The sequence below is a fragment of the Dioscorea cayenensis genome, chromosome 19, assembly GCF_009730915.1.
Source record: "Dioscorea cayenensis subsp. rotundata cultivar TDr96_F1 chromosome 19, TDr96_F1_v2_PseudoChromosome.rev07_lg8_w22 25.fasta, whole genome shotgun sequence".
Classification (NCBI taxonomy): Eukaryota; Viridiplantae; Streptophyta; class Magnoliopsida; order Dioscoreales; family Dioscoreaceae; genus Dioscorea; species Dioscorea cayenensis.
In genome coordinates this window covers 31,167,152-31,235,792 of record NC_052489.1, presented here as the reverse complement: position 1 = coordinate 31,235,792, position 68,641 = coordinate 31,167,152, and the positions used below count along the sequence as shown (strand labels likewise).

At 35.9% G+C, this 68,641-nt stretch overlaps 6 protein-coding genes and 1 pseudogene across 9 annotated transcripts; all 7 read right to left on the bottom strand.

Moving 5' to 3' along the window:
- Window positions 1–1,888: 1,888 nt before the first annotated feature.
- On the bottom strand, window positions 1,889–8,510 carry LOC120249650 (pleiotropic drug resistance protein 3-like). 4 transcript variants are annotated; one of them, XR_005532865.1, is made up of 22 exons: window positions 8,163–8,509; window positions 7,952–8,075; window positions 7,792–7,877; window positions 7,263–7,624; window positions 7,041–7,171; window positions 6,553–6,945; window positions 6,178–6,459; window positions 5,780–6,093; window positions 5,543–5,703; window positions 5,370–5,473; window positions 5,133–5,286; window positions 4,943–5,050; window positions 4,779–4,855; window positions 4,342–4,674; window positions 3,972–4,262; window positions 3,780–3,863; window positions 3,492–3,625; window positions 3,175–3,402; window positions 2,892–3,063; window positions 2,549–2,803; window positions 2,080–2,461; window positions 1,889–1,969 (listed from the first exon to the last, which is right to left on the bottom strand). XR_005532865.1 is itself a non-coding variant. In XM_039258231.1 (22 exons), the coding sequence occupies exons 1-22, from the start codon at window positions 8,471–8,473 to the stop codon at window positions 2,195–2,197; spliced, it is 4,254 nt and encodes a 1,417-aa protein (XP_039114165.1). In that variant the 5' UTR covers window positions 8,474–8,508; the 3' UTR covers window positions 1,889–2,194. The 4 variants fall into 4 exon arrangements, 3 of the variants coding, with proteins under 3 accessions (XP_039114165.1, XP_039114164.1, XP_039114163.1); XM_039258231.1 differs by having other exon boundaries at window positions 1,889–2,461; window positions 7,263–7,422; window positions 7,540–7,624; window positions 8,163–8,508; XM_039258230.1 differs by having other exon boundaries at window positions 1,889–2,383; window positions 8,163–8,510.
- Window positions 8,511–12,255: 3,745 nt separating this feature from the next.
- Window positions 12,256–18,088, bottom strand: LOC120249654 (ABC transporter G family member 41-like). Its single transcript, XM_039258234.1, has 20 exons — window positions 18,004–18,088; window positions 17,701–17,860; window positions 17,550–17,626; window positions 17,413–17,469; window positions 16,916–17,308; window positions 16,542–16,823; window positions 16,146–16,459; window positions 15,892–16,052; window positions 15,711–15,814; window positions 15,484–15,637; window positions 15,277–15,396; window positions 15,117–15,193; window positions 14,683–15,015; window positions 14,298–14,588; window positions 14,093–14,176; window positions 13,774–13,907; window positions 13,415–13,642; window positions 13,034–13,205; window positions 12,661–12,915; window positions 12,256–12,553 (listed from the first exon to the last, which is right to left on the bottom strand). The coding sequence occupies exons 1-20, from the start codon at window positions 18,085–18,087 to the stop codon at window positions 12,287–12,289; spliced, it is 3,747 nt and encodes a 1,248-aa protein (XP_039114168.1). The 5' UTR covers window position 18,088; the 3' UTR covers window positions 12,256–12,286.
- A 10,137-nt stretch (window positions 18,089–28,225) lies between these two features.
- LOC120249653 (pleiotropic drug resistance protein 3-like) lies at window positions 28,226–37,942 on the bottom strand. Its single transcript, XM_039258233.1, is given in 21 exon segments — window positions 28,226–28,712; window positions 28,809–29,063; window positions 29,155–29,326; window positions 29,618–29,845; window positions 29,935–30,068; window positions 30,164–30,247; window positions 30,319–30,609; window positions 30,716–31,048; window positions 31,137–31,213; window positions 31,296–31,436; window positions 31,508–31,661; window positions 31,729–31,832; window positions 31,923–32,083; window positions 32,154–32,467; window positions 32,554–32,835; window positions 32,928–33,320; window positions 33,405–33,535; window positions 33,625–33,784; window positions 33,903–33,987; window positions 34,113–34,198; window positions 34,278–37,942. Coding segments are annotated over 21 exon segments (3,948 nt in total). The 5' UTR covers window positions 34,317–37,942; the 3' UTR covers window positions 28,226–28,388.
- LOC120249652 (pleiotropic drug resistance protein 3-like) lies at window positions 34,315–51,868 on the bottom strand. Its single transcript, XM_039258232.1, is given in 34 exon segments — window positions 34,315–34,401; window positions 38,992–39,258; window positions 39,381–39,635; window positions 39,724–39,895; window positions 40,019–40,246; window positions 40,360–40,493; window positions 40,662–40,745; window positions 40,880–41,170; window positions 41,262–41,594; window positions 41,680–41,756; window positions 41,838–41,957; window positions 42,042–42,195; window positions 42,269–42,372; window positions 42,482–42,642; window positions 42,734–43,047; window positions 43,131–43,412; window positions 43,504–43,896; window positions 43,998–44,054; window positions 44,130–44,171; window positions 44,173–44,207; window positions 44,286–44,445; window positions 44,605–44,646; window positions 44,648–44,690; window positions 46,576–46,661; window positions 46,781–46,904; window positions 47,007–47,574; window positions 49,410–49,672; window positions 49,760–50,014; window positions 50,089–50,260; window positions 50,473–50,700; window positions 50,796–50,929; window positions 51,130–51,213; window positions 51,384–51,674; window positions 51,751–51,868. Coding segments are annotated over 25 exon segments (4,257 nt in total). The 5' UTR covers window positions 47,306–47,574; window positions 49,410–49,672; window positions 49,760–50,014; window positions 50,089–50,260; window positions 50,473–50,700; window positions 50,796–50,929; window positions 51,130–51,213; window positions 51,384–51,674; window positions 51,751–51,868; the 3' UTR covers window positions 34,315–34,401.
- On the bottom strand, window positions 48,320–53,477 carry LOC120249389 (ABC transporter G family member 41-like). The gene is made up of 16 exons (XM_039257881.1): window positions 53,209–53,477; window positions 52,978–53,138; window positions 52,788–52,891; window positions 52,553–52,706; window positions 52,326–52,466; window positions 52,173–52,249; window positions 51,930–52,083; window positions 51,751–51,815; window positions 51,384–51,674; window positions 51,130–51,213; window positions 50,796–50,929; window positions 50,473–50,700; window positions 50,089–50,260; window positions 49,760–50,014; window positions 49,498–49,672; window positions 48,320–48,396 (listed from the first exon to the last, which is right to left on the bottom strand). Exons 1-16 carry the CDS (start codon window positions 53,475–53,477, stop codon window positions 48,320–48,322), a joined length of 2,541 nt encoding a protein of 846 aa, XP_039113815.1.
- Window positions 53,389–55,009, bottom strand: LOC120249655 (annotated as a pseudogene).
- Window positions 55,010–60,319: 5,310 nt separating this feature from the next.
- On the bottom strand, window positions 60,320–67,841 carry LOC120249586 (pleiotropic drug resistance protein 3-like). Its single transcript, XM_039258143.1, is given in 25 exon segments — window positions 60,320–60,442; window positions 60,444–60,652; window positions 60,766–61,020; window positions 61,108–61,279; window positions 61,383–61,610; window positions 61,699–61,832; window positions 61,953–62,036; window positions 62,284–62,574; window positions 62,668–63,000; window positions 63,086–63,171; window positions 63,268–63,390; window positions 63,466–63,619; window positions 63,720–63,823; window positions 63,910–64,041; window positions 64,044–64,069; window positions 64,167–64,480; window positions 64,555–64,836; window positions 64,928–65,320; window positions 65,414–65,467; window positions 65,632–65,708; window positions 65,821–65,980; window positions 66,062–66,146; window positions 67,082–67,167; window positions 67,243–67,366; window positions 67,516–67,841. Coding segments are annotated over 25 exon segments (4,212 nt in total). The 5' UTR covers window positions 67,764–67,841; the 3' UTR covers window positions 60,320–60,384.
- Window positions 67,842–68,641: the final 800 nt, after the last annotated feature.

The window sequence follows — 68,641 nt, the reverse complement described above, 5'->3', positions numbered from 1 at the left end:
AGGCTAAGGTCGGGATGAGCTCGTTTGCTCCGGTGGCCTCGGCGAGCTTGTGCCAAGGCTGAAGTCCGGGGCAAGGTCTCCAGAGCCTTGGTGAGGAGTGACCTTTTCCCGGCGGCGTCGGTGAGTTCATTGGGGCTAGAGCGAGCTTGTGCGAGGACCAATGGCAGTGATGCGAGATAGCTGTAGCTCTCGCATGAGCTCCCTAGTTATTGAGAGCTCACATGTGGCCAAGTAAGGCCCCGGCGAGCTCACCGGGGCAGAACAACCTCCTCAACCACGGCGAGCTCGCCAAAGAAAATGTAAAATATATATATATATATATATATATATTGTTTGAGTTATTGTAATTTGAGTTTGCATTGCATTTCAGGTGTGCAAGACCTTGGTTATTTTTAAATGATAAATCACGAATTTATTGAAACTAATTCATTGAAACGAAAAACCATTACAGAAGCTCACTAGTGAAAAAAAATCAATAAAAAATTTTAAAAAAATATTAAGACAAAAAAAAAATTAAAAGGTAATCACTAGGTAATCTTACATTACCATCAATATTATTACTGTTACAGAATACAGTAACTAAACATGGTAATTTGAACACATTATTATCCGATTCTTAGTAATGTTTTTATATTACCGCGGAGCAAACACCTCTTCTAGGAGTAATGTACTCATAAAAATCAAACACCAAAACAAGACGAAAAGATAAATGGAGTGTTTCTCATATGCATATTTTTGATTTTTTTTAAATGAAAGCATTTATTAGCTATTTAATAAAAAATTTAAAAATGGGATAATCACAACTTTATATTATGTTAACAATAGATCGAGATTGCAATCATGGAAATCAAATTTCCTCTCTTTAGGTGGTAGAATCAATTTGATTAATTTAGTGCTGACATCCATTTCTTCATACTGGAAGTCCATCTTCAAACTCTTTATCTGGGTGAAAAAAATTATTGACCACATTGGAAGATACTTTTTTTGGAGAGGCCCTGAGATTGAAAAACCCAAATGGTAATTGGTAAATTGGTATCGTTTATGTAAACCATGGGAACAAGGAGGATGGGTGATTCTTAACTTGGAATGCTTTAACAACGCACTCCTAAGTAAGTCGTGGTGGAAAATCCTCTCCGGAAATTACTGGTGTGGCGCACATATCGTTCAGTGTAATTATTTCCATCCAACCTGAAATCTCCACATTTTACACCAAAGGTAAACATCTTTTTTTCTGGCAAGACATTCAAAGTTCAGTTGTCACTTTAGAACTAATATCACTTTCGCTACTTGCGATGGTAACACCACCCTTTTTTGACATGACAAGTGGTACTTAGGGAGAGCTCCAAAAGGCCTTTGGCCAGAATTTTACCTACAATCCCAATTTCCAGGGGGCTCGGTCAAAAAAATGTTGTTATACTTTTTGGAGGTAAGCCCTCCGGAGCTAGACTCATTTTTAAATGATACATGTAATCGTATCATGTTAGCCAACCCTCCCAATCAAAACACTAAATCTTGGAGCCTCTCCCTTAACAGAAAATTCATGATTTGATCTTTTTAACGCTTCCTGATAGATGGGGGCCTTCGATATTGCATAACACCCATCCTGTTAAAAAAGAATTGCCTAAAAAAAATCAACATGTTCAATTGATTTAGTTTCTTTTTAATAAATTTAAAATTTATCCTATTCTGTCTTTTTTTTAAAAGATAAATTTCAAATTTCCTTTGAAATTTATCCTTAAAAAAAAAACAGAATAATTAAAACAATAATAAAAAAATTAACTTGACCCAGGACACAGAGAGGAACTCCTTCTCGGGTATAACTGCATGCTCAGCTCTATAAACCGGCGACTTAATCTGGAACGTGCTCATCAGGATCGCTCTCATCTCGTATGAAAAGCTTTTGGAATTAAATACTTTTTTTTTACAGCACCGTAGAATACGTCAACTTTTTATCTTTTACTTGCAGGAGCTGCAAACACTCAAAGATAAAAACATTTTACTTTCATGATGATCGGAAAAGCTGAGCTTATCCTTGAATTCCTGGGATGTGAGTAACGAACCACATTTGTAAGTTTGTACCTATTACACTCAAGAACAAGTTTTGGCGTTGCTGCTGCTGCTGCTGCTGCTGCTGCTGCTTCTTCTTCTTCTTCACAATTTACATGTAGATATGTATTATTTTATTTTTATAGGCTCATCTCCTCTGGAAGTTGAGTTTTCCTATACAATAAGCAAAAAGAGAAGCAAACAATAAAGGAAAGGCAAGAAGAACCAAAGCCACCAGTCTGAGTCTATCATGTTGAAACCCAAAGTAATCCTGGAGAAAATCAGCCACTGTCTTGGTTTCTCCAAACACTGTTATCTCCTGCTGAATATCTCCATACTGTGAAGTGAAGAAACCATTTAATGTCCAAGACAAAGGCAGGATGTAGTAAAGCCATATCCACCATTTTGGAATGTGCTATCCAAGTTACACAACAGAACACCAACAGAGTTCAATATGTTGTCAGTTAACTAACAAAGAAAAGTGAAAGTTTGTTGGACTTACTGGGCCTGAGAGTATGAAACCAGAGAAAAGAGTGGAACTTTGATAAAAGAAAGATGATGATATGGTGGCCATTTGAAGATTTGGAGTCAATGAAGCAAGAAGCATCCCAAGGTAAACAAAACTGAGAATGGAGCAGAACATGGTGTACAAGAACCATAGGAATTTGTATGCTGACCAGTAGTAGCCAATAGTTGGGTATGCGAGGATTGTGAACAACAGCGCTTGGATGAATGCACAAGGGATCTCAATGACTACCTGAAAAAAAAAATCATAGTAAATTTCAACTAGTCAAAATCATACAATTTATATTGAACAGATGATTATAATTATGAACAACCAATACCTGTGCAAATGAGTAGGCCCATGGAGAGTACATCCCTGCAAATTTTTCACGATAAAGAACAACACGCTCGGTTACCACAAATGGCATAATTAATGCGCAGTTGTTTATGCTGTTGAAGAGTACTGCCTGGTTCATTGAGCCAAGGATGTTGAACAGGCTCTGTTGATTGTTTCTTCATATAAAAATTAAAAAGAACAGCAAAAGTTAGACATTGCTAATTTTATCTCATATATACATATATAAAAAAATTTCTGAATGTGTGAGGTGCATGCTAGGGACTTACAATGTCTTCCCTTGTTTCCAAAACAATGCTGCCATTACCAAAGACACGAAAAGAATAAAAATCAACCGGACCAAGTTGTATGAAGGACTTCTCCAGTAGGACAAGTATTGTTTCCACAGACAAGCTGAGAACTGAACCCATTCATTTTGTGGGAAACGAGTCAGAAAATGCAAATCTTTTGAACCTGGTGGTGGTGTGTTTAGCTGTTTAACTAGTTCTTTATTGTCACTGCAGGATAATGATCTCTAGATGAGAGCCAGCCAGTAGGTGAATGATACACTGCAAGTAAATTTTACACATGAACTTGCTAAACTCACTTGTAAAGAGTTGATTCCTTGTATATTTGTGCAAAATTCACTTCAAGTTGTGCCTCAGCAGATGCAGATGTAACTTCCAAAATCCATGCTGCTGGATTCTGGTTATCTTTAATTTTTGGAACTCCACGGATACTCTGTTGAAAATGAAAATTCAGAAACCATTAAATTTGTAGAAAATACTAAGTATATGGCCCTGCACATTGGAATCGCTCAACCTAAGATCACCTGACATCTGTGGCAATATATAAACTTGAAGAGAATAGTGATTGAAGTAAGCAGAACACTCGCCTCAAAATATTCAACGACTTTGCTTGAATGCTGACCCAGTGGTCCAGAATAAATCAGCCTTCCTCCCATTTTCATTAGAATTAGCTGCAATATGAAGAATGAAACGAAAAATTTTGACAGTTCCATAAGATTGATGTAAAACATTCTGAATATTGTTAGTAGTGGTTTAGGAACTATTCAGAAAGTAATTACCTCATCAAATGCCTCAAATATATCGATGCTGGGCTGGTGGATGGTGCAAACTACTGTCCTTCCAGTATCAGCCACATTTTTTACAGCACGCATGACAATTGCAGCTGCTCTAGCATCAAGTCCTGAGGTAGGCTCATCCATAAATAAAATGGAAGGATTAGCTACAAGCTCAACAGCTATTGTTAGTCGTTTCCTTTGTTCGGTAGAGAGGCCATTTACCCCTTGTGTACCAACTAATGCATCTTTGATATCATCAAGCTCAATTGTTTCAAGAACGTCATTCACAAATTCCTGTAAATTATTCAGAACTTATTCTATTAGTTTAAAATAAAAAAAGGTTATGACCATAGGAATAGTTTAAATGATATACAGATCTTGTTTTAGAGTCAATGTTGTTTGGTAGACGAAGCCAAGCTGAAAAGATGACTGATTCTTCTACAGTAATTTGAGGAGAATGTATGTCTGTCTGTTCACAGTAACCTGAAATCCTAGCAAAGGTTTCTTGCATTTTAGGATATCCACCGATTCTAATATCTCCCTCAATAGCACCACCAGTTTTCCGGCCGGAGAGAACATCCAAGAGTGTAGTTTTCCCTGCTCCACTGACACCCATCAAAACTGAAAGAATGCCAGGTCTGAATGCTCCAGTAATGTTGTGCAGTAATTGGAGCTTTTTCCCTGTATAGCCTTGTTCTCTCATTTGCTAGGAAAGTAAAAATTAAGCACCCATTCAATAATGATATACATATGTATAGTACTGATTGTAATAGTTAACTCACTGATCTTTGATACTTGAAAAAAAATTACCGGAGGAGTATCAACATAATAACAGATATCCTGAAAAGTCATTGCAAAGGGTTGGAAAGGCAAGACCATCATCCTTCCTGCAACATCGATCCAATTTTAGACCTCCTTAAACTTATTTTGCAATTTGCATGCATCATTCATATATACTACACAAAAGTATTTACTTTTAGTCTTTTTGGGATTTTCAGGAAATGTGGTGGTTGCATCATTTATGCCTCCATTTATTTGTGAAAGCTTCTCCCTGGAGATAATAGCGCAAGACTTCCCGATAGCTGAAAATCACCAAATCATTCTCAAGTTGACATAAATGATGAGGTTTACATGTTTAGTTGGTTTTGACAGAGGAAAACTTACGCCTGCTGAATGTTAAAGCCAGAACAAATCCCAAATTGAAAAGGAAAGCAAATCCAAGCAATGCCCCCAATGCTACCCAATAAAAGTAGCTCTCAAAGTCTAATCCATGGCTTTTCAAAACAATATTGCCGATAGTCGTATTCAAGGCTGAAACCTGTGAAATAAATGCGTGACTACAATATATGAAGAATAGCTTAGAGCAAGAACAGAGTTGATGCCACAAAATGTAAGCATTACCTTTTGCCAACGTGGTGCGAGGAACTCGTTAACTGTCAATCCAATTTGTGTGTATGTGAATGGGGAGACCCAAAATCCCCACCTCAGCCAACCTGGTATGGAGGCTGCATGTTGGAAACTGGTTAAGTATATGTTTGACATCAAAACTGAATAACCAGTAATAATCTACTTACGTTTAGGAAGAAGAAAGCCGCCGACTGTTAACATCGCCGTACACATCATAGTACTAAACATGATTGAAGGCACCATAGTCCGAAAACAAGCAGCTAGACAACGGTATATGGATAAAGCCACTTGATGAACAACAAAGAGGATGAGGAATTGGCGAAAAAACCTGAAAGTTCAGGGCAATGGTGAGAATTATCCACAATCATCTCTGTTAGACTATCTATCATCATTTCTGAACTAACCTTACTGGTTCAGGACTATAACCAATACCATAGTAAGTAACTGATGTCCAAATTAAAGATTCTATCAATGATATTGGAATTTTTGAAATGGTGGCTGGAATGGCATATGCCCATGCTGGATAGAAATGGAAATCTCTTTGCTTGTAGAAACAGGGAAGTCTGGAAACAGTCATGGTTAGCTCTGGTAAGCCGTTGACCATAAGTACCATAATTGTGAAAAACAGCGAGCTCATAAGGTGATCGGCATGAACAACATCGAGTACCATGTCCGATCGCAGAAAGACTGACATACAGATGGAAGCCATTATCGCAAGCTACAAATAACAGTGGGCATAAGTCATTTGAATTTGGATTGAGAATGTTTCCAGGTTTAGGGAGTATAAATAGCTCATGTGTACCTGAGAAATTTTGAAGATGTAAGTAAATGAATTCCTCTTCATGAGAAGTAACTCTCTGCTTGTGCAAGCTTTAAACAGTTCCCATTTAGGCAGAGAATATATGTTGAATGAGAGGGCATTCTTATGAGATTGTGACTTATCAAATGATTTTGATAGTTCCTCTTCCAAGTTCTTGCCCATGCAAAATAGTTTAAATTGTTTGCAGAATCCATCAACTGAAACATAAGTATAAGTTTCTCGGGGATGATACCAGTACTGCTCTTGATCCCTTCTGGACAGAACCTGAATATCCTCAAAACAAAGGTATTAATTATATAAAAAAAAGGCAGAAGAAGCCACTTTTGACATCAGATAGATATGCTTGGTCCTCATTACCTCTTGGAGAAAGTCAGCCTCTCCTTTTCTTTCTGGACATCTGAAACCACATTCTCCAAAGAAAGCAAGAACTTGATCACGAGGGCCCTGATACACAATCTTACCCTCTGCCATCAAAATAATGTCGTCAAAGAGATCATAGGTTTCAGGTGCAGGTTGGAGAAGGGAAATGACAATAGTTGCTTCACTAATGTGAGCCATTTGTTGGAGGCAAGTAACAATCTGAAATGTGGTGGAGCTATCTAATCCAGTTGAGATTTCATCCATGAAAAGAGCTTTTGTTGGTCCAACAATGACCTCTGCTGTAGTCAGTCGTTTCTTCTGACCACCAGAGATACCTCTTCTCATGGCATCCCCAACCATTATATCCGCACATATATCCATTCCCATGATCTGATAACACAACAACATTGTTCAGAGGAAACTCTGTTTGGTAATTTCTTTGGTTGGAATGCATTCTAAAATCTGGTCATGATGAAGAGTGTCACCTTCATCACATAATCAGTCTGAATACTTGTTTTTAGTCCTTTGACAGATATCGCCTTCATATATGTGTCAATCTCTGGTTCAGGGACAATTCCTGCCTGTTTCTCTTTTCTACAAACCTCATCCAAGATTTCTGCATGATTTTGCTAATCAAACATTACAACTAGTTGTCTGGAAGAGTTTTGAACCTGTTGACTATAAAGAAATTAAACAGAAAAACATACCTTCCCTGCAACCAACACCTTGAAACCTTGCTGAGAAATCGAGTGTCTCTCTCACTGTCATTTCAGGAATGTGCAGATCATGCTGACTAACATAAGAAGATGTCTTCCCAGGAATAAATTCATCCAGTTTGTAGCCATTGTAAGAAACTTCCCCTGTGACCTGCAGGGAATAGATGACCAAAACAAACAAATAAATTACATTAAAAAAAAAAAGAGGAACATTTGCATTGTGTAACAAATGATCCTTGGAGACAGACACTATTAAGAGTGGACAAACCTTGAGAGATTTATCTAATTTCCCAGCAAGTGCCTGTAGGAATGTGGTTTTTCCACATCCTGGGGGTCCAAGTAACAGAGTCAATCTGCAATCACAACACAATATCATATGTATTCTGTTTTAGTATATGAAAGCACATAATTTTGGTGTGCATAGAAATTAAACAATTAAAACATAAAAATTATGAAATTTTTGATTAAATAAGGAAAAAGTTATTCAAAAAGCAAGTTTTTATTTACAAGATGCTTGTACCTGGAAGGCTTGATGATACCACTCACATTTTTGATGATCACAATCTTTGCATCTTCATGGTTTAAACCTGTTAACCTAAGAAACCCCTGTTCATACAAAAGACAAGTATCAGATATTACCACAAATAAGCATGGAAAAACAGCATACTGATAATACTGACAGAGAAAAACCCTTTGGCTGTATTCCAGAGAGTTGGCAGAGGCTTTCCTTCAACTACTTCACACTCAGCTTCCACACTTAAGTTATTGTACCTCACCTCAATATTAGGGACTTCCACATCCACTCTGCAAAAAAGAAACCACTAAGTATATATACTAACTCTCTAGAAATGTGAAACTATATCAGAACAAGGAAATGAAGTTTAATAATACCTGTCTATTCTCTGTTTCTGTCTCTGCAACAGCCTGAGATTATCATTCTCAATGTGTTTGATGAGACTGTCAATAATGAAGAGTCTCTTGTCCACTGCAGCTCCAAGTTTGGTGGTGACATCATGATCAACTTCATTAATATCTCTTTGATCAGACACTACTGTTCTTCTTCTTCTTGTTATATCTCCATCATGACCATGATCATGATCATCATTATCGCCACCATTAATATGATTAATGGAAGGAGCTGCAGGGAGATGTGAAGAGAGCCTGTTCTCCGTTGCTATCTCTTCAAACTCCATGTCGATCATTAATTAGACGACAGCGTTGGTGCTCTTTTCTCTCTGATTTGAAGAACTTATATAGTGCAGGTGTGTGATATCAAGGAGATTAATTGCAGCCTAATTCAAACTGGTTGGTTGCATACTTGGATTTGTTTGTCCACATCTCAAGCTTGGTTGTCTCTTTAGTCTTTATCGTGCTACATACGCATACCCTCCCCCATTTATTTATTTTTTATTTATTTTAACAATAGCAACAAACACTATAACATTAAATGAGTGTCGAGACATATAAGTATGATAGTGCAATAGTTACAGTAATTTATTAATTACATAGGGTGATAAATGTCATCCCACATGTATGTCTAAAATATTTTTAGAAACCAAATCGAGTTAATAAATTTCCCATATTATCTAACTTTGGAAAGAAGCGATATAATATCTCCTACAAAGAACCCACTGAACCCTTTGAACTATACCATGATTCTGAATAGTATGCAAATAATATTGCTACAGTAATGTAAATAGTGTTTCTACAATACCGCAATAGTACTTTTGGTGTAAAATTCACCTTTGCCTACCTACTACAAGTGATTAAGAACAACTTAAATCTCAACAAGTACATATGCCCTAATTTTGCATTGGTTTTGGTATTTCGATTTTGAGTTCTCTCTCAAATGAACACTTTACACAAGCCTTTTTTTTTTCTTGTGATAAAGGCAACAAGTGCCACTCTATTAAAGGGTTGTCAAGGGACATGCATGTACGGTGGTGCACTAGTTATAATTGTTTATTGATTATTTAGGAATTTATTAACTTAGTTATGTGTCATATGAAGCAATAAAAATCTTCCCATGTACATACCCAAAAAGTTTTAATAAACCAAACTTAGCTAATAAATCTCTCTATCATATAAACATTGGAGGAGAGGAATACAACACCTCTCATAGAAAACTCACTATGCCTTTTTGAATAGTATTGTAAATAATATTGAGTCTCGAGATTCAATCCTACTCCATGCTTATCACTGTATTGTGGCAATGCCGCTATAGGGCTAAGGACCATTTGAGCAGTACTATGATGAATAATACCACTATAATATTGCTACAGTATTTCAGTGTAAAAATTAACTCACAGATGAAGTTGTACTTTTTACTTAATAGTGTTTAGTGTCTTTATACAAAAGAAAAAAGTAATGTCAAATTGTACAATGAGTCTTTTGTGTCATGTGTAGAATAATAAATGTTTAAATTTTTATTGAAGAAACTAACTCACAAATGATGTTGTGCGTTTGGTGTCTTTAGATATATTAAATTGTGAAAATAAAGATAATTGTATTATATAAATATATAAATCTTCACCAAACTTAACAATGTTTTATACTCATTCCTTATCTAAAGGTGCATACTTTCTACATTAGTTTAAATTTTAAATAACCTTTTCATAGTGGCGATCATTCTTTTTTTTTTCTTTCTCTTTTTATTAAGATAAAGACAGTCATATACTTGTTTTCTTTGTAAAAAGTAGATACACCAAAAAATATATTAAAAGGGAGTTGTTTGATGATTAAAATAAAATTTTAAATATCTCACATCAAAAAATAAAAAATTTATACATATGGTTTCCACGCTTGCCATATCTGATTCCTTCGTTTTCGTGTGACCTCTTTTTATCATCATTATATGTGTGGTAGATCCATATTTTTTTATAGAAAGGAAAGCTATCCTTTTCTTTCCTGTAATACGTTATTTTCATGAAGGCACGCTGTTACTTCATGAGGTCTAAATTCAAAAGAATTTTTTTTTTTTTTAAAAAAAAACAATTTAAAGCAAATGGAAGGTAGGATGACTTAGCCCAGCCCAGCTTCCTCTCTACTTGTTTCTTCCGTATTTACTTTATTGTACCCTCACCTCTGGTGAGACTTTCGTCTCTTTTCTGATGTTTAGTTTTCCTGTTATCCTTTCTTTTCTTTATCGTGTCTGTCTTGTTCTCTTGCTTTTTATTTCAATAAAGTTGTGATTTATCCACATTTATTCAAAATGGAAGGTAGGATTGAATTGCTTGAGTGGGACTTGAAAAAGAAGTGCTAACTCAAAAGAAATCTTCAGTCTAAAAGAAGTTCGTATTAATAGATGTATAAGTGCTTTACTACTAGGTAAACATACGATGTAAAGTAAAGGTGCGTTTGGATGCACGCAATCATTACTCTGGGGAAGGGAATCATTGATTACATATTTTCTTCCCCTTGTTTGGATGTTATTTTATGCATGTAATCATTGAGGGTTGGTGGAATTCATTACCTCCACCAAAGAAATAAATCATTCCCCCCACATTGGGGGGAATACCCATTACCAATAGTTGAATTTACATCTTTGCCCAAATTAGCTTAATTAACTTAATTAATTAATTGTATTAACTTACTTAATAGAATAATTAATTAACTTAATTAATAGAATAATTAATTAACTTAATTAATAAAATAATTAAGTTAATAAAATAATTAATTGTGTTAACTAAACTAATTAAATAATTAATTAACTTAATTAATTTAGTTAATAAAATAATTGATTAACTTAATTAACAAAATAATTGATTAAACTTAATTAATAAAATAATTAATTAACTTAATTAATTCAGTTAATAAAATAATTGATTAAATTAATTAATAAAATAATTAATTAACTTAATTAATTCAGTTAATAAAATAATTGATTAAATTAATTAATAAAATAATTAATTAATGTAGTTAACTTAATTAATTCAGTTAATAAAATAATTGATTAACTTAATTAATAAAATAATTAATTAATTTAATTAATTTTTAATTATCAATAAAACCCTCTTTAACCAAACACTAATTTTTCATTCCTATCCCCTCCCCATTACCCCCATTCCCATTCCTCTCTTCATTACTTCCATTCTTATTCCGTCATCCAAACGCACCCTAAGTGCTTTTACTTCAAAAGAAATCCACTGAACCACCAGAAGTCAAGAGGGTCAAAATAGAAGATTTAATTGTGACAACTAAGTGCAGCATGGAGTTCTTTGGACACCGCACAAATACAAACAATCATGATGCAAGCTTAGCATAGAGATTTAGTCGGAAGCATTTAGGATTATTTTTGGTTTTCTATTTCTCTTGTTGTATTACTGTCTTTTTTATCTGTGCACTATTTTATATTTCGTCTTTCTTCTTTGTTGTTTTTTGTGTTGTCGTTCTTCGTTAGTCCTTTTGTGGTTCTTTTGTACCCTTTTTATTTTGAATGATTTGGTTTCTCTAATTTTTTTTTATAATAATAATAATAATAATAATAATATTTTTATTAAAATACCATATATATAATATTTGAAAAATATGAGAGAGAATCATTGGTACCATTGGTACCCAGTGGTATCTCATCATAATCGTGAATAAATAGCTAATGGATTGAAACCCGTAGTGTTGTTCAAAAATGTTTTTATGAATGGATCATCCATTCATGGTAGTACTATAGAAAGGAGAAACTCGCCTATTTTCTTTCAGGTTCATTGAAGGTTGCCCTTACAATGGTTACTGTAATTCTACCAGTTGCATCTGATGACTACTGTTAGTTCTCTTTGGGGTTGTAGATTATTAATTTTTTGATTTTCAAGCATCATGCACACATCACCACAAACACAGAATAAAGCACACATCTTGATAATGTAGTTCGGCATCATATATATATGCCTACATTTGCAGGCCACACAGAACATCAAACAGAAACAGAAACACACAGATGATGAAGAGATAATCCTTGTAATAAAATTTAATTAATTTATCTTATTAACAAGCAAAAAGAAAAGAAATAAATTATTAGGTCATCATCTCCTCTGGAAGTTGAGTTTCTCGATAAAACAAGCAAAAAGAGAAGCGAACATCAAAGGGAAGACAAGAAGAAGCAAGGCCACCAGTCCAAGTTGGTCAAGGTGATATCCAAAGTAATGTTGGAGAAAAAGGGCCACTGTTTTGGTTTCTCCAAACACTTGTATCTTCTCCTGAATATCTCCATATTGTGAAGTGAGAAGGCCATTCAATGCCCAAGACACAGGTGTCATGTAGTAAAACCAAATCCACCATTTTGGAATATGCTGCCCATGCACATGTCACATAGAACACAGCTCAACGTTATTATGGGAAAAAAAACGTCAATTGATAAGAACATTGAAAAGCTTTTCAAGTTAATGATTAAACTTACTGGGCCCGGAATTATGAAACCAGAGAAGACATTGAAAGTTTGAAAGAAGAAAGATGAGACTATGGAGGCCACTTGAATATTAGGACTCAATGAAACAACAAGCATTCCAAGGTAGACGAAGCTGAGCCATATGGACAACATGGCGTAGAAGAACCATAAGAATTTGTAAGCTGACCAGCAGTATCCCACAGTCGGGTACACGACGATTGTGTACACTGCCGTTTGGATGAATACACAAGGGATCTCAATAACTACCTGAAAATGCAATAGCTTTTTAATTGGTTAAATCATAAGAATTTCAAATCCAATGAGACATGAGATCACCTCTGCTTCTTTGAGTATTCTTCAAAGAAGCAATTAGTTTATAATTTACCTGTGCAAGTGAATTTGCCCATGAAGAATACATTCCTGCATATTTTTCACGGCAAAGAACCTCCCGTTCAGTTACCACAGAAGGCATCACAAGCATGCAGTTGATGATACCAGTGAACATTACTGAAATGAACATTGAGCCAAGGATGCTGAACAAGTTTTGCTGATTGTTTCTTCAAAGAAAGATTAGAAAAATTTGATCAGTATTTCAGGTAGTAGTAGTAGGGGTAGCAGTAGCTCTCTGCAAGCTCAAAATATAGTCAATAATCTTCATTTACACAAATCCCTATCTCATACCATAATCTGGTTATTTATGATATGATTAGCATACAATATATATATATATATATATATGTTGAGGTGCATGCTTGAAACTTCTTACAATGTCTGTCCTTGCTTCCAGAACAATGCCGCACAAAAAACAGAGGTGAAGAGAATATATATCAGCCGCGCACAGTTATAAGAAGGATTTCTCCAGTTGGACAAGTAATGCTTCCACAAACAAGCTCTGAATTGGCCCCAGCCATTTTGTGGAAAAAGAGAAGAAAAATGCAAGTCTCTTGAACCTGGTGCTGGTATGCTTAACTGTTTAGCTAGAATTTTGTTACCACTGCGGCAGAATGATCATTAAATGAGAACTGGAAGTAGAGTATTGAATGACAATTCCTTTTGCATCTAAAAGTACTACACTATAATGAAAAGGGTAAGAAGTTTTCTGTTTCATGATCTTGTTAAACTCACTTGTATAAAGTAGACTCTCTGTAGATTTGTGCAAAATTTAAACCAAGTTGTGCTTCAACAGATGGTGAAGTAACTTCCAACATCCATGTTGCGGGGTTGCAATTCTCTTTGATTTTTGGAACTCCAGGAACTCTCTGTTGAAGAAAATTACACTGACTATAAGGTGGCATGCATTCACGTTTGAAACTTCTTTGAATTTATTATAGTGATGAACATAAACTGTCTCAATTCATTCAGTTGCTCAAATAAAGATCACATGTTATACATGGCAATGATTAAACTGGTAGAGAATATTGACTGAAGTAAGAATAAAACTTGCCTCAAAATATTCAATAACTTTACTTGAATGCTGACCAAGTGGTCCAGAATATATGAGCTCTCCTCCCTTTTTCATTAGCATCAGCTGATATAAGAAGAAAGAAACATACCATGATACTTGTAGTTTATTCACATGTTATTACTTGAAATTGAACTTAATTGCTTGTTTACTGTTTATTAATTTATTGTTGTTATTTCTGTCTTACCTCATCAAATGCTTCAAATATGTCAATGCTGGGTTGATGGATGGTGCAAACAACGGTCCTTCCAGTTTCAGCAACATTTTTCACAGCACGCATGACAATTGCAGCTGCCCTAGCATCGAGTCCTGATGTTGGTTCATCCATAAATAAAATTGAAGGATTCGCTACAAGCTCAACAGCAATAGTTAGCCGTTTCCTTTGCTCGGTAGAGAGGCCATTCACCCCTTGTCTACCTACTAATGCATCTCTGATACTGTCAAGTTCAATTGTTTCAAGAACCTCATTCACAAATTCCTGTTGATCATGTAGCATTTATTCTATTAGTATAGCATGTATATATATATAAACACATACATGACAAGAATAATATATAGTTCCAGTGACATACAGATCTTGTCTTCGAGTCAATGTCTTTTGGCAGACGAAGCCAAGCTGAAAAGATAACTGATTCTTCTACAGTAATTTGAGGAGAATGTATGTCTGTCTGTTCACAGTAACCTGAAATTCTAGCGAAGGTTTCTTGTGCTTTAGGATATCCACCTATTTTAATATCCCCTTCAATGAAACCAGCTGTTTTCCTTCCAGAAAGAACATCTAGCAGTGTAGTTTTCCCTGCTCCACTCACACCCATCAAAACTGAAAGAATACCAGGTCTGAATGCTCCAGTGATGCCATGCAGCAGCTGGAGCTTATTCTCTTTATATCCCTGTTCTCTCATTTGCTATGAAAGTAGACAGTAGCTGGTCAGTAATGATATATGTATATATATATTATTGATTATTAGTGAAATTTATTGATCTTTGATAGTTGAAAATAGATTACCAGAGGTGTATCAACATAATAACAGATTTCCTGAAATGTCATTGCAAGGGGTTGGAAAGGCAAGACCATCGTCCTTCCTGCAACATCCAACATTCGACCTCCTTGAACTTAATTTTGCATGTATCATTCATTTTAAACTACACAAAAGTAATAATCTGACCTTTATTTTTTGTCTCCTTGGCATTTGCAGTAAATGTGGTGGCTGCATTGTGAACATCATTGTGGCCATTTATCTGAGAAAGCTTCTCACGAGAGATAATAGCATGAGACTTCCCGACAGCTGAAAGACTTGAGAGATCATTCTCAGTACACAGAAAAGGTATAAAAGATGTTCACATTTATTCATTTTAAACAGAGGAAAACTTACGTCTTCTGAAGGTTAAAGCCAAAATGAATCCCAAATTGAAAAGCAAAATAAATCCAAGCAATGTCCCCACTGATACCCAGTAAAAGTGTCCCTTGAACTCCAATCCATGGTTACTCAAAACAATGTCACCAACTGTTATGTTTCCTGATGACAACTGTAAAATATCGCAAGCATGACTTTAATCTCATGCGAGTAAGTAGATTGCTGGTGCAAAATGCAAGTGTTACCTTTTGCCATCGTGGTGCAAGGAACTCATTAACTGTCAATCCTATCTCTGTATATGTCAATGGAGACACCCAAAAAGCCCATTTCAGCCAACCGGGTATGGAGGCTGCAAATTCAGAAGTGCAAGGATTCTGTAACTTGTGTTCAACATCAAAATTGAAAAAGAAGCTAAATTCTACTTACATTTAGGAAGAATAAAGCCTCCAGTTATTAACATTGCCACAAACATTAGAAAAGCAATCAAGGTGGAAGTCACTAAATTCTGGTAATAGGAAGACAAAAACCGGTATAGGGATATAGCCATTTGATGAGTAACAAAGAGGAGGAGGAATTGACGAAAATACCTGAAATGCCATGACAAATGTCAATGAATGAGAAATATATATACACACACATAATATTTTGTTAGTCACCTCAATCATTAGTTCCAAACTAACCTAATTGCTTCAGGACTAAAACCAATACCATAGTAAGTCACTGATGTCCAAATCAATGATTCTATCAATGATATTGGAACTTTTGAAATGGCAGCTGGAATGGCATATGCCCATGCTGGATAGAAACGGAAATCTCTTTGTTTGTAAAAACATGGAAGCCTTGACACTGCCATGGCTACCTCTGGAAACCCATTGGCCATATGTAAGGTAAGGGATAAAAATAGGAAACTCATACAGTAATTAGCATGCTCAACATCAAGCCTCTTGCCTGACCGAATAAAGACGGACATACTGATGGTAGCCACACTGGCAAACTGCAAAGTAGAGTCATTACTTATTTATCCTTGACCAGTGTAAATGTTGCTATCTAGGAAACAAATAGCACATGCATATAACCTGAAAGATTTTGAACATGTAAAGAAGTGAATTCCTCTTCATGTGAAGTAACTCCTTTGCCGTGCAAATTCTAAACAGTTGCCATTTAGAGAGAGAATATTGATTGAATGAGAGGGCATTTTCAGGGCATTGTGGCTTCTCATATGATTTTGATAGCTCCTCCTCCAACTTTTTTCCTACTAGAAATGATTTAAATTTCTTGCAGAAATCATCAGCTGAAACATAACAATAGATTTCTTGAGGACGAGACCAGTACTGTTCTTGATCCCTTCTGGACAGAACCTGAATATGATTCAAACAAGCAACAAGGAATAAGCAAAAAACTCTCAAGACAATATTATTCAATCATGCACTATCAGTATAAGTATTGTTACCTCTTGGAGAAAATCAGCTTCTCCTTTTCTTTCTGGACATCTGAAACCGCATTCTTCAAAAAAAAGAAGAACTTGCTCTCGTGGCCCCTGGTAAACAATCTTACCTTCAGCCATCAAAATAATGTCATCAAAGAGATCATATGTTTCAGGTGCAGGTTGGAGGAGGGATATGACAATAGTAGCTTCGGTAATGTGAGCCATTTGTTGTAGGCAAGTGACAATCTGGAATGTGGTGGAGCTATCTAATCCAGTTGAGATTTCATCCATGAAGAGAGCTTTTGTTGGTCCAACAATCACCTCTGCTGTGGTCAGTCTTTTCTTCTGACCACCAGATATACCTCTTCTCATTGCATCCCCAACCATTATATCTGCACACACATCCATTCCCATGATCTGATAACACAACAACATTATTGTTAAGGAAAAAAAAAACCTCTGTTAGAACATTTCTGTTGTTGGAATGCATTCTACAATCTGGGCATGTTAAGGAATATCACCTTCATCACATAATCAGTCTGAATACTTGTTTCTAGTCCTTTCACAGATGTTGCCGCCTATAAAGAGAAGAAGGACAAATAAATAAACATTTATGTAGTGTAGGTATATACTTTGGAAAAGTGTGGTTTTGCTTTACCTTCATAAATTGCTCAATCTCTGGATCAGGGATAATCCCTTGTTGTTTCTCTCTTTTAACAACTTCCTTCAAGATTTCTGCATGATTTTGTTAATCAGACATTTATGAGAACAAGTTGTAAGCTTCAAACATACAAAAAAAAAAAAAATACCTGCCCTGCTGCCAACACCCTGAAACCATGTTGAAAAGTTGAGTGTCTCTCTGACAGTCATCTCAGGAATGTGCAAATCATGCTGGCTGATATATGAAGATGTTTTCTCAGGAACAAATTCCCTCAGTTTGTAGCCATTGTAAGAAACCTCCCCTGTAACCTGGACGAAATAACTAATTTCTTTAGAAATGTGAGTCTGAGCTTTACATCACGGTAGAAAATAAAAAAAGGAATTCTTATGTAATACATGATTAATGATTCTTTGGGAAAAAACAAGCGCTCAAAAAAGAGTTAAGAATATACCTGGAGGGATTTATCTAGTTTCCCTGCAAGAGCAAGAAGGAAAGTGGTTTTTCCACATCCTGGGGGCCCCAGTAACAGTGTCATTCTGCAACCATAATGTATATATATATATATATATTTTTTCCTATAAGAAAGTCATTACTTTTGCGTTCCCAAAGCTTGGACAAGCACCTTGGGAAATAAGAACTTATTTATTATTAAAAATAGAGTAATATTGTTTTATATTTAAATTTATTAAACAAAATCAAAATTCATTGATAAATTTTAGCCTTTCACATGTACCAGAAACAACTACTTATATTTATTATTTTTATTTTTATTTCAATACATGTTGTTTTTGCAAACGAATTAGTGCCATAATGCACGCTTAACACTTACCTTTGATGATGCTAACCTTTGCATCTTCATGTTTAAACCTGCTAGCTTTAGGGGTCATTTATCCTGGGATTTTAAAAAACCCAAAAGTGATTTTTTTATAAATTAAGCGTTTTTCTGGGCTCAAAAAAAAAATTTATATTAACTTTTCTGCAAAAGTAGAAACTAATATAAAAGTTAAAAAATAACTTTTTTTTAGAGCTAGTCTTGTGGTGCTTTTAAAAAAAGCACTTTGTGAAACTGTTTTGGAGTTGTTAAATTACTAAATTACCCTTATCAAATTAAGAAATAACTTTGTTTTTATATTTTTTTGTTTTTCAAATAATAATAATTGTAATTATAATTATAATTATAATCATACTTTAGTATTAGTATTAGAATTAGTACATTAGTATATTATTATTAGTATTAGTATATATGTTAGTACATTAGCATTAGTACTAGTATATTAATATATTTATATTAGTATATTATTATTATTATTATTAGTATTAGTATTAGTATTAATATGTTAATATTAGCATATTTGTATATTTGTATTAGTAATGGTATGTTAACCTTTGCATGCTCAACACTTAATTACCTGGAAGGCTTGATGACACCACCGACATCTTTGATGATGCTAACCTTTGCATCTTCATGGTTGAAACCTGCTAGCTTTAGAAACCCCTGTTCCACACAAACCATTACCATGTCATAATAAATACATCGCCTCCATGCATGAAAAGCAGTGCAGTATTCTAATCATACTCACAGAGCAAGATCCCTTGGCTGCATTCCATAGGGTTGGCAGAGGCTTTCCTTCAACCACTTGGCACTCAGCTTCCACACTTAAGTTACTGTACCTTACCTCAATACTAGGGACCTTCACTTCCACCCTGCAGACAAAATAACACAAGTAATATACATATTTTTTTATATATATATATATATATATATATATATATATATATACAGATATACCTAGGGATCCGGACTAGGCCCGGCTCAACCCTGAAAAACCGAGAACTGACCATGTGACCGGCCCGGTATACCCCATTGAACTAGGTATTAAAAAACCCGGTGTTAACGGGGTGACCCGGGTGGTTCAATCGGGAACCGGTTGACCCGGCCGGGTCAATCGGGTCACAATGTTTAATTTTTTTTTACAATATTTAATAATTTATTATTATTATTTCATTAAAAACCACAAAATCGTGTATATTTATTAATATTAATTTATAATTTATAATCAATAAATAGAATTACAATATATATATATATATCATAAACATACCAACAAAAATTAACATTTAAAAATAAAATATATTAATGTGTTATCTAAAATACTTTCTAAAAAAATTTAATTTATTAAGAAAAATAAAACAATAAATGAGTGTAGTTTTTATTATAAAAAAATATAAAAATTAAAGTATTCTAATTGAATAAAAAAATATAAGAAAATTTAAAAACAAAAACAAAAAAACTCAATTGAGATATAAAAATTAGTGAATTAAATTTTTTTATCTATTTCAACAAAAATCAACCAATAAACAAATAAATAAATAAATAACACTCGAGAAGTTTCGATAATTATATATTAATATATTAAATTTGTAAATATTTAAAAAAATATAAAAAAATAAATGACATAATTAGAAAACTCTATCAGTATATAAAAGTCATTTATCAATTTAAATATCAAATTGAGTAGGTTTTTATATTTATAATTATGGGTTTAATATTATATTTGCTCATTATTAATTATTATAATATTTTTTTATATTTAATTATCGACTCGGTTCAACCCCTGGTTCGATCGTGTCCGAACCCATCGACCCGACCCTGCAGCTCACGGGCCATCGCTCTACGGGTCCCGATCAACCTCAGTATATAACAACTCTAAAGCAATGTTAAGTTGTATATAAAATAAGAGGAAATATTGAAGTTTAATTAATACCTATCTATTCGCTGTTTCTGTCTCTGCAACAGTCTGAGATTATCATTCTCAACGTGTTTGATGAGACTGTCAATGGACAGTCTCCTAACCCCTGCAGCTCCAAGTTTGGTTGTGCCATCATGATCAACTTCATTAATCTCTCTCTGATCAGACACAACTGTTGTTGATCTTCTTCTTATCTCTGCATCATCATCATCATCATCATCATCATCATCAATATTATGAATGGTGGAACTTGTACGAGAAACGGAAGGAGCGGGAGAGAGATGTGAAGAAACCCAGTTCTCGCTTCCTGTCTCTTCAAACTCCATGTTGATGATCAATTAGATGACAATTTTGGTCCTCTAATCTCTCTGATTTGAATAACTTATATATATATATATATATATATAGTGCACAAGTGTGATATTAAGGATATTAGTTGCATCACAACGCAAACAGGTAGGTGGCTTACTTGCATGCTTGTCTTTGTCCCATATTTGGTTTTCCCCGTATCTCGCTGCCAGAGGTGTCAAGTTGTGACTCCACGTTGGGCTTAAATGGGTTAGTGTTCAAACGGGGTAACCCACAAACCACTTAATAACCGAACAACCATATAAAAAAATTTTATATTAATTTTAATTTTTTAAAAACCGATCTCAATTCAGTGCAAGAAGACGATTTTGTTTCAAATTCAACTCATCAAAACTACCAGAGCACAAATCTTCTATGGAGGAACCGTGGACTAGCCCATTGGTAACTATCCGTATTTATGATTGAGAGGTCTCGAGTTTAAGCCTCTTAGATCACAATTCACTTTCTGGGTCCCCTGTGGGAGTTCTGTATAAGGAGTACCCCTCGTTCTCCCGTCTAGGGTTGCATTACGGGAGATTATCCCTAGGAGGTCAGTCAAGCCACCATAACTGATGCACTTCTATACCCTCGTGTCCTTTGCTTTGTCGCTTATCGACTTTGTCAAAAAAAAAATCTCCTCCAAATGTGTCTCTGCTAGAGGCATTGTTCTCCCTGGATGAAGTGAAAAAAACACTTTCAACCTAGGAGCGGATAAGGTGTCTGGCTCGGATAGGCTCCCGGTGTTTTTTCCTCCAACAATATTGGTTGACTATCAGCAATAACCTTTATGAGCTTTGCAATGATTTTTATTATAGAAGAACCAATATGGAGAGGATTAATTGGCTAACATCACCTTGATCCCTAAAATGAAGACTCCTACAAAGGTCTTGGATTATCAATCCGTTAGCGTTATAAACTCCTCTCTAAAGATCATTTTTAAGATTTTGGCAGCATGCCTCAACTTGCACTTAGATTCTGTGGTGGATATCACCCAAGTCAGCTTTCATCAAAGGGTGGTGCATTGCAGACAACATTGTTGAAGTTAATGAACTCATCTTTAGCTTTTAGAAAAGGAAGATGCAAGGAAATTTTGTCAAAGTAGACTTTGTCAAGACTTTTGACATGGTAGATTAGGAATTCCTGCTAGAGTTGCTCGTGGTTAGAGGTTTTGGGCCCAAATGGGTAGGCTGGATAAAGGTTATGCTACAAACTTCTAAAGCCTTAATCTTGATCAAAGGTTTCCCGAATTGGTACGTCCGATACTTTTAGGGATGTAAATAGGGGACTCTCTATTTTCCCCCCTTGGCGTATTATTGACACATCCTCTCAATTTGTGGATTCTATATGAAGTCCTTCTAAGAAGGTGGGGGAGGATGTGCCATTTTCAATATACAAATGATTTTATAATCCTACTAATGGAGGTACAAAAGATTTTAGGATTATTAAGCTTATCTTGTACCTCTTGAAAGATATTTCATGCTTGACGATAAATTTCCATAAGACTTGCTTATACTCCTCAAAATTTGGGCATGGTCTGAACCTTTCCATAGCAATTCCCCCTCACATACCTCGGTGTCCCTGTCTCTAGTAGATGACCCACAATAATAAGATTGGATGAAGCTCATCACCTTGATCAGAACACAACTCTGAACTCTCTTCTTGGAAAACAAGATGGTTATCTCCTCTAAAGCCTTAGTACTGTAGTAGTACTATTCATGCATTGTTGACTATAACACAGTATTGTAGAGCACTGTTCATTTATTGTTTATTTGGGCCCTAGTGTGGGTCCCATGTGGGAAGAGTAGTATTCTCCATCCCTCTCAGGTTGCATAGTAGAGGAGATTTATTATTATGGGTTATAATTTCTGATATATCATCTTGGGTGCACATGACTAGCCATCATTGTCTTGCGTGTTAGCTCACCACATATGATGAATCTTTAGTGTGTCAATAAGCTACCATAAATAGTGCACTTTTGTATTTACATATCCCTTTGACGACGCTTGTCTTTTTTGTCAAAATATATGTGTATATATATAAACTCATAATCTAATTGTTAAATATGTAAGATTAGTTAATTAAATTAAATATATTATGATAATATAGTATTATAATTTATAAATGGGTCGATAGATTGTTCTTTTATTAAATGGGTCAGGTTTAGCTTAAACATAAACAAGTCAAGTGAACCATGGTGAATGAACAGATCCAAGGTCGAATCATTCTGTATGAATTATTGTTGCAGTATTATGCATACACTGTAGTATACTGTATAAATATTGTAGCAATACTGTTTATTCACTTTTTATGAGGCTCTTGTGGGAAGATATCGTTTACCTTCCCTCCAGGTTGCATGACAGGAGAGATTTATTAACTTAGTTTGGTTCCTAAAATATTTTGAGTGTGCATATAATAAGACTCTAATCACCCCATGTGATGTTTAACCAAGTTAATAAATCCCTGGGAGGTCATTAAGCCACCGTAACTAGTGCACCATCGTACTTATCTATTTCTTAACACCCTCGTGAGGGGGGTGGCACACTTGGCACTTATCACCTTTGTATAAAAAATAAAAAATAAAAAATAAAAATGTCAAATCCAGTTTAGGCATATAACTTGTTTTTTAAATTCGTCAAGTTCGGGTTGAGTACACATCTGTCGGATCAAGTTTTGACCTGACCCATCAACCCATTTTGACATTCTTGCTTTCTTTGATATGTATTTATGTATTGTCTTGTTTTAGAAAAAAAAATTGTGATTTTTTAAGAATTTGTGATTGGGGTAGCGTCCAATTTGTTGTGACAAAGAAATAACGTACTGTCTTTTTTTTAAAAAAAACTGTGATTTTTGTAGAATTTGTGATTGGGGTACCATCCAATTTGTTGTGACAAAGAAATAAATGCTATCAAGCTAGCCCAACCATGACTTAGTACTTGATGATTTGAATGCATAATAAAAGTCTCCAAAAATTGAACCACATCCCATCTAATTTTTATCAATACCATAGATCCAAATATATTGTCCATCTGTTGCTTGATAGTGTTATAATTGCAGTATTGTATATATACATTTTCACCAACCCCAACGCTAGCGTTGACCTTGAGGCTTACACTAATGCTAAAGAATTTTTAATTTCTTAGTGTAAGTGTCCTCTTTCTTCTCCCTCTCTAGTATTTTCCTTCACTTCGATGGATTTACGTAGTAATTCTCTAGCATCTTGTTCCTGTAATCTTTGTCCCCATTTCTATATTCCTCTTATTCACTCTTTTCCCCGTATAAAACGCAATTTATCTATTTTTGTAAAAAAATAATTTTTTTTATTAAATATAGACAAGCTATGTATTATGGGTATGCACATGAGCCAGAAATTGATCATTCAGCCGCGCGCATTTAACCAAAGATAAAAAGTTTGAACGTTTGAGTTTACACCCACAATTGGTGAGCTGATACCATCACTGCTTCCACCAAATTTTGAATTCAAAATTTTTGAATATTTCACTCTTGATTTTTATAGTAGGATGAAATATTTTTAGACTATGAGCCTTTTTGGTAAAATAAAATAAAAAATTCACCACACTGAACCATATATTTGAATGTAAGACAAACAAATATATATATATATATATATTGTCTGCTGATGATTTTAACAAACATTATAATTGGTATATATATATATATATATATTTTTTACAAAGTTGATACATCATGTGTTGGAGGTGTGTATGTTTTTTTGGAATTGATCATCACGCTTTTGTACACTCGGCCAGTGGATGCGTTCAAGATTCATCATCCACCTCGTGCATAGCCTACTTTATGCTCTGCTGCACTTTATGCGCCATTGGGTGAAAAGAATTCAATCTGTTTTTATTTTTGTTTTGGTATAATACCGTCCTTTTACTTTTCCTTTTTTTTTTGTCCTCTACGCAGAAATGCTCCTAAGTAGCTTTTTTATTCTTAAAAATGGTTCTACTTAGTCCTTTCTACTCTAAAATAGATTAATTATTGATTGTATTTTTTAAGAGAGTAGAGGGATTAGATGAGAAGAGATTAAGGGTAAAGAAACCAAATTAAGTCATTTTCAAGAGTAGATGGATTAATGTAGGTGCATTTCTGAGTAGAGGAACCAAAAGAGAAGAGAGAGAAAGTAGAGAGACCAATTCAGGTATTATATCTTTTATTTTAAATAATTATAATTTATTATGAAATAATATGTTTTTTAATGTTGATGTGATATTAAATTTATATTTTATTCCTCGTCTCCTTTTACTTGTATCTTTAGATTCAGATTTTTTTCTTATCTGATTTTTTTTTTTAAACATGCGCTTTTATTTCATGTGTAGAGTTGAGTGAATTTGAATGAAATGGTTTTTTCTTTTCTTTTTTTTTTTTAAAAAAAGTAAACCACCTAAAATATATTAAAAAAATGATTACATATATAAGCGGAAAGACTCATTTTTCTAAACTCAATCTTATCTTTTTATCCCTACCTATTGGATGTTTGTCTTTAAATTACCGCCTTGGTATCCGATGAGATAGATATGATTTGCAGAGACTTTCTCTGGAAAGGACCTGAGCTGGATCCTAAAGGAATACATCCAAATGCTTGGAGTAAGATCTGCAGACTTCGCAAATTGGGAGGTTGGGATATCCTCAACATCCAAGATTTCAACAGAGCACTTCTAGGAAAAGTGGTGGTGGAGGATCATTATAGATAATAAAAGTTGTTGGTTTAACATCATCAATATAAACTATTTGAATAGAGGCCCTCCTGAACCTTTGTTTCATATACCACCGAAAAATAAATTTTTCTTCTGGGCAAGAATTACACCCATCCTATCTTCTTTTAGATTTTGCACCTCAAAGATCGTTAAGAATGGTACTTCTACTCTATTCTGGCATGCCAACTGGTTAGATGGTAGAGCCCCCAAAGATATATGGCCTGATCTTTATAATGACTGTAGTTTCCAGAAAGGATCTTCTGCACGCCATCCTAGAAGAAATTTCGCCACTCTTGTTCTGTTATTCCAGATTGTCTTGATGAACAAGATGATGTGTGAATCTGGACCCTGGCAAGCAAAAGGACTTTCTCAGTGAAATCCTTTTATCAATTCCTAGTGGATGGCGGTCTTCGCAACCCCCTTTACCCCATTTTTGGAAAATAGGATGCCCTTAGTAAAATAACCCTTTTTTGTTGGCTTGCTTGGGATAATATAATTCTAACTCTCACCAACTTAGCCAAGGACATAGGTGTCCAGAATCAGTAGATCATCTCATGCTGAATTGTGATTTTTCCAACCGCATTTGGCATTTTTTCAAACATAATTTAGGGTTGCTTGAACATCCCCATTCCATCTATGATGTATGGACTTCTTGGATTCCTTCCATTCAAGTCCAACATCAACTTTTTGGGATCTTCTATTAAGGGCTACCTTCTGAAATATATGGATTAAAAGAAACAACCGTATATTTAACTTGCATGCACATTCCCCTCTTTATGTTATTGCTAAAATAACTCATATGTTACTTTCTTGGATTTCTGCAGTTAGGGATCCAACCCATTGTTTTCTAGAAGACTCCACTTGGACTCTTAGGTACTCCCTTAATTTCCTTAGCGCTAGACCGGAAGATCACATTGGCACAACGACCACTCATACTGTTTGGTGGGGATGGTTCTTTGAGGAATAGAGAGGAAGATATCAGAAAGAAAATAGTGCACAAGTCTTCAAGGCGTGGGAAACGCTTTCCTTTAGGCTTAATTCGCCTCCACCTAATTTCAAACCTTGGATGCAGAATGGATTGAATGACGAATTTCCTTTAGGATATAATGAAGACCCTTAAGTATGATTTGCACTTCAATACTCAAGCAAAGATAACAATGGCTTTTACAAAGTGAAAGTTTGCTTCTATCTTTTGTGCACTCAAAGAACAAAGCAAATGAACTTGTGGAGAGTTTGTTTTTCATTCAATTGACTTGAATAATGGTAGGAGATTATTTTTATAGGAATGAAGTGGTGTTTAGTAAAGAGACATAACACTTTAATAATGAGTGTCATTCAAAAAGACACCTCACTTCAATATATCACTTCAATAAAAAGATACATTATTTCATTAAATAGACACACCACTTTACTAATGAGATACTATTTCATTAATGAGACATTTTTTCAAATAAAATAAAACAATCATTCATTAATTAATGAAGTTACAAATGACAAGCTCTCATTAGTTGTATTACAAGTGGTGTTTATTACATTAGTGTCTTTTCATTTTTAAAATCCTCTCACACATACTGCCCAGGAGTGATTTGTTTCACTCGTCAACTTGAGAAGGCCTCGGATACCATACGGTGGACTTCGCATTCTTAGCTGTCTTTTCTTCTTTTTATTTTTAGCTTTTTTTTTGTTGGTTGTTTAGAGGTGTGCTTCACCGCTGGTGACTTCTTCCCACTTCTCGTCTAATCTGTAGTAGTTTTTGTTCTTTTCTTTCTATTTCAGTTCTCTGTTTAGTTTCTGGTATGTTTGTTCCGTTTCTTTTCCTTTAATAAATATGTGCTTTATCCATTTTATTAAAAAAAATATAATTATAGAGATATTGATATACAACATAGTATACGGACAAATATATAATACAGTGCAAAAAGTTGGTGTTACACAAAATAGCCAATTATGATTAAGTGAACCGATAGTGATAAATCATCCGTTTATAATTGTTCTGTCAATTCAAAGTATTAGGAATCTTCGACCATCCTCGTTTAGAGGATATCCCCCATCAACAACACTAGGAAAAGTGTTCAAAAAGTAAAAACTGCATTATCAATTTTAATTAGAAATGTATTGGGTTATAGATGACAAAAACAAATGTATTATCAATTTTAATTAGAACCAAATGAGTAAAAGACAATGATTGAGTATGTGGTTATTGCTTCTAGTCCAATAAACAACCCGACCCATATGTCTCGATTTCCAGCCTAATTCCGAAGTCCTAGATTTAACGTCCAAGAAGACCAAACTTTAGCCATAAAGGTTAGTTAGATACTAAATAAAGTTGAAAATGTGACCACAATGGCTCTAGATTTGAACTAGCAAAGGGCACTGCAGCAACAAGTGCTATGTTTATTTCAAATATTATCTTTGATATTAATATTTTACTCCTTTGGTTTAATGCAATACATTCATCATATAAGCTCCAAAAGTAGTATGTTTCGAATTCTTAATTACAAACTCTTAATTACTTCTACTCAAGCAACAAAAGGAAAGTCACATGAGGAGGGATAAGGATTTCCTAGGGCAGCATTGTATGTGTTTTAGTTTGTTTTGGAGTTTATGTTATTCTACTTTGAACTATCATCCTCAATGAATTTGATTTGAGTTTTTGCAGCTCCTAATGTGTGAAAAGGATCTTTACTTGTTTTTTGTAACCGTCTTTTTTTTCAATTAAATTCTATAATTTATCTATTTTTATATATAAAAAATAAAAACTATATGTTAAAGACATGTGCATCACCGAGAGTTGATTATCTGACTCATGCTTTCTTATTTGTATCAGTAGACACAGAGATTGAGTTAGAAGCTCACTTTCACAGTTGGTTTTTATTTCTTTAGCATTCTAACATCTGACAGTTTCAAATGTTTAATAATAAAGATCCCCGTAAGACATCTTTCAAACAATAGAGTCAATACCACCACACCAAAAATCCTGTCATGATATACTACGTTTTTTTTATTCTTACCAATTTAATTTATTTATATTTGTTCTTTAGTATCACTGTTGAATCAAGCGCATGGAAGCTGGGCGTTCACCTCCTCTGGAAGTTCAATTTTGTGATGCAATAAGCGAAAAGAGAAGAAAATAAAAGAGGGAAAGCAAGAAGAACAATGGCAACCACCCCAAGGCGATCATGGTGAAATCCAAAGTACTCCTTGAGAAAAATGGGCACTGATTTGGTCTCTCCGAACACTATTATCTCTGTGTGAATATCTCCATATTGTGAGGTGAAGAAGCCATTCAATGCCCAAGAAATAGGCATGATATAATAAAGCCAAATCCACCACTTTGGGATATGCTGTGCAAAGAACACCAACCAAACATACAAGATTATTCCAAAGGTGTGACATACTTTTAAATGATAAAAAAAAAAAAAATTGAAGATTAAACTCACAGAGGCTGGTATCATGAAGCCAGAGAAGATATTGGAGTTTTGATTGAAAAATGATGATAGTATGAAGGCCACTTGAACATTTGGAGTCAAGGAAATAAGAAGCATTCCAAGATAAACAGAGCTGAGTAACGTGCAAAACATGGTGTAGAAAAACCATAAAACTTTGTAAGCTGACCAGTAGTAGCCGATAGTTGGGTATACGGTGATCGTAAAAAGGACTACTTGGATGAATACATAAGGGATCTCTATGACCACCTGAAATTGCACTAACTCTTAATCAATAAAAAAAAATCATATAATTTTCAGATGGACAAAAGATATAGAGGAGCAGTTCAAGTAATAATACCTGTGCAAGTGAGTATGCCCAAAGAGAATACATTCCTGCAAATTTTTCACGGTAAAGAACAGCCCGCTCAGTTGCCACAAAAGGCATAACTAATGACGTGTTGTTTATGACATTGAGGATCACTGACAGATACATTGAGCCGAGAATGTTGAACAAGTTTTGTTGATTGTCTCTGTAAAGAAAGATAAAACAAAAACAATCTGAGATTATACATGATCAGTATTTCAGTTTGTAGCTCTCTGGAAAGTTCAATATCTGATGCACATAACATTTAAACTGAAAATTATGAGATAGTTAATAGTCTGTCAGGTTGATTCCATGTTGGCAGTGCTGCAAGCTCAAAATAAAAATGCAGAAGAAATTTCTCAAGGCCTGAATTATAAATGATCGATAGCTAAAAAATCATTAACAGATTGCTATAATTCATAAGAAAAATGCAGAGATACACATGTTTGGGACTTACAGTGTCTTTCCATGTTTCCAAAACAATGCTGCCAACATCACAGATGAGATAAAGATAAATATCATGCGAACCAAGTTATATGAAGGACTTCTCCAATAGGACAGATATTGCTTCCACAAACAAGCTTTGAACTGCCCCCATCCATTTTGTGGAAAACGAGTAGGAAAATGCAAATCTCTTGAATTTGGTGCCGGTATCTTTAGCTGATTAACTAGCTCTTTGTTGTCACTACAACAGAATCATTGTTATATAAGAGAGCTAGTACGCGAACTCTAATGCTGCAAATACTACTAAAACTATAAACTTGCTAAACTCACTTGTAAAGCGATGACTCCTTATATATTTGTGCAAAATTCACTCCAAGTTGTGACTCGGCGGATGTAGATGTAACTTCCAACATCCATGCCGCTGGATTGTAGTTATCTTTGATTTTTGGAACTCCAGGGATGCTCTGTACAAGAAGAGTTAAAATTCAGAAACAATTAGATGCGTAAATAAAACAGTTCAATTATGGTTCTTAAGCAATACTTTAAACAAGATACTTGCCTCAAAATATTCGATAACTTTACTTGAATGCTGACCCAATGGTCCCCAGTAGATTAATTCTCCTCCCCTTTTCATTAAAATGAGCTGTAACATAAATATTGAAATCATGATAATTATATCTGAACTGGGAGTTTATGAAACAAAAAAGGTAGCACCTCATCAAATGCCTCAAATATATCAATGCTGGGTTGGTGGATGGTGCAGACAACAGTCCTCCCAGTTTCAGCAACATATTTCACTGCACGCATCACAATTGCAGCTGCTCTTGCATCAAGTCCTGATGTCGGTTCATCCATAAATAAAATGGAAGGATTTGCTACAAGCTCCACAGCAATTGTTAGCCTTTTCCTTTGCTCTGTAGAGATCCCGTCTATCCCTTGTCTACCTACCAATGCATCTTTGATACCATCAAGCTCAATTGTTTCAAGAACCTCATTAACAAATTCCTGTGGATCATAAAGAGTTTATTCAATCAGTCTAGCCAAAAAGTTGGACACACACACACACACAGATATATATATAGCAAGAATGATAATTGGAATAACAACATACAGATCTTGTCTTTGAGTCAATTTCATTTGGTAGACGAAGCCAAGCTGAAAAGATCACCGACTCTTCTACAGTGATGTGAGGGGAATGTATGTCAGTTTGTTCACAGTAGCCCGAAATCCTGGCAAATGTTTCCGGTGTTTTATGATATCCTCCAATCCTGATATCTCCTCCAATGAAACCACCTGTTTTTCTCCCAGAAAGGACATCCAAGAGTGTGGTTTTCCCTGCTCCACTGACACCCATCAAAACTGAAAGAATTCCAGGTCTGATAGCTCCGGTGATATTGCGTAACAGCTGGAACTTATTCCCTGTAAATCCACGTTCTTTCATTTGCTAGGAAAGAACAAAGTAGTCAATCAGTAATGATATATATTACTGATTATTAGTGAACTCATTGATCATCAACAGTTAAGGTAACTACCGGAGGTGTATCAACATAATAACAGATATCCTGAAATGTCATTGACAGGGGTTGGAACGGCAAGAGCATCATCCTTCCTGAAATATAGGCCATGCAAACTCCCTAAACTTCAATTGCAAGCATGGTTCATTATAAAGTACATCAAAGAAGTAGACTCACTCTTATCTTTGGTCTCTTTTGATCTAGCAGGAGATGTGGTTGTTGCATTGTTCTTTGGGTGGATATCACTGTGAAGATCATTTTCACCATTTATGTGAGCAAGCTTCTCATGAGAGATAATTGCAAGGGATTTCCTGACAGCTGAAAGTTTAACATCATTCTTAGTTTAATAGACAAGCTGAAAGTGTGCATTTTGGGGGTGAAAAACTCACGTTTTCTGAAAGTTAAAGCCAAAATGAACCCAACATTAAAAAGCAAAGTAAATCCAAGCAATGCCACCACTGATACCCAATAAAAGTAGCTCTTAAAGTTCAATCCATGACTTTCCAAAACAATGTTTCCAATTGTTGTGTTCAAGGCTGAAATCTGCAGAAGCGCATGCATGACTGTAATAAATCAACAACATGCTTCATTCCACAAAATAAATAGTTACCTTTTGCCATTGCGGTGCAAGGAATTCATTAATCGTCAGTCCTATCTCTGCATATGTTAATGGAGAAACCCAAAATCCCCATTTCAACCAACCCGGTATGGAAGCTGCATGTTGGAAACTGGTTAAGAACAAGGAGTATTGTGACTCTGATGCCCAACATCAAAACCTGAATTAAAAAGCAAGAATTCACTTACGTCTAGGGAGAATAAAACCACCGCATGTTAACATTGGTACGTAAATAAGATTACTTATCACAGTGGCAGTTTCTATAGTCTGGTAACAGGAAGCATAAAAACGAAACAGTGATAAAGCCATTTGATGAAGAACAGAGAGGAGGAGGACTTGGCGAAAGAACCTGAAAGATCATGACAACTGGTAAGAACATATCAAAATTTTGTTAAGAGTAACATTGCTTGTAAACAAACCTTGATGGCTCAGGGCTGTAACCAGTACCATAGTAAGTCACTGATGTCCAAATCAAAGATTGTATCAGAGACATTGGAACCTTAGAAATGGTAGCTGGGATGGCATATGCCCATCCAGGATAGAAATGGAAATCTCTTTGTTTGTAGAAACTTGGAAGCCTGGAGATTGTCATGGATATCTCAGGCGTCCCTTGGACTACTAGTATAAGAAGTGTGTAAAACAAGGAACCCATATGGTAATTAGCATGCACAACATCAAGTCCTGGGCGTGGAAAGACAGATATAGACATACAGATGAAAGCTGCAATTGCAAGCTACAAAACAGAGATGGCATACATAAGGAATTTGAATTTTGACTGAGAATGTTTCCACATTACGGCAATAAATAGTTCACATGAACCTGAGAAGTTTTGAGAATGTAAGTAAATGAATTCCTCCTCATGAGAAGTAACTCTTTGGCCATGCAAGCTTTAAACAGTTCCCATTTAGGCAGAGAATATGTGTTGAATGCCAGGGCATTTTTATGGCACTGTGACTTATCATATGGTCTTGATAACTCATCCTCCAACTTCGTTCCCACGTGAAATGATTTAAATTGCATGCAGAATTCATCAACAGAAACAAAAGTATAGATTTCTCGCGGACGACACCAGTAATGTTGTTGATCCTTTCTAGACAGAACCTGAATATACAATCAAAAGCAAGGCAACAGGGTACATGACAGGAAAAATTCTCAAGACTTATTATACAATAATGCACTGGCAATATTGTTACCTCTTGAAGAAAGTCAGCTTCTGCTTTTCTTTCTGGACATCTGAAACCACATCTTTCAAAGAAAGCAAGAATTTGATTGCGAGGGCCCTGGTAAACAATCTTACCCTCTGCCATCAAAACAATGTCGTCAAAGAGATCATATGTTTCAGGAGCAGGCTGCAGAAGTGAAACAACAATAGTAGCTTCCATAATGTGAGCCATTTGTTGGAGGCAGGTGACAATCTGGAATGTGGTGGAGCTATCTAATCCAGTTGAGATTTCATCCATGAAGAGAGCCTTTGTTGGTCCAACAATCACCTCTGCTGTGGTCAGTCTTTTCTTCTGACCACCAGAGATGCCTCTTCTCATGGCATCCCCAACCATTATATCCGCACATATATCCATTCCCATGATCTGATAATACAACGAAGAACCTCTGTTAGATTATTTCTTTCATTGGAATGCATTCTACAATCTGGGGATGGTGAAGAGTGTCACCTTCATCACATAATCAGTCTGAATACTTGTTTTCAGTCCTTTGACTGATATTGCCTTCATATATATGTCAATCTCTGGTTCAGGGACAATTCCTGCCTGGTTCTCTTTTCTAATAACCTCATTCAAGATTTCTGTATGTTTTTGCTAATCCAACATTACAACAAATTGTTTGGAAGAGTTTGAACCTGTTGATATAAAGAAATTAAACATAAAAACATACCTTCCCTGCTTCCAACACCTTGAAACCGTGCTGAGAAATCAAGTGTCTCTCTCACTGTCATCTCAGGAATGTGCAGATCATGCTGACTAACATAAGAAGATGTTTTCCCAGGAATAAATTCCTCCAGTTTGTAGCCATTGTATAGAACTTCCCCTGTGACCTGCACAGAATAGATGACTGAAAATAAATAAATAAAGTACATTAAAAAAATAAAGAAGAACACCTGCAATGTGTCACATATGATCCTTGAAGACAAACACTATTAAGAGTCAACAAACCTTCAGAGAATTATCTAATTTCCCAGCAAGTGCCTGGAGAAAAGTGGTTTTTCCGCATCCTGGGGGTCCAACTAACAGAGTTAATCTGCAATCACAGAACAATATCATATGTACTTTTTCCCCTGTAAAAGATAACATCATTTTGGTGTGTAAAGCTCCAGCTTTTATGACACTAAACAATTAAAAAATATATGAAAATAGAACTTGTACCTGGAAGGCTTGATAATACCACTCAAATCTTTGATGATGCCAATCTTTGCATTTTCATGGTTTAAACCTGTTAACCTTAGAAACCCCTGTTTCACACAAAACACTACCATCTGATATTGCTACAAATAAACATGGAAAAGAAGTCCAGTGAATAATAACACTGACAGAGAAAGCCCCTTTGGCCGCATTCCAGAGTGTTGGCATAGGTTTTCCTTCAACTACTTGGCACTCAGCTTCCACACTTAACTTACTGTACCTTACCTCAATGCTTGGGAGCTTCACATCCACGCTGCAGACAAAATAACACAAGTATATATCGAGATAAAGAAACTCTAAACAATGCTAAATTATATATATAATAAAAAGAAATGAAGTTTTATGCCTATCTAGTCTCTGTTTCTGTCTTTGCAACAGCCTACAATTATCATTCTCAATGTGTTGGATGAGACTGTCAATGAAGAGTCTCTTCTCCTCTGCAGTTCCAAGTTTGGTGGTGACATCATGATCAACTTCATTAATCTCTCCCTGATCAAACATTTCTGATGTCCTTCTCATCTCTCCATCATTATCACCATCACTATTAATATTATTAGTGGTAAAACTTTGATGAGAGATGGAAGGAACTGAAGGGAGATGTGAAGAGGTTCTGTTCTCAGTTCCTATCTCTTCAATGTCCATGGTGAACATTTGTTAGATGACCATGGTGCTTCTCTCTTCTGTCTCATTTGTATAACTTATGCGGTGTAGTTGTGTGATATTAAGGATCTTTTTTGCCGCACAATACAAACAGGTTGGTTGTATACTTGGGTTTGCATGCCCGTATCTCATGCTTCTTTTCTTCGTTTCTTGCTTATGTGAGTTTTGTGGGACTAGATATTGACATACTATGTGTCAAAGAACTGCAAATAAATGATAAATGACATCACACAACGCCCATCCATGATTTATTTATATACTTCATCTAAATATATATTGTATACCTTAGATTTGAACCGTATCCTTTCAAAGCATTTGTTAGTATGAGGGTTTTAGTACGGGTATTGGATTATGTTGTGACACCAGATTTTTCCTACAGGAAAACCACACTCCACATTGAGAGCTGGGAGGTTGGGGAGATTGAATATGTGATAGAAATGGTTCCACATACATTTGGCTCAACAAGCCACATTCGTGAGGCAAAAGGCAAAAAATTCCTAGGCTGTGTGACAAAATAAAAACACATATGACCGTAGGCAACTATTGCAATCTGATCTAGAAAGCTTATTGAGGGTCAAGACTTTGTTTTATGACAATAGTTAGTTGCAGTGGTTGATTTTTCACTGGCAAGGGGTTTTTCACATGAATTCTATATTTTTTGCAAAAAAATATTTGGACAATCTTCTTTAAGTCTATATATTTCCTTTTTATCTAGAGTTTTTTTTTCCAACTATTCCGGATGTTCATAAATTTTAACTGTTTGAGTGCCACAAAACTTAATATGTTGACAAGTTGTGCAGGTAAAAATATCATGTAAAAATATAAAGGCATCTACTGCACCTTGTAATGTAAAAATCCTCACCAAAGTTGAGAAAATGAGTTGTCTAGACTTTACACTTGGAAATCCAAACTCCCTTCTCTTAGAGGGCACCTCACCCAAGTAAATTCGGATCTCACCTTCATTCCAATGTACTAAATGTCCATCCTCAAACTGCCTAGGTGGGGTACTAAAATTTATCATCTGAATCAGAAGGGACTTTAGAGGATCAAATATTGACAATCTGGATGGCAACTTATTAAACGGAATTGGCTTTGTAAATTCCGTGAGCAAAGAGGCTGGGGAATTTTAAATTTTGTTGACTTCAACAATGGCTCCCTTGGATACTAGTGGTGGAAAATTACATCAAATTTGAGCTGGTGTTGATTAAAGTCATCCAATTTAACTACTTCTAATACAAACAGACCTGGAATTTACATTATCGTTATCCTTCTAGAATGTCTTTCTTCTGGAATGGAATTCTCAGCCATCTCCTTGCCTTCAAATCATGCGTTTCTCCTGTCATTAGAGATGAGGAATCTACTCTCTTTTGGTTTGACCACTGGGTCAATGGATGTGTGCCAAAAAACATATGGCTAGATTTGTTTAGTGTATCTTCAAACAACTGGACACTTTTCTTAAGATTGCCCCATCTATTCTTTCCACTCTTCCTATGGTTGATTCCTCTTTCTCGAATTTGATCTCAAGGAGATCTCTGCCACTTCCTTATAACAAAGACTCAAAAGTTGGAACCACACCCCTAGTTCTTAAATGACAGTGGCTATCATTGCTCGATTACCTCACTCATTTGGAAGGGTTCCTATCTCCAAAAAAATAAATATTTTCCCATGGTTTACTTGGGATAATAAAATACTCACACTTGAAAAACTTGTACCATGACAATGCAACAAGCTTCCTACTGCTACTTGTTTGCTCTGCCAGGCAGCTGCTGAATCAGTTGGCCATCAATTTTTTAGGTGCTCTTTTGTGGCATGCATTTGGTTCTTTTCAGACAAACATTTAGGATGCCTTCTACTCCTACTTTTTCTGGGGATTTGTGGGGAGCCTGGAGGTCTATCCTCTGGACCTTGTCTAGAGACACTTGCGATATTTTTTCATGTGCCATCCTTTGGAATATTTAGTTTGAGAGAAATGACCTGATTTTCAATCACAAAATTGTATTGCCAATCATGGCCATGATCAAAACAATTTATATGTTTATTCTTTGGGTGTCTACAGTTCCTAAAGTGAAGAAATAAAGCTAGATGAGTCTCTCAACACTGCTAAAAAAGCCTTGACCTTTTGGGGTGCAGAGGGGGAGCCTTGAATGATCCAATAGAGTCTAATCGGGAGTCTGCTAAATCTACATCTGTGAATTTTTTATGCCATCCAAGAGATGTTTCCTCTCTCATTCCTCCTAGGAGTTGCACTACTTCACCTCTATTCCTTGTTTATTTACCCATTTCATTATTATATGTGGTTTATCCACATTAAAAAAAAAGAAGTTTTGATGGATGGATGCGCCACAATTTTGAGTGTAATATTATATTATACAAAGTTGCTTCAATTGTGTTTAGCTCAATAATGTAATGTGTGGTCCAACAATGTAATGTGCTGTCCAACACTTCCTGTTTTTCTCCCCTGCTATTAGATGTTGTGTGGCACTATTAATTTAAAAAAATTAAAAAACACGAGATGATATGCTTAACAGTACCACCACTACAACTTTGTTAAAATAAAAGAGAATACAAGGGTACACTATGGAAGATACAAAGGGGAGACTGACTAAAAAGACAAGAGAACAAGTGATTTCAATTGAATGCTTGTGGGACTTCCCTTCTCTGAGTTCTATGGGACTTCTTCATTTGATTATGATAAATTTTTGGTGGTGATCCCTTCTCTCCTCTTGTTTGGATGACTCCAAAGTTTGGAGCCTCAAGAACATTGGTAATTTTTTTTTAAATCATACTATCATTCTCTCTAAATGATGACGGACTCAAATAACCCCTGGATCAGCGATTTGGAAGGACCATACCCTAGCAAAATTACTATTTTTAATTGATTTGTGTATAATAAAATCTTCCCATAATAATCTTCTTAGGCTAGCCACATTGTGAAATTTTCAGCCACATTTTCAACCTTACAAATTATCCCACCACTATGGGGTCATTTCACTCATGACCACAAATGTTTGTACTTTATAACGCTGTGGCCATAAAAAAAAATTTTGTAACACAAAAGTCACTTAACTTTTCTCCGATTGCACGTGAGGCCATAATAGCCTATTTTAAGGCTGTTTACGCCAAGTGTGCTGATGTGACCACAAATGTTTGTACTTTATAACGCTGTGGCCATAAAAAAAAATTTTGTAACACAAAAGTCACTTAACTTTTCTCCGATTGCGCGTGAGGCCATAATAGCCTATTTTAAGGTTGTTTCCGCCAAGTGTGCTGATGTGGCGCTAACATGGCGCTGACATGGTGTCAGAAACCACCTTAAAACAGGTCATTATGGCCTCACTGCAACTGGAGAAAAGTTAAGTGCCTTTTGTGTTAAAAAAAAAGTTTTGCGGCCACGGCGTTATAAAATGCAAACATTTGTGGTCATGAGTGAAATGAACCCGAAAAGTATAGTTTTTCTAACGGTTCAATTTGGATTCCCTTATTAAGGATATTTAGGAGCTCCTCGAGCAAGTTTTTGGAACAGTTTGCTGGAGTAGAACGATCGCATCTTTAATAATTATTTTAATTTGCCACCAACTATTATTATTAAAATTGATCATATGTTTATTCTTTGGCTTCTTGCATTCTAAACCTAAAGTGTGTTAAGCCGGAGGCCACCGTGTTTCCCATCAAAACATAGCATCACCCACAAAAACATAGCCTAGATTTTGTTAGTTCTTCATATTGTTAGGCTACAATGGATCCATCCCAAAGCGTTTGATGCTAGAGTTATCCTTGCAGATGCTGACATTAATGGATGATCCGCGTTTATGAGCGACTGTTGGGAGTCTGCTTCTTTCTTTGCTTTTCTCTTATACTCTTATATGTCTAGTCACCTAATCACCCCCTAGTGTTTCATACTCTGATTCCGCCCTTTTTGTAGATCCTTATACCTACCTCCCTTTCTAAAGTATAATTTATAATTTATCAACTTTCATTAAAAAATAATAATAAATAAATAAATAACAAAAAAAGTCACCTTACTTGCAATAGGGTAATTAATATTTCATATCCCAGCTCAAAGATCAAGGTAACAAAGCAATCTAGAATCAAAATAAGTAATAATATTAAGCTATTAGCTGTTTTTTGATTAAATAGAAATTAATTTGGCTTATTAAAAAAGCAAAAGGGAAAAATTGTTTACTCATCTCCTCTGGAAGTTGAGTTTCTCGATGCAACAAGCAAAAAGAGAAGCCAACATCAAAGGGAAGACAAGAAGAACCAAGGCCACCAGTCCAAGATGGTCATGGTGAAATCCAAAGTAATCTTGGAGAAAAAGGGCCACTGTTTTGGTTTCTCCAAACACTTGTATCTCCTCCTGAATATCTCCATATTGTGAAGTGAAAAAACCATTCAATGCCCAAGACAAAGGTAACATGTAGTAAAACCAAATCCACCACTTTGGAATATGCTGCCCATGCACATGTCACACACAACATAGCTCAAGTGTCAGTTGCTGAGGGTTGTTATGGAACAGAAAGTACATAATTCTTAATCAATAAGAAAGAAAATTTTCAAGTTGATTAGACTTACTGGGCCAGGAATTATGAAACCAGAGAAGAGATTTAAATTTTGAAAGAAGAAAGAGCAGACTATGGAGGCCACTTGAATATTTGGACTCAATGAAACAGAAAGCATTCCAAGGTAGACGAAGCTGAGCAACAAGCACAGCATGGCATAAAAGAACCACAAGAATTTGTAAGCTGACCAGTAGTAGCCTATTGCGGGGTAAGCGATTATCATGAACAGCAATACTTGGATGAATACACAAGGGATCTCAATGACCATCTGAAAATGCACTAATTTTCAATCAATTAAATCATAAAGAATTCATATCTATAAAGAGATCCAAAGAAGCAATTAGATTGTAGTGTACCTGAGCAAGAGAGTATGCCCATGAAGAATACATTCCTGCGTATTTTTCACGATAAAGAACAGCCCTCTCGGTCACCACAAAAGGCATCACAAGCACGCAGTTGTTGATGCCGTTCAGCAATGCTGAAATGTACATTGAGCCAAGTATGTTGAACAAGTTTTGCTGATTTTTTCTTCAAAAAAAAGACAAAAGAAAATAATTTCATCAGTACTTTAGGTAGCAGTAGCTCTCAGCAAGCTCAAATCATTAGAAATAATCTTCATTTATGCGAGTGTCTGTCTCATAAACTTCTTACATTGTCTTTCCTTTCTTCCAAAACAATGTCGCACATAAGACAGAGGAGAAGAGAACATATATCAGCCGCACACAGTTATAGGAAGGACTTCTCCAGTAGGATAAGTATTGCTTCCACAAGCAAGCTTTGAATTGGCCCAAGCCATTTTGTGGAAAGAGAGTAGAAAAATGCAAGTCTCTTGAACCTGGTGCTGGTGTGCTTAACTGTTTAACTAGAAGCTTGTTGTCACTGCAGCACAATGATCATTAAATGAGAGCCGGCAGTAAAAAATTGAATCACAATTACTCCAGAATGGCCCTAACATATTCAAAAGTTCTGCTTAGTGATTTTGTTAAACTCACTTGTATAGAGTTGACTCTCTATAGATTTGTGCAAAATTTACACTGAGCTGTGCCTCAACAGATGATGAAGTAACTTCCAACATCCATGTTGCAGGGTTGTAATTCTCTTTGATTTTTGGAATTCCAGGAATCCTCTGTTGAAGAAAATGCAGAAAACATGACTAAATCTGAAAATTAACACTGAGTTTGAGGCAGTGCATGCCTTAAACATATCCAGTCTCATTTCAGTTGCTCAAATTGAAACCACATGGCAATACTTAAACTGGTAGAGAATAGTGACTGAAGTAAGAAGAGTACTTTGCCTCAAAATATTCAATAATTTTACTTGAGCGCCGACCAAGTGGCCCATAATAGATGAGTTCTCCTCCCTTTTTCATTAGCATTAGCTGAAATAAGAAGAAAAAAACCATGATGACCAGTGGTTTATTCACAAGTTATTGCCCTAAATTGAACTTTAATTGCTTGTTTGTTCTTTATTTATTTATCGTTGTTTTTTTTACTTGAAAGGAAAAACTAATACCTCGTCGAATGCCTCAAATATGTCAATGCTGGGTTGATGGATGGTACAAACAACAGTCCTTCCAGTTTCAGCAACATTTTTCACAGCACGCATGACGATTGCTGCTGCCCTGGCATCAAGCCCTGATGTCGGTTCATCCATAAATAAAATGGAAGGATTTGCTACAAGCTCCACGGCAATAGTTAGTCGTTTTCTTTGCTCAGTAGAGAGGCCGTTCACCCCTTGTCTGCCAACTAATGCATCTTTGATACTATCGAGTTCAATTGTTTCAAGAACCTCATTCACAAATTCCTGTTCATCATATAGAATTTATTCTCAGTTTAACAGAAAAGGTTATTTATATATATATATATATATATAAATAGAGGAAATAACAACATACAGATCTTGTCTTTGAGTCAATTTCATTTGGCAGACGAAGCCAAGCTGAAAAGATCACTGATTCCTCTACAGTAATTTGAGGAGAATGTATGTCAGTCTGTTCACAGTAGCCTGAAATCCTAGCGAAAGTCTTGTGTATTTTAGGATATCCTCCAATTCTAATATCTCCTTCAATAAAACCAGCTGTTTTCCTTCCAGAAAGAACATCCAGCAGTGTAGTTTTCCCAGCTCCACTGACACCCATTAAAACTGACAGAATACCAGGCCTGAATGCTCCAGTGATGTTCTTCAGCAATTGGAGCTTTTTGTGGGCATATCCTTGTTCTCTCATTTCCTAGCAAAGTACATGCAGTTACAACTGTTATGTGTTCCTGGTTATCAATGAACTCATTCATCTTTGATGGTAGAAAATAAATTACCAGAGGTGTATCAACATAATAACTGATATCCTGAAATGTCATTGCAAGGGGTTGGAAAGGCAAGACCATCATCCTTCCTGCAACATCCAACATTGGACCCCCTTGAACTTCTTTTGCATGTATCATCCATTACAAACTACACAAAGTAATAATCTGACCCTTATTTTTTGCCTCTTTGCCACTTTCAGGAAATGTGGTGGCTGCACTGTGAATATCATTGTCGCCATTTATCTCAGAAAGCTTCTCACGAGAAATAATACAACGAGACTTCCCGACAGCTGAAAGACTCGAGATCATTCTTAGTAGACAGAAATGAGAAAAAGATAAAAGATGTTTATTCATTTTGACGGAGGAACACTTACATCTTCTGAAAGTTAAAGCTAAAATGAATCCTAAATTGAAAAGCAAAGCAAACCCAAGCAATGCCCCCACTGATACCCAATAAAAGTGGCTCTTGAACTCCAATCCATGGTTACTCAGAACAATGTTACCAATTGTTAAGTTTCCTGCTGATATCTGTAAAAAATTGCAGCATTAATATATTTTTTTAGTAAGAACTAGATTTATGCCACAAAAATGCAAGTGGTACCTTTTGCCATCTTGGTGCAAGGAACTCATTAACTGTCAATCCTATCTCTGTATATGTCATTGGAGACACCCAAAATCCCCATTTCAACCAACCTGGTATGGAGGCTGCATGTTCCAAACTGGTTAGGTGCAAGTGTTTTGTAACTTTTTTGTGTTTGACATAAAATATATATATATATATATTATTATTACAACGCAGCTAAAACCTACTCACTTTTAGGGAGAATAAAGCCACCAATTGTTAACATCACCATCAATACCAAAGAGCTAATAACAGTGGAAGCCACTATAGTCTGATAATACGAAGCGAAAAATCGAAACTGAGACAGGGCCATTTGATGGGTAACCAAGAGGATGACGAATTGACGAAAGAACCTGAAATTTCATGACAATGTGTTAGAACTATAAATTTAAACATGTACAGCTACTTTGCTAGTTATTTGCCTATTATCACTTCTTAACAGACCTTATTGCTTCAGGACTGTAACCAACACCATAGTAAGTCACTGATGTCCAAATTAAAGATTCTATCAGTGATATTGGAATTTTTGAAATGGCAGCTGGAATGGCATATGCCCATGCTGGATAAAAACACAAATTTCTTTGTTTATAGAAACATGGAAGCCTCGACACTGTCATGGCCATCTCTGGATGCCCATTGACCATAGTTAAGATAAGGGAAAAAAATAAGGAACTCATATAGTAATTAGCATGCTCAATATCAAGTCTCTTGCCCGTTCGCAAAAAAACAGACATACTGATGGAAGCCCCAATGGCAAACTGCAAAGCAGAAACATTAGTTATTGATAGTAGGACCGTGCAAATGTTGATATCTAGAAGAACAAATAGCACATGTATATAACCTGAAAGATTTTGAAAATGTAAAGACGTGAATTCCTCTTCATGAGAAGTAACTCCCTGGCCATGCAAGCTCTTAACAGTTTCCCTTTAGGCAGAGAATATCGGTTGAATGAAAGGGCATTTTCAGGGCATTGTGACTTATCATATGGCTTTGATAGCTCCTCTTCCAACATCTTGCTTACATTAAATGATCTAAATTTCTTGCAGAAATCATCAACGGAAGCATAAGTGTAGCTTTCTTGCGGATGAAACCAGTACTGCTGCTGATCATTTCTAGATAGAACCTGAATATAATCAAAACAAGGCAGCAGGGTATAAATGAGGAGAAAACAATCAAGACTTACAAATTCAATTATGCACTGTGAATATTTTTACCTCCTGGAGAAAGTCAGCTTCTCCTTTTCTATCTGGACATCTGAAACCACATTCTTCAAAGAAAGCAAGAACTTGATCGCAAGGGCCCTGGTAAACAATCTTACCCTCTGCCATCAAAATAATGTCATCAAAAAGATTATAGGTTTCAGGTGCAGGCTGAAGGAGGGATATGACAATAGTAGCTTCGGTAATGTGAGCCATTTGTTGGAGGCAAGTGACAATCTGGAATGTGGTGGAGCTATCTAATCCAGTTGAGATTTCATCCATGAAGAGAGCTTTTGTTGGTCCAACAATCGCCTCTGCTGTGGTCAGTCGTTTCTTCTGACCACCAGAAATACCTCTTCTCATAGCATCTCCAACCATTATATCTGCGCATATATCCATTCCCATGATCTGATAACAAAATTGTTAGAAAGAAAGGGGAAAAAACCACTGTTAGAACATTTCTGTTATTGGAATGCATTCTATAATCTGGGCATGTTGAGGAGTATCACCTTCATCACATAATCAGTCTGAATACTTGTTGCTAGTCCTTTCACAGAAGCTGCCGCCTACAAGCAAAGTAGAAAATGAATCACATTTATGTAGTGTAGGAACATAATTTGGAAAGTGTGGTATTGCTTTACCTTCATATATTGCTCAATCTCTGGATCAGGGACAATTCCTTTTTAGTTTCTCCCTTTTAACAACTTCCTTCAAGATTTCTGCATGATTTTGTTCATCAGACATCTATGAGAACTAGTTGTTCTAATGTAAGATATCAAACATGCACAGTAACTTACCTGCTCTGCTACCAACACCCTGAAACCATGCAGAGAAGTCCAGTGTCTCCCTGACAGTCATCTCAGGAATATGCAAATCATGCTGACTGATATAAGTAGATGTTTTCTCAGGAACAAATTCCTCCAGTTTGAAGCCATTGTAGGAAACTTCCCCTCTAACCTGCATATGAAGTTACTAACTTCATTAGAATAGAGGGTCTGATTGTAAGCATTTTTTTTTTTCTTTTTAATGATCACCAGAATTAACAAGAAAAAAGGATTCTTTCTGCAATGCATGATAAATGACTCTTGAAAACAAGATCTCAAAAGAGTAAGAAACCTGGAGGGATTTATCCAGTTTCCCAGCAAGGGCCAGAAGGAAAAGTGGTTTTTCCACATCCTGGAGGACCAAGTAACAAGGTCATCCTGCAATTACAATTATTAATTTATGTTTCTTGAGAAAAAGTGGATAAACCAACTATTATTTATTGTGTAAATAAATTTAGTATTTTTTTTTTTTACATAAATAATATTTCTGTACTTTTGTTTGAAGAGTAGGAAGGAAATAAGAATTCCATTTGTTATGTTATATACAGTGGGTTTCATGTGCATTATTTTTAAGAAATATGCAAGCATAACATTTCTTTCAGAAATATTTATTAGTTGATTTGGAAAAAAAAAATTATATGACTGAAATTTATGATAACAATAGTTTAACGAATGATCATGTGGCAGATTATTAAATAAATTAGATTTATAATTAGCTTCAAATTTTAAAGAATAATTAAACAATATTTAATAGTATTATTTGAATAAAATTTTTCATACGATTATTTAAATAATATTATATACATATATTTACAATAAGAAACGAAAAAATTAGTGGCATTTTGATAATTTTAACAAACATAAAAAGCAGCCTGAAAATTCCTCTGGCTAGAAAGTCACTACTAATTTCTTAAGTGAACCCTATTATTTATTTTGATCTTTCAACTAAATATAACATCTTACTGCTATTGTCACATGATCAGATTTTTACGGCATATGGCATGACACTTCCCATTTTATAAATATATAATTTATTTTATTAAAAAATATTTGTATTTAATCACGTCACCACTACCACCAAAATTGGTTTTCTAAAAAAAGCTATAAAATTTTGTACTAATGATGTTTAGCATGCCACATGGCAAAATTAATTATATTATTACATACCATACAACTATCCCATCAACATATCTTTGTTAGGGGTGGTAATGGGGCCGATCCCCGCGGAGACCCGACCCGACGAGGATGGGGATTCCCCGAATCCCTCCCCTATGGGGGCGGGGACGGGGCCAATCCATCCCCGTTTCCTAAATGGGGATGGGGAAGGGGAATGCCCTCCCCGCCCCGTGAGGATCCCCGACCCGATTGAAATACATAAATACATATATATATTGTGTGTATATGTATGTATAATATTTTCAACATAAAAAAATTCAATGGCCTAGGTAATAATATAAAAAAACTCTAATTTTAATATAATTGCGCTAATCACATAAACTATTTATTTTAAACTAATAACAATTAAAATTAGATATAAGAGCCCCATGTTAAGTAGTTTTGATCTTATCATAATTTTATGTATATTTATGTTGAGTTGTTTTTATGTTCCATGTAATAATATTTTTACAACTAGAGAATTCCCGTGGGGATCCCCGCGGGGATGGGGATGGGGAAGAGAATTCCCCTCGTCGGGGAATCGGGGATGGGGAATCCCCGTCCCCGCCATTGACAGGGACGGGGAGGGGCATCCCCGCCCTGGCCCCGCCCCGTTACCACCCCTAATCTTTGTGTTGCTTGACTAAATGAAAGTGATGAAGAGATTTTTTTTTTAAAAAAAAAAGAATAAGTCACTTGTATTAAAATAAAAAGGAGCACATCATACATAAAACGAAACCCTTAATACAGTTTAACAAGAGTGATGAAGAGATCAAATTAGGTATTTTGTGTATACCAAAAAAAAATGTTTTTAACTTAAGGGATCAAAATAAAAAATTATATGATTTGCAGAACTAATAATGGCTTTAACTCAAATTAAATATGTATATGAGTTATATACATATATGTGTGTGTGTGTGATACTGCATATGATTATATAAATAAAAATTAATAAAACAAGCTTTCATCAAAAACCAAGTCATGTAGTAATTTCGCAAGTAAAATATAAAGTTAGCCATAAAATTTACCATATAATAAAGAAGATAATGACAACAAACTTTTATTAATAAAATGAGGCATTGTCAATGAATCTTAAATGCTTTTTTACCTGGAAGGCTTGATGACGCCACTAGCATCTTTGATGATGATAATCTTTGCATTTTCATGGTTTAAACCTGTTAACCTTAGAAACCCCTGTTCCATATATATAAACCATTACTATCATTCTTTATATATATAAACATGCAAAACAGAAACGGAGGCCATGCAAGCATGTATGAAAGGCAGTGTACTAATAATAGTATAATACTGACAGAGAAAAACCCTTTGGTTGCATTCCATAGAGTTGGCAGAGGTTTTCCTTCAACCACTTCACACTCTGCTTCCACATTTAAGTTACTGTACCTCACCTCAATACTAGGGACCTTCACATCCACCCTGCAGACAAAATAACACAAGTGTATATATAGATATAGCAACTCTAAAGCTAGCAATGCTAAGTTACATATATAATAGGAAGAAATGAAGTTTAATTAATACCTATCTGTTCTCTGTTTCTGTCTATGCAACAGCCTGAGATTATCATTCTCAATGTGTTTGATGAGACTATCAATGAAGAGTCTCTTATCTCCTGCAGCTCCAAGTTTGGTGGTGACATCATGATCAACTTCATTAAACTCTTTCTGATCAGACACTATTGCTGTTGTTGTTCTTCTTCTTATATCTCCATCAGGATCATCATCATCATCATCATCATGACCATTAATATTATTTATGTAAGGAGCTGCAGGGAGATGCAAAGAGAGCCTGTTTTCTGTTCCTATCTCTTCAAACTCCATGCTGATGATTAATTAGATGATAATGCTGATCCTCTCTTCTCTCTAATTTGAACAACTTATATAATGTAGGTGTGTGACATGGAGGACATTAGTTGCAGCACAATGCAAACAGGTTGGTTGGATCTGTTTGTCCGTATCTCAGATTTGGTTTTCTCTGGTTCTTGCAACCACCATGGACTCCAGTATGGTTTTTATTCTTTCTTTATATCTTTCAAATAAAGGCTTCTGTGAGTTCTGTTGAATTTGAGATTGGAGTACTATGCAACAAACTGTGACAAAGAAAATCGGTCAGGCAACCCCAACCATGAATTAATAAATAATTCATCTGAATATACACTGTATAAGTTGAATTTGAACTGTATCCCATCTAATTATGAGTACCACATAACCAAATAGACTGTCAAAAATAAAACCGTAATTGCATTATTGTACATATATTAAAAAATCTTCATCAAAGTTGAGAAAATGAGTCGTCATGCATCCATGGATGGATGGTTGACAATTTTAAGATTAATGCTATTTTATAATCAATCAATTTTCAAGATTCAACCCAGATGATACCGTCAACAATACAACATGATCGTGACAACCCCAATAATACCACCAACCTCCTGTCATGAGGCTTTTTAGTGGACAAATTATGACATGAAATAAAATTAAAAAATGTATAATAGACACCATTAGTGTAATGACCTAGCCTGGCTCATGTGAGAAATTTATCTGCTTTGATCCGTTTGTGTATAGGGTTTCACAATTTTACTTATAAAAAGTGCCTTACATGGTCAGGTCCAAATCATACTTTAAGCATAAGAACTTTCTCTCCTTTATTCAATGTAGGACTATTTAGTTCATGCTCTATGCAAAATCCTGGTAACATTCAATCAGAAGAGGGGTATCAACCCACCTGCTTCAGCTTATTTCACCCTCAAACCAACTGACAAATTACAAATCACAAAATAGAGAAGCTTGGTTAGTTCATCCTCGCAAATCACAAAATAGAAAGTAACCAAACTATCACATTTGTAAAAATTCTGCCCTGCCTATATGAAGACTTGTCTGCTGTGGCTCAGCTCGAGCCTCCCGGTTTTGTTCTGTGAAGGATGCCTCACATGTTCAACTCTAAATCATACTTATAAGCACAGGATCTTTATCTCCCACATTTGATGTGGAACTATTTTGTTCATCTCCCATACAGAATTCTAGCCATAATTAAAATCAGAAGCAGAGTATCACAACCAAAAGGACAACAAGATAGTAGACTAGGTATGTTAGATTAATCGTAATCACTAGGAGTGATTTGGTCTAGTGATTATGTAACCAAAGAAAGACAGCAAAACAAGAGAGATGAAGTTTTATACCTCTCTGTGCTCTGTTTCTGTCTCTCGAGAGCTTGTGATTATTCTGGATGTGACGATAAGTGAAGAGTTTCTTAAAAAATGCAGCTCCAAATTTGGTGACGAGTTCATGGTCAACTTCATTAATCTCTCCCTAGTCAGACACTACTGATGTTCTTCTTCTTATCTCTTGATCATGATCAACATTACCAACATTATTATTAATGGAGGAACTTCTATGACAGATGGGAAGAGCTGCAGAGATATGGAAAGAGAAATATCTTCTCTGTTTCTATCTCTTCAGGCTACATGCTTCTGGACTCATTCAATATTGTCCTCGTAAAACTCAGTTCTAAAAATGGCTATGTTCTTCTAGCTGAGGTCTGCCGGTGATGATGTCCGACTGAAGTCCGTAAATTGGTGGGTGTGGTCATCCTCTGATTTGTATGTTCTTACAAAGAATTGGTTTTAAATACTAAGAAAGACTAATTAGAGCATAATGCAGCAGGGTTGGTAACATTTGTCTGTTACCTCAATAGTTGGTTTTGTTTGTCTGTGTTTTACCTCACACAATAAGGCCCTTTTGTTTTATAATGTCTCCTATAGTTTCATAAAACACATACACGGTTTCTTTGTCACTGTTACAAAGAACTCAGTAATTAAAATCCTTGTGATGGAGAACAGACCAAACTAATTGCACCAAATCTTAATAAAACAATGATTATTCAGTTTTATACAGAAATAAAAATAAAAATATTCTGTGACCTTACCTCCGTTGAAAGTTGAGTTTCCCAATACAATAAATAAAAAGAGAAGAAAACAAGAGAGGGAATGCAAGAAGAACAAGTGCCACACAACCAAGCTGATGATGGTGAAATCCAAAGTAATCCTGGAGAAAAATGGCCACTGTTTTGGTTTTCCCAAACTCTTGTATCTCCTCCTGAATATCTCCATATTGTGAAGAGAAGATAGCATTCAATGCCCAGGACATGGGTGTGAAGTAGTAAAACCAAATCCACCACTTTGGAATACGCTGCTCATTCATGTTACAAAACAAAGTTCAATACATAATTCTATGTAGACAACGAAGTAAAGTTTTTAAGGGGTTGATTGGACTTACTGGGCCTGGAATAATGAAACCAGAGAATAGATTGAAATTTTGGAAGAAGAACGATGAGACTATGGTCGCCATTTTAACATTTGGAGTCAATGAAGCAACAAACATTCCAAGGTAAGCGTAGCAGAGCAATGCGCAGAACATGGCGTAGAAGAACCATAAGAATTTGTAAGCTGACCAGTAGTAGCCTATTGCTGGGTACGCCACAATCATGAATGACAATACTTGGATGAATATATAAGGGATCTCAATTACCACCTGAAAATTCAGTAACTTTTTAATTAATTATATCACATGATTTTCCAAATTTATATTGCTGGTTTGAATTATACCTGTGCAAGGGAATATGCCCATGGAGAATACATTCCTGAATATTTTTCACAGTAGAGAACATCCCGCTTAGTTACCACAAAGGGAATCACTGATAAGCCGTTGTTGTAGCCATTCAGCATTATTGCGCCATACAGTGAGCCAAGGATGTTGAGCAAGCTTTGCTGATTGTTTCTTCCAAAAAAATAAAAAGAGAATGATTTGATCAGTATTTGAGGAAGAAGCTCTCTGCAAGCTAAATTTTGTGAGATAATGGTGTGTGTATTTTTGTACATTTTCATGCAAGTCACACCATCTCATAAGGTTAAATTTGACTCTCAACTACTGTAACTCAAAATACCATTAGTTCATTTAAATGGATGTTGAGGCACATGCTTGAGACTTACAATGTCTGTCCATGCTTCCAAAACAATGTTGCCAATATCACAGCAGATAAAATACTAAAAATCCACTGGAGCAAGTTATATGAAGGATTTCTCCAATATGACAAGTGTTGCTTCCACAGACAAGCTTTGAATTGCTCCCAACCATTTTGTGGAAAACGAGTAGGAAAATGTAAATCTCTTGAACCTCGTGTTGGTGTGTTTAACTGTTTAACTAGCTCTTTGTTATCACTGCAGCAGCATGGTAAGGCGAATTATAATTTGTATTGACCCTGACCATCTGAAAAGGTAAGCAGTTCAATATTTCATCAGCTCGTTAAACTCACTTGTAAATGGTTGACTCTCTGTCGATTTGTGCAAAATTAATGCCGAGTTGTTCCTCTACAGATGCAGAAGTAATTTCTAGCATCCATGTTGCAGGATTGTAATTATGTTTAATTTTTGGAACACCGGGAATTTTCTGATTAACAAAATACAGAAACAATTAGATCTGCATATAAGACTTGAGTTTATGTAATGTGCTTAGAATCTTGGGGATAAATAAACTGATAAGCATAAAGTGTCAATTTTGTATCTCAAATGGGATCACATCATGGCATGAAATCCATAGCAATATTTAAACTGATACAGAATAGTGATTGGAGAACAAATGGTACTCACCTCAAAATATTCAATAACTCTTCTTGAATGCTGTCCCAGTGGTCCAGAATAAATTAGTTTTCCTCCCTTTTTCATTAGCATTAGCTTCAATAACAAGAAAGAAACTGTGATAATTAGAAATAGACTGGTTCCAAATGAATGCCTTGTTATGTAATCAAATTAGAGTTTAATAGAAAAGCAGCATTTCAGGAGTTTCATGTCCACAAGTATTTTATTTTATTTTTCTTTTAACGTATTAAACATATGATTAATACCTCATCAAATGCCTCAAATATATCAATGCTGGGCTGGTGGATAGTGCAAACAACAGTTCTTCCTGTTTCAGCAACATTTTTGACAGCTCGCATGACAATTGCAGCTGATCTAGCATCAAGTCCTGAAGTTGGTTCATCTATAAATAAAATGGAGGGATTCGCTACAAGCTCTACAGCAATTGTCAGCCGTTTCCTTTGCTCGGTTGACAGCCCATCAACTCCCTGTCTACCGACTAATGCGTCTTTAATATCATCTACCTCAATTGTTTCAAGAACCTCATTCACAAATTCCTGTTGATCATAGAGAATTTATACAATTAGGACAACAAAAAAGAAAATGACAAGAATTAGAATTCAAATGGCATACATATTTAGTCTTTGAGCCAATGTCTTTTGGTAGACGAAGCCAAGCAGAAAAGATGACTGATTCTTCTACAGTGATTTGAGGAGAATGTATGTCTGTCTGTTCACAGTAACCTGAAATCCTAGCAAAGGTCTCTTATGCTTTAGGATATCCACCAATTCTAATATCTCCTTCTATGATACCACTGGTTTTCCTTCCCGAAAGAACATCCAGGAGTGTGGTTTTCCCTGCTCCACTGACACCCATCAAAACTGAAAGTATACCAGGTCTGAATGCTCCTGTGATATTGTGCAGCAGCTGGAGCTTATTCTCTCTATATCCCTGTTCTTTCATTTCCTGAAGAAGTACAAGAAGCCAACTTGTAAATGGTAAAATTCCTTAATATCAATGAAGCTAATGAATTTTGATTGTTGAAAATAAATTACCACAGGTGTGTCAACATAATAACAGATATCTTCAAATGTTATTGCAAGAGGTTGGAAAGGCAACACCATCATCCTTCCTGCAACATCCACCATTAGGCCTTAATTTTTCTTTTGTATTATTCAATATATATGGTGCAAAAGAAGAAACCCTACCTCTTGCGTTAGTCTCTTTTGTGCTAGCAGGAAATGTGATAGTTGTGCTGCCCTTTAAGTGAATATCGTTATGAAGATCATTGTGGCTGTTTATCTGACAGAGCTTCTCACGAGAAATAATAGAACGAGGCTTCCCAACAGCTGAAAGTCCAACATAATTCTCAGTTGAAAGAAAGATATATATATATATATATATATATAGCTTAATTTAACAAAGGAAAACTTACATTTTCTGAAAGTCAAAGCCAAAATAAACCCCACATTGAAAATCAAAGCAAATCCAAGAATTGCCCCCACTGATATCCAATAAGAGTAGCTCTTGAACACCAATCCATGGTTGCTCAAAACAAGATTGCCAAGTGTTGTGTTTGAGATGAACATCTGCAGAAGTGCATGCACAATTTTAAAATCTAAAAAAGTAATTAATAAATATATTTGCGTTACAAACAAATATATTATGACCTTTTGCCATCTTGGTGTGAAGAACTCATTAACTGTTAATCCAACCTCTGCATATGTTAATGGAGAGACCCAAAATGCCCATCTCAACCAACTTGGCATAGAGGCTGCATGTTAGAAACCGATTAAGCAGAAAGGTCGTTCAACTATTATGGTTGACACTAAAGCTGACAAATAGCAAGAATTTACTTACACCTAGGGAGAATGAAGCCACCAGTTGATAAGAACACCATAAATATTACAGAACTAATAAACATGGAAGCCACTAAAGTCTGGCAAAATGAAGCTTGAAAACGGTATATGGCTAAAGCTGTCTGATGAACAACAAACAAGAGGAAGAATTGACGAAAGAACCTGAAAGGTCATGGCAATGGATGAGAATGTATTAATCTTTGTTCGAGAGAGTCATCACTTCAAAACTAACCTTGCTGCCTCAGGACTGTAACCGATACCATAGTAAGTCACTGATGTCCAGATCAAAGATTCAATCAGTGATATTGGAATCTTTGTAATGGTAGCTGGAATAGCATACGCCCATGCTGGATAGAAGAGGAGATCCCTTGTTTGTAGAAAGCATGGAAGCCTTGAAACTGTCATGGCTAGCTCAGGTGACCCATTGACCATGATAATTGGTATAGTTGTGTAAAACAGGGAACCCATGTAGTAATTAGCATGCTTGATATCGATCCCCATGCTGGTTCGCAGAAAGAGGGACATAGTGATGGAAGCCACAATCGTAAGCTACAGGCAGGGGTATGCATAAGTTGTTTGAATTTGGATTGTGAACATTGCTAGCTAGGAGAACAAAGAGCTCATGCATACCTGAAAGATTTTGAAGACATAAAAATACGAATTCCTCTTCACGAGGAGTAACTCCCTGGCCATGCAAGCTTTAAACAGTTCCCATTTAGGCAGAGAGTAGATATTGAATGAGAGCATTTTTTTTAAACCGTGACTTATTATCATTTGGTTTTGATAGCTCATCCTCCAATTTCTTTGCTAAATGAAATAATTTAAATTTCACACAGAATTCATCAACAGAAACATAAGCATAGGTTTCTGGTGGCAGATACCAGTACTGTTCTTGATCCTTTCTAGACAGAATCTGAATGCAATCAAAACAAGGCAACAGCATCTATATGAGGGGAAAACTCTCAAGACAATATTATTCAATCATGCACTATCAGTATAAGTATTGTTACCTCTTGGAGAAAATCAGCTTCTCCTTTTCTTTCTGGACATCTGAAACCGCATTCTTCAAAGAAAGGGAGAGCTTGATCACGAGGGCCCTGGTACACAATCTTACCTTCAGCCATCACAAATAATGTCGTCGAAAGAGATCATATGTTTCAGGTGCAGGCTGGAGGAGGGATATGACAATAGTAGCTCTGTTAATGTGAGCCATTTGTTGTAGACAAGTGACAATCTGGAATGTGGTGGAGCTATCTAATCCAGTTGAGATTTCATCCATGAAGAGAGCTTTTGTTGGTCCAACAATCACCTCTGCTGTGGTCAGTCTTTTCTTCTGACCACCAGATATACCTCTTCTCATGGCATCCCCAACCATTATATCTGCACACACATCCATTACCATGATCTGATAACACAACAACATTATTGTTAAGGAAAAAAAAAACCTCTGTTAGAACATTTCTGTTGTTGGAATGCATTCTACAATCTGGGAATGTTAAGGAATATCACCTTCATCACATAATCAGTCTGAATACTTGTTTCTAGTCCTTTCACAGATGTTGCCGCCTATAAAGAGAAGAAGGACAAATAAATAAACATTTATGTAGTGTAGGTATATACTTTGGAAAAGTGTGGTTTTGCTTTACCTTCATAAATTGCTCAATCTCTGCATCAGGGATAATCCCTTGTTGTTTCTCTCTTTTAACAACTTCCTTCAAGATTTCTGCATGATTTTGTTAATCAGACATTTATGAGAACAAGTTGTTTGGATGTAAGATTCAAAAAACCCCTTACCTGCCCTGCTGCCAACACCCTGAAACCAAGCTGAAAAGTTCATTGTCTCTCTGACAGTCATCTCAGGAATGTGCAAATCATGTTGGCTGATATATGAAGACGTTTTCTCAGGTTCTCAGGAACAAATTCCCCCAGTTTGTAGCCATTGTTAGTAACCTCCCCTGTAACCTGGACGAAATAACTAATTTCTTTAGAAATGTGAGTCTGAGCTTTACATCACAGTAGAAAATAAAAATGGAATTCTTATGTAATACATGATTAATGATTCTTTGGGAAAAAATAAAAAATAAAAAATAAAAAATAAGCGCTCAAAAATGAGTAAGAATACCTGGAGGGATTATCTAGTTTCCCTGCAAGAGCAAGAAGGAAAGTGGTTTTTCTTTTTCCACATCCTGGGGGTCCCAGTAACAGTGTTATTCTGCAACCACAATGTATATATATATATTTTTCCTATAAAAAAATCATTACTTTGCGTTCCCAAACTTCGACAAGCACCTCGGCAAATAAGAAATTATTTATTATTAAAAATAGAGTAATATTATTTTATAATTAAATTTATTAAACAAAATCAAAATTCATTGATAAATTTTAGCATTTCACACGTACTAGAAACAAGTACTTATTTATTATTATTTTTATTTCAATACATGTTATTTTTGCAAACGAAATAATGCATGCTTAACACTTACCTGGAAGGCTTGATGACACCACTGACATCTTTGATGATGCTAACCTTTGCATCTTCATGGTTGAAAAACCTGCTAGCTTTAGAAGCCCCTGTTCCACACAAACCATTACCATGTCATAATAAATGCATGGCATCCATGCATGAAAAGCAGTGCAGTAATCTAATCATACTCACAGAGAAAGACTCCTTGGCTGCATTCCATAGACTTGGCAGAGGCTTTCCTTCAACTACTTGGTACTCAGCTTCCACACATAGGTTACTGTACCTCACCTCAAACATATTCATATATATATATATATATATATAAAGCAATGCTAAAAGTTATGTATATAATAAGAAGAAGAAATGAAGTTTAATTAATACCTATCTATTCTCTGTTTCTGTTGCTGCAACAGTCTGAGATTATCATTCTCATTATGTTTGATGAGATTTTCAATGGAGAGACTCTTGTCCACTGCAGCTCCTAGTTTGGTAGTGTCAGTGTTAGAGCTCCGTGCTTCTTCAATCTCTTCAAGGTCCCTGAGTCTGGGCTTTTTCATTGTCCCCATAAACTCATGGTGATCTTCAGTAAGAGAACTGGCGGTGATGATGTCTCAGATTATCATCTCCATATATATATTGTTGCCACTTGCCACCTAGGAGTTGGCTTTTTCTTCTAGAAGGTCTTATATATATAAAAATAAATATAACATAAGGTTCGCGTTGATTTTTTTTAAATAATAAAATAAATTGAGGATTTTGTAGGATTGGTAATCTGTACTGAATGAGATTTGTGGAATTTGATCTCAGAGCTTCAAGTAAGTGTTTGGGCTATAATTAATAGATCTGTGATATTCTTTAACAGTAATGTTATACTTAAATATTGAAGAAACACAAAGAGTTATATATTTATTTTTAAAATCCCACATGAGTTGAAAATAAAAATGTTATAGCCTGCAACATTCGCCTGTGTTCATGTTTTACACCTATTTTATGCGCACGTTGGTTAGGCCGGGTCTCAGATTCATAACATAGTGAGCTTCCAAAATTAGTAAACAAAGCTCACGTGTTTTCTTAAAATATAAAAAATAAAAATAAATCATATATATATATTGAAAGTGATAGAGGAGATTTTTTTTTTTTTTTAAGTGGATAAATCACCTACATTAATAAAAAAAGAAGCCAAAAAAAACAGTAAACCGAAGCCAGTCCACTAGCTGTGGAACTAACACCAAAATAAAACAAGGGAGGAACAACGGGCCTCCTCCGGGACCCAAAGAACAACCCCCAGGATTACTCCTCACACTCAACCTGCATCACCTCAAGAGAAGGTGCATCATCCACCCCCTCGGAATGAGGCCCAAAGAACTCTAGGCTACGACAGACAGCAGAAATAGAGTCCTCCAGCTTGACTTTCAACCCATCAGGAGCTGCAGAGAACCAAGATAAAATCAAAAGGTCAATCTTCACCAAAATAGATTGCGGACTCGCACAGTTAGCAGAAAAGATATAATCATTTCGCGCAAGCCATATGGACCACACAAAAGCTTTGACCACCCCATCCCCAAAAATCCTGCCCGGGGGCGCAAGATAGCACTCCAAATTCCGCACACCTGAGACATCGTTTGGGGGAGATTCGGTAAGTGAAGAGCCCTACTCAAGCGCGCCCAAACTTCCAAAGAAAATCGACACTGAAGGAAAAGATGGTCAACTGATTCGATATCTGAATGACACTGAACACATGTATCGGTCGGCAGCTTGTTACAACGTTGCTTAGTAAGGTTTTCCAAAGTGAGAATCTTGTTCTTCCATGCTAGCCAGTTAAAAATATTGACCTTTCTAGGACATGGGCCTCTCCAGAAATACTTAGCGATAGGACATCTCAAACCCCCATCATTAAGAAAACTATAGAAGGATTTAACACCGAAGGTACCATTCTTCGTTAGACTCCACCGCCTTTGGTCCTTATTCATACCACCCTGCAGACACAGATCCGGAGTGGTCTATGCCGCAAAAGGGTCCTCAACAAACGGCGAACTAGAAAGTAAACAAAACAACTCCCGCACCAAGCCGTTAGGTTTAGATGACCCATGGAATTCGTCAGGCCAAAGGTTCAACGGAGAGAGACCACTAAACCATCTGTCCTTCCAAAATAGTGATTCAGCGCCAGAGTGAACCTTAATTGTGACACAAGCTCTAAAAGCATATAGACATTTGGCAACCCCGGACCAAAAAAAAAGGAGACCCTCCCTCTTGGCCGACAAAATAAATTCCATCTAGGCACCTTGTAATTGAATTGTATCACCTTAACACCGCCCCAGTTCGAGTTAGCAACAATTTTCCACTGCCATTTCCCCAGCAAGGCCAAATTAAAGGAATTTAACTCCAGAATACCCCAACCACCCTGCTCCTTCGCTCTACAAATATTCTTCCAAGCCACAAGCCTACAGCCCGGGCACTCAATGTCCGGTCCAGATCAAAGAAAATCTCTTCTAATTCGGTCAATGTCTTTAATAACCCACTTAGGAAGATAGTACAAAGACATCCAGTAGGTCAGCACTGTCGATAACACAGAGTTAATCAGGGTGAGACGCCCCCCAATCGACAGAAATAACGAATTCCAAGAAGCTAACCGCCCTCTCACTTTAGCAATCAAACCCTCCCAATCCTGCTTCCGTAGCCTTCTCCCAGAAATTGGGATGCCAAGGTAATTAACTAGGAGAAGCCCCACCTCACAGTTAAAAGTTTCCGTAGTGCTCACATCGGGTAACTGATTCAAATTGGTGGTGAAAAGATAAGTTTTAGAAAAATTTGTTTCCAGCCCGGACAGACCTTCAAACACTAAGAGAATCAACTTAATAATCCTAAGGTCTTCCGCTCCACCCACCGTCAAAACCAAGAGGTCATCCGAATAATGTAAATTGCATTTCCTCCCGAACTTCCCCAGCGGCACCCCAATCAGGATATGCGAATTAAGTGCATTATCAAACATCATACACAACACATCCGATACAAGCACAAAGAGCAGCGGCAAAAGGGGATCACCCTGTCTAAGACCTCTTTTGTATCTCACATAACCATTTGGAGACCCATTAACTAGGATAGAGGCTTTCGAGGTACTGAGAATAGAATGGATCCAACCAATCCACCTTGGGCCGAAACCCTTTTCCTTCAAAATCTCTAACAGAAAATCCCAATCGACCGAGTCAAAAGCTTTAGTGAAATCCACTTTGAGAATATGCCCGGTAAGTCTTCTCTTATGCATACTAAAAATTAGCTCTTCTACCGTAGCAATATTATTAAGAATACATTTTTCCTTTAAAAACGCAAACTGTGCTTGATCCACCAACGAATCCATCACCGGGCTAAGACGGTTCGCCAGAATCTTGGAAATGATTTTCAGGGAAGAATTTATCAAGTTGATAGGCCTATAATCACCCCGGGATAAAGGATTCGAGGACTTTGGAATAAGAGCAATACAAGCCCAGTTGATTCGTTCAAGGTTCGCCTCCCCCGAGTAAAAATCATCACATAACTTCATCACATCTCCTTTGACCACCTCCCAATATGTTTTAAAGAATTGCAACTGGAAACCATCAGGTCCAGGAGCTTTTTCACCACCTAAATCAAAGACCGCCTTTTTAACCTCCTCCAGAGAGAAAGGGTTCTCCAAAATGGCAGAATCGACCTTAACTTTGTTCTCAAAGAGTTTACTCATATCCACCTTGCAACGGAAATCACGCTTTTGCCCAAAAAGTGCCCGAAACCGACTTTCAAAAATTAAGTTGAGGTTCAAACCTACTTTTTCAGTAAGAACATGAATATCCTACACAACAAACTTGGCAGTAATAGATCAAGAGGTCGTTGGTAAGTAACTACTTCAACTGGAATGTTCTCCCACTAATATCATTTATAATAAAAATTAATCATATGTTTATTTTTTGGATATTTGCAACCCCAAACAAGAAAATGATCAAAGTTGAATATCTTGCTTTTATAAGCAAATGAAGCATGAAGTTCCTTAATGCGAATAGAAACGACCTGAGTGAAGCGATAGCATCCAACCCAAAACCTGGCTAGTCGGCTAAAGCACCTGTTTGGTTGCAATGTCACCCATGATAGATGATCCACCATTAGTAATCATTTTATGGGAGTCACATCTATCCACTTGTTTTATGTTTTTTTTTCTCAAGATCACATCCACTAATAGTGGTGCAAGTGTCCATATATTTGATTTATCTTTTGTTTGTCTACATCAGTTTTCAACTTTTTTTAACAAAGTTGTGATTCTTTCGTACTTTTTAACTAATAATCGCATATTTCAGTTACTTGATTTACCTTTTCATATTGTTATTTTTAAAATTGCTAATAGGTTTCTTTCTTGGTTCTCCAAAGCTTCTGATCCTCAACAGCAAAATCTCAATGAAACATCTTAGAAAATAAAGCACTCCCTCAACTTCATGAGAGCAAAAGTCATGAACATTGCTGGTGATTCAGATCCTACTATAACGCAGGAGTAGTCAACTCCTCATATTAGCTCGGGCAGGCCTGTGATACCATATGGTAGTCTTAGCCGGTCTAATTGTCTCTTTTTTTTTTTCTTTTGTCTCTTCTTTATTTTCTATGTTTTCTTTTTCTTTTCCTTGTTTAGTGTGCCTCACTACTAGTGAGAGCCTCAGGCAGTCCTTTATTTCTTTGTAATGTCTGTGCTTCTTCGTATGTTTGTCGTGTTTCTAAAATAAAAATTATGGTTTATTCATTTTAATAAAAAAAAATTTATGATTCATCCCAAAATAATAAAATAAAATAATATCCAAGTCATTTTATTCTATTTCACATATTTTGTTGATCCATGAAAATCTAACCACACAATTAGTCACTGTGGAATTAACGTTATCATCGTCACATCATCCACAATTTGTGTTTTAAATTACAATGAAACAGAGCTCACCTCCTCTGAAAATTAAGTTTGCCTGATACAATAAGCAAAAAGAGAAGCAAAAGAGAAAGGAAAGACAAGTAGAATAAGAGCCACCAGTCCGAGTCTATCATAGTGAAATCCAAAATAATCCTGGAGAAAAATGGCCACGGATTTGGTTTCTCCCGACACTGTTATCTCCTTCTGAATATCTCCATACTGTGATGCAAAAAGGGCATTCAACGTCCAAGACATAGGCATGATGTAGTAAAACCAAATCCACCACTTTGGAATATGCTGTCCATGTTACAGAACAGAGTCCAATTGTAAGATGATGGTAGTTAGTATAAGACAGTAAATGAAGTTTTTCTTTTCAATGATAACAGGGAAACAGTGAAGGTTGGACTTACTGGGCCAGGTAAGATGAAGCCAGAGAAGAGATGGAAATTTTGGTAGAAAAAAGATGACAATACGAGCGTCGATTGAATATTTGGAGTCAATGAAACAAGAAGCATTCCAAGGTAAACAAAGATGAGCAATGAGCAGAACATTGTGTAGAAGAACCATAAGAATTTGTAAGCTGTCCAATAGTAGCCAATAGCAGGGTATGCGATCATCATGAACGTCAGTGTTAGGATGAATACACAAGGGATCTCAATAACAACCTGAAAATGCACTAACTTTTTTCTGATCAAATCATTGAATCAGTAGCACAGAGATCATTTAAGGTAGTAATTACTAATGTTTATTACCTGTGCAAGAGAGTAAGTCCATGGTGAATACATTCTGGCAAAATTTTCACGGTAAAAGACATTGCGTCTGGCTATCACAAATGGTAATACTGATCCACAGTTGTTTATGCCAGTGAAGATCACGACGCTGTACATTGAACCGAGCATGTTGAACAAGTTCTGTTGATTATTTCTTCAGAAGCAAGAAACAAAAGTATGAGTTTCATTAGTATGGGATGAATTTTAGAACAAATTGCAGGTTTGGTTGAGCATGCAAACACATATGCAGGACTTACAGTGTCTTTCCATGGTTCCAAAATAGCAGGGCGAATGTCACAGATGTGATGAACATAAAAATCAACCGGGCCAAGTTATAGGAAGGACTTCTCCAATAAGACAAGTATTGCTTCCATAGACAAGCTTTGAATTGGACCCAACTATTTTGAGCAAAACGAGTAGGAAAATGCAAATCTCTTGAACCAGGTGGTGGCAGGCTTAACTGCTTAACTAGCTCTTTGTTGTCCCTGCAGCAGAATAATCTTCACACTTGACATGAAAGCTTTGGAAACAAACTAGTCAGAACAATAGATCACATGAACTAGTTATGCTCACCTGTAAAGAGTCGAATTTACATACACTTCTGCAAAATCTATGCCGAGTTCTTGCTCAAGTGATGTGGAAGTAACTTCCAACATCCATGTTGCTGGGTTATATTTTTGTTTGATTTTCGGAACTTCTGGGATCCTCTGTTGAAGAAAACACAAAATCTGATGACTTAATTTCAGTAACAAATTGCCTCCTTTTCAGAGTTCTTCATTACACTATATATCTGATTACCAAGCTCAACTAAGTATCGAAATACTTGCCTCAAAATATTCAATTACTTTACATGATTGCCGACCCAGTGGTCCAGAATAGATTAGTTTCCCACCCTTTTTTATAAGCATTAACTGCGATAAGAAAGAAAAGATCTGTGATACTTAATTTTGTTAAATAATATTACGATGTTATCGTCTATGTCTCTGTTATATTATGGCCTATGTGTTACATTATTATTAGTAGTATTTTTATAGTTGTCTTCCAACATAAGTTGTTATCCCCTTTTGTACATCATTTATTCGCAGAGTTGCTTAATCTCTTATCAGTAGTTGTCTTCTTTTAATTGGGCATGGGCATTTTGAAAAATAAAACTAGTACCTCATCAAATGCCTCAAATATGTCAATGCTGGGCTGATGAATGGTGCAAACAACAGTTCTTCCTGTTTCAGCAACATTTTTCACAGCACGCATGACAATCGCAGCTGCCCTGGCATCAAGTCCTGACGTCGGTTCATCCATAAATAAAATGGAAGGATTCGCTACAAGTTCAACAGCAATCGTTAGTCGTTTTCGTTGCTCAGTAGAGAGGCCATTCACCCCTGGTACACCAACCAACGCATCTTTGATACTATCAAGTTCAATTGTCTCAAGTACTTCATTCACGAATTTCTGCAGATCACATCCACAAACTACTCTTTTAGTTGAACATGAAAATACGGGAAAAAAAAAAACACAGCAGTAGAAATGGGTTGTATGACATACAGATCTTGTCTGTGAATCAATTTCCTGTGGTAACCGTAACCAGGCTGAATATACAACTGATTCTTCCACTGTAATTTGAGAAGAATGTACATCTGTTTGCTCACAGTAACCTGAAATTCTTGCGAAAGTTTCCTGTACTTTTTGATATCCTCCAATCCTGATATCTCCTTCAATGACACCACCAGTTTTCCTTCCAGAGAGAACATCCAAAAGTGTAGTTTTCCCTGCTCCACTTATACCCATCAAAACCGAAAGAACACCGGGTTTGAATGCTCCAGTGATGTTATGCAGCAGCTTAAGGTTCTTCTCTTTATATCCTTGTTCTTTCATTCCCTAGAGAGGCAGGAGAACCCACTTGCTATTAATGCCACTGATCATAAATAACCTAAAAAAACTTTTACAATGACAAATGAACTACCGGAGGAGTATCAACATGATATCCAATATCCTGAAATGTTATGGTGAGTGGTTGGAAAGGCAAGACCATCATCTTTCCTGCAACATCTATCAGAAGACATTACTGAAACTTTCTTCACTAGTTACAGGTATCATCGTCATAACTGATCAATATATATATTTATATATATATGATGGTATCACCTGTTCTTTTCATGACTCTGGCACTTTCAAGTGATGATTTGTTGATACCATCATGGAGATCATCTCCTCCATTCATTTGAGAGAGTTTTTCACGAGAGATAATAGCACGAGACACCCCGACAGCTGAAATTCTAAGAGTATTATCACTTGAGAACAGAAAAGAGAAAGGACTTCATCTGATGATAAAGTGAAACTCACGTCTTTTGAAAGATAAAACTAAAGTAAATCCCACATTGAAAAGCAAAGCATATCCTAACAAAGCCCCCACTGATACCCAATAAAAGTAACTCTTGAAATGCAACCCACGGCTGCTCAGAACTTGGTCACCTAAGGTCATGTTTTTGGCTGAAACCTGAGAGGAAAGAAAAAAAAAATGATAATGGAATCTACAGAGTAAATTCTAAGAGTGCCAACTAGAGCTACTAGTTTCATATCACTAAATCAAGTGTTACCTTTTGCCAGCGAGGTGCGAGAAACTCATTTAATGTCAACCCTAGTTCAGCATACGAGCATGGAGAGATCCAAAATCCCCATTGCAACCAAACTGGCATTGAGGCTGCATGTTGGAAACTGGTTAAGTACATGACTACCGTAATTTTCTCAATGAAATTGAATTATGACTAGTACGAAGTCTGGACTTACATTGAGGAAGAATAAAGCCACTAAATACCAGCATCACCAACATAGATATACTGCCTCCAATTAAGGAAATAACTGCAATCTGAAGACAGGAAGCTATGAAACGGAACATGGATAGAGCCATTTGATGAATACAAAGAGGAGGAGCAAATGACGAAAGAACCTGAAAGACCATACCGATTGATTTGTGAGAATTCTTGAACTACTCCTACATCTATATATATATATATATATATATATATATATATAAGCGTATATACCTTCCAGCCTCAGGACTATAACCAATAACATAGTATGTAAGTGATGTCCAAATAAAAGATTCCATTAATGAAACTGGAACTTTCAGAATTATAGCTGGAACTGAATATGCCCAAGCTGGATACAAATAATATTCTCTTTGTTTGTAGAAGCCTGGAAGCCTAGACAATGTCAATGTTATCTCTGGTATTCCAATGACCATGAGTAAGAGGAGACCAAAAAACAGGGAACCCATGTAGTAATTAGCATGCACTGCATCAATTCCCATCCGTGTTCGTAAAAAGACAGTCATACTGATGGAAGCCATAATTGCAAGCTACAAAAGAGAAGGGCAACGAGTTATGTTTAAAGATGAACTTAGAATGTTGCTAGCTGTAGCTCATGGCGCACCTGAACGGTTTTGGATATATAAAGAGGTGAATTCCTCTTCATCAGAAGCAACTCCCTGGCCATGCAAGCTTTAAGGAGTTGCCATTTAGGCAGAGAATAGAGGTTGAATGACAGGGCATTTTTATGGCACAGTGACTTATCATATGGTCTTGATAGATCCTCCACCAACTTCTTTCCTATGTGAAATGATTTAAATTGCTGCCGGAAATCATCAACAGAAACATAAGTGTAGCATTCCTGGGGATGACACCAGTACTGTTCTTGATCCTTTCTTGACAGAACCTGAATATAATCAAAACTTTGCAGCATGGTATATATGTGCGAAAAACAATCAAGCCGTATAAATTCAGTTATGCACTATCAATATTGTTACCTCTTGGAGAAAGTCAGCTTCTCCTTTTCTTTCTGGACATCTGAAACCACATTCTTCAAAGAAAGCAAGAACTTGATCGCGAGGGCCCTGGTAAACAATCTTACCCTCTGCCATCAAAATAATGTCATCAAAGAGATCATAGGTTTCAGGTGCAGGTTGGAGAAGGGAAATGACAATAGTTGCTTCACTAATGTGAGCCATTTGTTGGAGACAAGTAACAATCTGGAATGTGGTGGAGCTATCTAATCCAGTTGAGATTTCATCCATGAAGAGAGCTCTTGTTGGCCCAACAATCACCTCTGCTGTGATCAGCCTTTTCTTCTGACCACCAGAGATACCTCTTCTCGTGGCATCACCTACCATTATATCTGCGCATATATCCAATCCCAGGATCTGATTATACATGGACACTGCAACTGTTAGCCACTTACAGAAAACATTTCTTTGTTTGGTATGTATTGAAAAAAGGTACTTGAAGAGGATCACCTTTAGAACATAATCCGTCTGAATACTTCTTCCAAGACCCTCCACAGATATTGCCTATATAACAAAAAAAAAAAACATGTGTCTCAGATTTTTGTGTGTGTGTGTGTGTGTGTGTACATGCAGCATTGGTTCAATCAGTAACTGAATAAATCACCAAGCATATCATAAGCATGTCATGAGGTGAGGTAAATATAAAATAAAATAAACTCAAGTTTTACCTTCATGTAAGTGTCTAGGTCAGGTTCAGGAACAATCCCTGCCTGCTTTTCCCTTCTAATAATTTCCTTCATAATTTCTGCATGATGTTGTTCATCATCTGTTAGTGTTCTTTTTTTTTTTTTGTTGGGCAAAGTCAATTAGTTGATTAAGTACTGGAGCACTATAAAGAAATAAACATATAAAGTTACCTGCCCTGCTTCCCACACCTTGCAAACATGCTGAGAAGTCAAGTATCTCCCTTACAGTCATCTCAGGAATATGCAGGTCATTCTGGCTGACATAAGAAGCTGTTTTTTCTGGAATGAACTCCTCCAGTGTGAAGCCATTGTAAGAAACATCCCCTCTTATCTGCAAGAAATAAGAACATATATATATATAGTGGGTGGTAAATAATCCTGGGAAAACAAGCACTCAAAAAGAGTAAACAACCTGGAGGGATTTATCTAGTTTCCCAGAAAGAGCAAGAAGGAAAGTGGTTTTCCCACATCCTGGGGGTCCAAGTAAAAGTGTCATCCTGCATCACAGTATCTGTTTCTTTTATCTGCACCAACAAAGTAAATACCACATACATTGCTTGGTATAATACTCAAATTGGTACTTCTACTTTTCTTTTTTTTCTTTTTTAGTCCTTTTACTTATAAATACTCCCCACTAATCCTCTACTCATTTATAAGAAGAAGGACCAAAAAAAAAGAGAGAAAAATAAAAAGACTAATTTGGGTATTATACCTACATTGCATCCATATGCAACAGGGTAATTATTATTATTTTTTTTACAAAAACTAAAAAAATGAGATAGACAAGTATGGGGTAAATTTTTCATGTGGTCATCGTGTTATGACTAGTTTTCATTTTGTTCATTGTGTTTTAATTTGTATCTTTTTGGTCATTAGATATTGATTTGTTTTCATGGGAGGTCATTTGCAGTTTTCCGGCCAATTTTAAATGACGTGGCGGCCGGAAATGCCATGTCGCTTTATTTTAATATTTTCTCTCATCCCAACTGGAGAGAGCACATCAGCCGGATACTGACTCAGCTTACTTAATCCGGAAAATAAAATAAGCGACATGGCATTTCCCGGTCACACGCCATTTAAAAATCTATCGAAAACCCCAAGTGACCACCCGGTGAAAATAAATTAATATCTAATGACAAAAAAGATACAAATTGAAACACAATGACTAAAATGAAAATCAACCATAACACGATGCACCACATGAAAAATTTACCTGACAGGTATGAGCCACTCCACAAGGTGTTGTAAAAAAAAAAGACGGTTATAACAATGCACCAGTTAAAAGGTTTTGATTTCATCGAAGGTGATAGAAAAATTAGTCCGGTTTTGTCATGACAATACAGTTCAAGAGAAGAGCGATTTAAAACTTTTAATTAAAACCAATCATTTATTAACAAAAAAACTTTTGACATAATAAATCTTCAGTAACTACCTGGAAGGCTTGATGATCCCACTGACATCTTTGATAATACTAATCTTTGCTTCTTCATGGTACAAACCCATAAACCTGAAAAGACTCTGTTCAACACAAAGCAGGGCACCACAGTTTCAGCATCCAAGTTTGTCACAATAAACATAAAAAATGAAACTCACTGAGAATAACCCTTTTATTGCATTCCATAGAGTTGGCAGAGGCTTCCCTTGGACCACTTGACACTCAGCTTCCACACATAGTTCACTGTACCTCACCTCAATGGTTGGTAGCTTCACATCCACCCTACAGAAAAATAAAATAAAAAAACGCACACACAAGCACACACACATACACACAAGTGGATGGATATATGATTACATGCGCACTAAACTAATTCTAAGTCTCTGAGCATGCAAGTAAATGAAAAGAAAAGAAAAGAAGCATATTCATACCTGTCAAGTCTGTGTTTCTGCCTTTGCAACAGTCTCAGATTATCATTCTCTATGTGCTTGATGAGACTGTCAATCAAGAGTCTCTTCTCTACTGCTCCAAGCTTGGTGACATCAACCATCCTCTTACTGTTATGCTCTCCATGATCAACTTTATCCTCACCACCATCAAACTGTGATGTTCTGAGTCTGTTTGAAGTTGGTAGGCTCTCAACTGCTGACCAGTGCAACTCATGATCATGATCCTTCATGGTGGCCGTATCAGAGACTGAACCAGGGCAAGTGCAAGCGATCGAGAACTCTGCACTAATCTCAGGTCAGGACCAGGAATCTCAATAATGATACACTTTGGCAATCTATGTAATCTGTATTTAAAGAGGTAAAATGAATATCCGGAGTGCAACACAACAGTGACGAAAGTGCTGTCTTTTTCTTTTCTTTAATCTATCAAAGTAAATTTTATTCCTTCTTTTTTTCTTTTTCCCATTATACCAACTTTATGAATCTTTTTTCATAGCGATTGATAGGTTAGGACACATTACATTTTAATTATTTATTTAATAATTTTTATTTTTATTTTTTTTTCAAAATCGATAAGCAACAAAACAAAAATACGAAAATGCACCAATTATGGTGGTTTAACTGACTTTTTAAGAATAAATCCCTCTCTGACATGCAACCCTGAAGGAGAAAGCGAAAGGTATTTCTCATACAAAACTGTTACAAAGGACCCCGAAAATGAATTGTGATATGAGAGACTCAAATTCAAGATCTTTCAATCACAAACACCGATAGTTACCAGTGAGCTAACCCATGGTTCCTAATAATCAAATTTCATATGAAGAGTGAATTTCAACTATTTTCATTAATTAATTAATTATGTAATTAATTTTTCTCTTCTTGTATTTTGTACTTTCTATTATAAGTGTAGTTCACGTTAGGTTTGGATTTATTTTTTTATTTTTAATTTACTGCATGTAATTTATCTACTAATAAAATTGAGGAAAAAAAACAACAAATTTCATAAGTGGTGAAAGTGAAAACAATGAGAAAAAAATAAAACTTTTTATTTATTTATTTATTATCAATTTATTAATAAAATGGACAAATCATAAATCAAAACACTAGT

Excerpts from the sequence above, each read along its gene's own strand:
- LOC120249650 (XM_039258229.1), bottom strand. The coding sequence starts at position 8,473 with ATGATCGACATGGAGTTTGAAGAGATAGCAACGGAGAACAGGCTCTCT. Across the intron at positions 4,263-4,341 it reads TTGACTCTAAAACAAGATCT|GAATTTGTGAATGACGTTCT; the intron begins GTATATCATTTA and ends AATAATTTACAG. Across the intron at positions 3,064-3,174 it reads TGGAAACAAGGGAAGACATT|AAACAATCAACAGAGCCTGT; the intron begins GTAAGTCCCTAG and ends TTTTATATGAAG.
- LOC120249654 (XM_039258234.1), bottom strand. The coding sequence starts at position 18,087 with ATGACACTGTTACTGGGGCCCCCAGGATGTGGAAAAACCACTTTCCTT. Across the intron at positions 16,460-16,541 it reads ACATGTTCAAAATCTTTCAG|TTTGCCAGTGTGGCTACCAT; the intron begins GTTATATGCATG and ends TCTACTTTGCAG. Across the intron at positions 13,908-14,092 it reads AAGTTATTGAATATTTTGAG|AGAGTTCCTGGAGTTCCAAA; the intron begins GCAAGTTTTATT and ends TTTCTTCAACAG.
- LOC120249389 (XM_039257881.1), bottom strand. The coding sequence starts at position 53,477 with ATGGGGATCGATATCAAGCATGCTAATTACTACATGGGTTCCCTGTTT. Across the intron at positions 53,139-53,208 it reads TACAGTCCTGAGGCAGCAAG|GTTCTTTCGTCAATTCTTCC; the intron begins GTTAGTTTTGAA and ends ATGACCTTTCAG. Across the intron at positions 52,892-52,977 it reads TGGCTTCATTCTCCCTAGGT|CCTCTATGCCAAGTTGGTTG; the intron begins GTAAGTAAATTC and ends TCTAACATGCAG.